This window comes from Silene latifolia, chromosome 4 (assembly GCF_048544455.1).
Source record: "Silene latifolia isolate original U9 population chromosome 4, ASM4854445v1, whole genome shotgun sequence".
Taxonomy (NCBI): domain Eukaryota; kingdom Viridiplantae; phylum Streptophyta; class Magnoliopsida; order Caryophyllales; family Caryophyllaceae; genus Silene; species Silene latifolia.
Window position 1 is genome coordinate 41,422,336 of NC_133529.1, and position 72,089 is coordinate 41,494,424.

At 39.8% G+C, this 72,089-nt stretch overlaps 2 protein-coding genes and 1 non-coding gene across 3 annotated transcripts; 1 reads left to right on the forward strand and 2 right to left on the reverse strand.

Moving 5' to 3' along the window:
• Nucleotides 1–21,364: 21,364 nt before the first annotated feature.
• Nucleotides 21,365–24,739, reverse strand: LOC141653463 (uncharacterized). Its single transcript, XM_074461231.1, has 4 exons — nucleotides 24,506–24,739; nucleotides 24,303–24,410; nucleotides 22,465–22,644; nucleotides 21,365–21,718 (listed from the first exon to the last, which is right to left on the reverse strand). The coding sequence occupies exons 1-4, from the start codon at nucleotides 24,605–24,607 to the stop codon at nucleotides 21,593–21,595; spliced, it is 516 nt and encodes a 171-aa protein (XP_074317332.1). The 5' UTR covers nucleotides 24,608–24,739; the 3' UTR covers nucleotides 21,365–21,592.
• Nucleotides 24,740–25,259: 520 nt separating this feature from the next.
• Nucleotides 25,260–30,407, reverse strand: LOC141653459 (protein EARLY FLOWERING 3-like). The gene is made up of 5 exons (XM_074461227.1): nucleotides 30,042–30,407; nucleotides 29,401–29,706; nucleotides 28,447–29,225; nucleotides 26,579–26,630; nucleotides 25,260–26,444 (listed from the first exon to the last, which is right to left on the reverse strand). Exons 2-5 carry the CDS (start codon nucleotides 29,614–29,616, stop codon nucleotides 25,536–25,538), a joined length of 1,956 nt encoding a protein of 651 aa, XP_074317328.1. The 5' UTR covers nucleotides 29,617–29,706; nucleotides 30,042–30,407; the 3' UTR covers nucleotides 25,260–25,535.
• A 29,572-nt stretch (nucleotides 30,408–59,979) lies between these two features.
• LOC141654375 (small nucleolar RNA R71) lies at nucleotides 59,980–60,086 on the forward strand. Its single transcript, XR_012547935.1, has one exon. It is a non-coding gene; the product is annotated as a small nucleolar RNA R71 (small nucleolar RNA).
• The last annotated feature ends 12,003 nt before the right edge of the window (nucleotides 60,087–72,089 follow it).

Sequence of the window (72,089 nt, forward strand, 5' to 3'; positions counted from 1 at the left end):
TATTGAGCAGGTATGAGTCGAGTTACATGGGATAGCTGGGATGTACCACTTTCAGATGATAGAGTCTTCCGCTGTAGCCTGAGTAGTTCATTAAACATTTTATTTAGTTGAGTAGACAGTTGGTTTTGAGAACATGTAACCGTATTTTGGTATTTGGTTTTGGATTGTATCTTATTCACTAAAGTTATACTATTTAAATGTTGTTTCGTTATGGTCTTATGATTATCATTGCCTCGGGCAACCGAGATGGTAGCATCCTTATACCTGAGTGGTCCTGGTAAGGCACTTGGAGTATGGGGGTGTTACAAGATCGTTCTCGGGCTACACGACAGCGATGGGGTGCTATGAGAGGTTGTCAGCTGAGGAGCGAGCCATGATCGAGCGGGGAGCGTTCGGTGCTTTGGTGCAGGCTTGGAGGGACATCACGAGGAGGAAGCTTCGGGCTAACCTCAGTCTGGTTCGAGCTTTCTTGGACCGGTTTTGGGACACGACCTCCACATTTCACATGCCTTTTGGTGAGGTGGGGGTCACTTTGGAGGACTACGGCATGATTTCTGGTTTGCCGTGTGGGACTGAGGTGGTGGAGTGGCCGGAGACAGCCATGAGGGTAGACTCGACTGAGGCTAGGAGGTTGATCGGTTGGAACTTGATGCCGAAGGCTGCTGCGGTGCCTGGACTGGTGCCTAGTTCTTACGTCCGGGACTATTTTGCGGGGAAGACCCCGACGTCGGTGGTGATCAAGGGGAGGGAGACGGCTCCTCCTCCCTGTACTACAGAGCAGAGAGTCCGTTTGTGGCTCTGGTGGTTCCTGTCTTCGATCTACCTCGGAGACAAGGGAGATAGGCTATCGACGAAGCTCCTTCCCTTTCTTTTTGACCTGAGCGACCTAGGCCGTTGGGACTGGGTCACTGCTGGTTTTGCGGTCCTCATTCGCTTTATGAGGGCCATGCTTCGTCCGGAGTTGATGGAGAAGGGGACTTCTCCTGCTGCTGTTGGCCCTGGACTGTTTTTGGAGGTATGGACCTTCATCTTATTTCATGAAAGATCATTTCCTTTTCTTATCGAACCACGAAAGATCGTTGTTGATTATCTTGTTTTACAGGCGTGGGTGTACTCCTACTTTCCGGGCCTCGCGCCCAAGAGGACGGAGCCGGTGGAGAGAGCCTATCCCGTTGTGAGGGATTGGGTGATGTGCCGCATGAGGAGCCGACGTTCCTTCCACGACGTCTGTCGACGGGAGGTGAACGCCCTTCAGTTGGACGGCGTGAGTACTTCACCTTGCGTTTGTTTGTCTTTCTTCTTTATTTTTAGAACTGATCATAAGAATGACCCTTCCTTTGCTTTTCTTAGTGGGTGCCCAGGCCTTGAGCGGACTACGCTGGCGCTCCTCCCTTTGTGGCTGAGGTCCTTCGACCTAGGAGCTCGAGTCGGCTGCTGCTGAGGACGTCGATGGGTCCTGTGTGGTACTTGGGTGAGCGTTTGGCTCGTCAGTGCTCTCGGGATGTCTTGACGGTTCCCATCGATCCTCCTCGGACGATGTTTAGGGAGGCTGACCTGGCTGGCGTTGGTGGTGACGCCCTCCTTCTTCCAGGCGAGGACTACTCGGCGTTCTTCTAAGGGAGGTTGGCGTACTGGCCGGTCGTGGTAAGTGTTTTACTCTTATTTTTTATCAATTTGAGAACACGATGAATGATCATCGGTTAATGGAAATCATTTGACTTTGCAGGAGGTCGAGGCGGCGAGCATCGAGCCCCCAGAGTACCCCGAGACCCTTGAGTACACTGACGCGACGGGGATGAGGACGATCTCCGAGCTTCGCGACTTTGACGCGGCGGTGAGAGATGCTGGCTTGGACGAGTGGCAGCATCTGATTCAGAGGGTGAGTCTCCTAACTTGTATAATTTTGTGTAAGAACACATTTGCTTGAGTTTGTCCAATCGTTAAGAATCTCTTGTTTTGAAATGCAGGTTGCGCCATCCCAGTTCGTGGCTTTATGGAGGGTAGCCAACCGGCTGCGGGCTACTGCCGTTGAGGCACTTGCTGGTGGCCGAGGACGTCAGGTATGAACCTTTCGTTTACTTCATTTTCGAATTTTCTAATTTTCCTTATGTTTGAAATGATTGACATGAGCCAATTCTTGTTGTTTGCAGAGGGAGCGTGAGCTGGAGCGAGAGCTTGCCCAGTCCCGGGAGGAGACAGCTCGCCTGCTGAGGGAGCTCGAGGTCCGCGACACCGAGGTTGCTACTCTCGAGGCGAGAGTTGCTGAGCTAGACGGCGAAAAGTAGTAGCTTGCTTATTGTTTTTTGTTTTTGGCTGTATTTTGTACATTTTATACATTTTTAGGACCCACATTCTGGACATTCGGACTTTGTTTTGGGGCTTGAGCCCCCAGTTGGTGTACATATTCCCTCTTGATTGTATATGAGATGGCCTGAGTGCCTTTGCTGCTGGGTTGCTTTGTTTGTACCTGCAGGTTAGCTTTGAACAGGTTTGGTAGATGACGGTTTGCACCGTCATGCTGCCGAAATTTACACAGAAATCACATAGAACATACATTTGTACACATGGCCTAAATTAGCGCAAAATAACGACAAAATGCAAAAAATTTGCCGGAAATGACCGAGCGGTAGGGAGGGTTACCCCCTAAAAAAGAAAAAAAATAGAAACCTATAAGTTTGAAATGTAATGTGGAACGGGAGTGAAATAATTCCCCAGAAAGAAAATTTAAAAAAGAAATGTATAAGTTTGAAAATGAATGAATTAAATTGGTGGAATGATTTCCCAAAAGAAAATTAAAAAAAAGAAATGTATAAGTTTGAAAATGAATGAATTAAATTGGCGAAATGATTCCCCAAAAGAAAATTAAAAAAAGAAATGTATAAGTGTGCTAAGATGACGAAAATGTCGATATCGCCTCGAAATGTGTGCCCGTGGAATTAGGAAACACGAAACACGGCAATTTGACGAATTTACCAAAATAATAACCCGTTATGAATAGGAAATTATCATTTGAGGAATTAGGAAAGATCCAACGCGGAAAATCACAGAAAGAAGGCTGAGGAAGAGGCGCAGCAGGAGCTGCGTCCCTTTGAAAAGGCGCAGTCTGCGCTGTTCTGATGTATCCGTCCTGACGGATTTTAGGAAACAGCTTTCAGTATAAATAGAGACGTCGAGGGAGGTTTTATTCACATAATTCTTCCGCCTTTCCTTCGTCTTATTACATAAAGCTCTCAAAATAAGCCTACATCATGAATACTCTCGAAATTCGTCTAAAAGAATGGACAAATGAGTTCTCTAACGTGGAGAAATACGACATGGGTGCCTATAACTTTGTATCACTTTTGAGTTTGAAGTTGATCAAGGTGGTCAAACCGTTCCTAGATGCTTGTCTTGATTACTGGGACCCGAATTATCACGTATTTGCCTTCCCTGGAGGCGACATTTGCCCATTTCCCGAAGAAATTGCTGCGATTGGTGGTTGGGACCCGGAACATTTGCCTGCTATTCCCTCCACTTCTCAAGGGTATAAGAACAAGTTTAGGGACTTGCTTGGGTTGGCAAGAGCTGATGTGGACCGTCTTGTGACCTCTAAAGGAGTGCGAATGTTGGATTTCATCGATCGATTCATCAATAGGGCAGATCCCACTATCTCTTATATTGTCAGGCGAAGGGCATTCGGGTTTTGCCTACTACATGTATATGTCCTTCAAGGGCATGTTGATGAGAATTTGAGAGGCGACCCTCGTTATTTGAGCTTGATTGAGCAAATGGAGCTGCGCAGGAGCCCGGCTTGCCTGTGTTTAGGAGAGATTCTGTTGGGGTTAGATAACAGGAAAGCCAACCGCGACCTTCCTTATTTGAGGAGTCCCATCATATTGCAGGTAAAAGAATTTTTTCCTCTTTTTCTTTTTTTTTCGTTTTTTTTTCTTATTTTGTTTTTGTTTTTTTTTTTTTTTTCGTTTTTTTTTTCTTTTTCTCTTTTTTTCTCTCTAATTCCTGCTTTTGGTAGGTTTGGCTTATGGAGCGTCTTCGATTGATCGAGCCCCCAGTTAATGTTCCTGCTTATCATGCTCTCTCAGTCGCAATGAGGACCAGGCTCTACATGGTGGACTTCACTCGAGTCTGCAACTATTGGGAAAACAAATTGAAGAGTGAATATGGCCCCTTGATTAGATGGATCCTACCATGGTGGCATCTTAAATCTGTCACTGGAGTATCATCCTTGGATCCTACCCGGTCCGTGCGCATCCCTGGCTTGGAGTTTATGATATGCATCTTCCTGGAGAGGTTCATGAGGCAAGTTGGGTTGAAGCAGATGATTCCGATGCTTGACACTGTCCCGCAGACTGCCGTGGCGCTTACTACTGAGAGTCGAAGAGAATGGGCCATCAAATGGGCTCAAAGAAATATTTGGTTTTTGAACTCTTCTGTTAGTGCTCTATGGGTGTCGGATTCCTATCTGCGGTGGAGGAAAGCTACTACTCCGGAGGAGCGCGAGAGACTGAGGAAACGCGAACCTGTTGACTACAAGGTTCGTGAGGTAGAACAGGAGAAAGAGAAACATCTGACCGAGGGAGAGGAAGAAGCCAGGATTCGAGTTGTTCATCCTTCGAAGAAACCGAAGACTTCTCCTACCGTCGAGATGGTGGTTGACAAGAATGACAAAGCTAGACCACGAGAGAGACCATTGGTGATTAGGTCGGAAGTGGCGCAAGAGCGTCCGGCTCGAGGTCGAGACAAGAAGTATGATAAAAATGACAAAAGCAAAGGGAAAATGGAAGAATAGCTTAAGTCTTTATTATTATTTATTATTATTATTGTAATAAGAAGGTGGGGTTTTTAGAATCCTAGCCTATTTTTATTTTTAAATCTTTTATTATGTAGCGTATTATTATTAAAAGAAATGAAATAAAAGAGGTTGATTGGTTATGAAACCGTTATTATTTTCTATTATTATTCTTGTCGAATTCCAAATGCATTTGCAAATGTCCTTCTATTTACATTTAAAATAATTAATGGGTTGTATCCTATGAAGGATTGCCTACGTATTCATTAAAAAATGAAATCAAACCCTTGCGCGTAGTTCAAGTAAATGTAAAAGAATAATTGTTCTAAGCAAGAGCTTGTAATGAACTTAGAAAATTAGCATGAGCTTTACTTACTCCTAAAATGCATTCCAGTTTATTTGATGACATGAGGATGACAAATTGTCAAAATGCAAGAGCAAGATGACATTAGCTTATTTCAGCTTGGCCAGGGGCCTTTTATTTCGTGCCACAAGAGCGACACGTGAGATTACGCGAGGCGCGTTTTGCTCCTATTCTAGGCATAGTAACGTTTCAGTTGGTCGAGGTTTGTCGGGTTGGCAAATTCGTTCCCATCTAAGTCTGTGATCCTAACCGCACCCCCTGGAAGTATGGACTTTACTAGAAATGGCCCGGCCCAATTGGGTTTGAATTTTCCTCGTGGATCGACAGGTAAAAGAGCTCTAATTGATTTGATGACCAAGTCTCCTTCTTTTATATTCCTTGGCTTAACCCTTTTGTTGAAGGCTCGTTTGATACGTGCTTGGTATGTTCTCACATTATGTAATGCACGTAACCTTCGTTCATCCAGGAGGATGAGTTCTTCATATCTATCCCTCTTCCAATCAGCTTCTGGGATTTGGCTTTCGAGTAAAATACGCAAGGATGGTATTTCTAGCTCGACTGGTTGTACAGCTTCCATGCCGTAGGTCAAGTAGAAAGGGGTGGCCTCAGTGGGCATCCTAACAGATGTACGGTATCCCCATAAAGCAAAGGGTATCTTGCTTGGACAATCTCTATTGTTGTCAATTATTTTCTTGAGAATCGTGACAACGTTTTTGTTTGCTGCCTCTACCGCGCCATTGGTTTGTGGTCTATATGGCGAGGAGTGGTGATGCTTGATTTTGTACTTGGCTAGGAATTGTTCAGTCTCAGCTTGGAAATGTGATCCATTGTCACTGATGATCTCATGTGGGCAACCATATCGATAGATGATATTGGTTTGTATGAACTTTGCCACGTTCTTGGCTGTATGACTGGTGTAGGAAGCCGCTTCTACCCACTTGGTGAAGTAATCGATTGCTACTAGGATGAAACAGTGACCTCCTGTTCCGGCTGGAGTGATATTGCCAATGATGTCAATTCCCCAAGCAGAAAATGGCCAAGGAGATGTCATTGTGTATAGCAATGAAGGAGAGACATGTTGCACATTCCCGAAGATTTGGCAAATATGGCAATGTCTTACATATTTGATGCAATCGGATTCCATCGTTGTCCAATAATACCCCAAACGTGTGATTTTCTTTGCCATCATGGGTCCACTCATGTGAGGGCCGCATTCTCCATCATGGACTTCTTCCATCACTTACCATGCCTGTGAATGATCAAGACAACGTAGGATTACACCAAGAGGTGTTCTTTTGTATAACTCTCCTTGCATGAGAACGTATTGGGAAGCTAGTAAGCGGATAGCGCGTTGTCCCCTTTTGTCCATATCTGGTGGATAGGTGCCATTGATTTTGAAGTTTAGGATCGCTTGGAACCAAGGTTCCTCTGTGATTTCCTCTTCATCGGTGATTTGGTGCACATAAGCTGGCTCTGACCGTCGTTCGATGCATAAAGGCATTTCTACCATGCTATCCGGCATATTAATCAAATATGCAAGTTTTGCAAGAGCATCTGCAAATTGATTCTCCTCTCGAGGTAGGTGTAGGTAGGTTACTTGATCGAAGAATCGGGCAACTTGGTCTATTCTGGCTTGATAAGGTGCTAAGCTTTCACTTCGGATTTTCCAAGATCCCGTAATTTGGTTGATGATCAAAGATGAATCCCCATGCACTCGAATATTCTTGATGCCTAAACCCACTGCTGCTTGCAATCCAATGAGACAGGCTTCGTATTCTGCAGCGTTATTTGTCACCTCGAAGTCGAGTTTGATAGAGATGGGTGTATGCTCGCCTTTAGGAGAAATGAGCAACACTCCTATTCCACATCCTCTTAAGTTCGATGCTCCATTAAAATAAAGGTCCCAGGAGTCTACATCGATTTGGAGTATATCCTCATCGGGAAACGACCAGGTGTCTATCGTTTGTGTATCATTAATGGGATTTTCTGCGAAGAATTCGGCAATGGCGCGCCCCTTTATAACTTTCAAAGGTACATACTTGAGATCGAACTCTGAGAGCATCAAAGTCCATCTTGCTAGGCGTCTATTGAGAACGGGTTTCTCGAAGAGGTATTTAACAGGATCCATTTTGGAGTATATTTTGACGGAGTAGCTAAGCATGTAATGGCGTAGCTTCTTCGTTGCCCACACAAGAGCGAGGCATGTCTTCTCGAGGGGTGTGTATTTGCACTCGTACTCCAAGAACTTCTTACTAAGGTAGTAGATAGCTCTTTCTTCTTTTCCTACGGTTTGAGCTAGCATGGCGCCCATGGCCGTTTCAGTTACCGTGAGATATAAATCAAGAGGTTGATCTCGTTGAGGTGGCATGAGCACTGGTGGTTTGGCCAGTATTTCCTTGATTCGGTCGAAAGCCTTTTGACAGTCATCATCCCACATGGTGTGATCTGTTTTCTTTAACTTCTTGAAGATAGGTTCGCAGATCATGGTGAGTTTCGATATGAATCGACTTATGTACTGCACTTTGCCTAGGAATCCTCTAACCTCTTTTTCCGTTTGAGGTTGCGGCATTTCGATTAGAGCTTTGATCTTAGAAGGGTCTATTTCTATTTCTCGTTGGCTAACGACGTATCCCAGGAATTTACCAGATGTTACTCCGAATGCGCATTTCTGAGGATTGAGCCTCATGTTGTACTTCCGTAGCCTTGAGAAGAATTGCGAAAGTTCGCAATATGCCCCTCTCTTTCCTTGGACTTAACAATCATGTCATCTACGTATACCTCAACTTCTTTATGCATCATGTCATGTAAGAGCGTAGTTGCGGTGTGCTGGTATGTAGCTCTGGCATTGATTAACCCAAACGGCATAACTGTGTAGCAATAGGTTCCCCAGCGGAGTCGCCAAACTGTGGACGCGGTAGGGTTGAAGTGATCGTCTTGAAGTATCATGGTAATGATCTCATCCTGCGCGGCTGTAACAAATCGATCTTCTCCAAATAGTAGACTAACAGCTTGTTCGTCTAAGCAAGGTGCTTGACGAGTCTTGACGGTAGGAACCGTTTCTGGAGGAATGAAGTAGCAATCGTGAAAGATCTCGATTCCGGCTAGCTTCTTTTTGAGATAGTGCCAAGGCTCAGGAAATCCGTGAAAGATATCTTGACTTCCTTCCCTAACAAAGTATCCATTTAGGGTAGGGAGGTAGGGTCGCATTTGGATTCCCACGTTCTTACGGTTTTGAACTTGAGCGAGCATCTCGAGAACTTCCTCTTTAGTGGGTTTGTATCCTAGTCCAAGGGGTATTCTTTGTGAGTTGCCCTCTTTGTAGGGTGCAAAAGTGTTCCTTCGGATAGGATTCAAAGGCATTCCCGGGAAATATCCCTGGGTTTTGAGTATGTGGTTGACCACTAAATTAGAGTAGGGATTGAAGTACAAAGGTGCCAACTCGCTTTCTATGACGCATATGCTATGGAAGCCCCTAAGTTCATGTACTGGATCCGCAAGGACTTGATTACCTGACTTCTTTTCGATTATTGCCTTGATGGGTGACGAAATGATCGTCACCACCTTACCATTTAGTGGGATTTTGAGTTTCTGGTGGAGGGTGGATGTTACCGCTTTGGAAGCGTGAATCCAGGGTCTTCCCAGAAGTATGTTAAAGGATGCCTCAATGTCCACTATTTGGAAGTTAACCTTTCGCTCAATTGGCCCTGTGGCTATGGTTAGGTTAACAAGTCCTACTACCTTTCGTCGTGCACCATCATATGCGCAAACACCTTGGTTGGTAGGGGTCCAATCCGACTCTTTCATGCCCAATTTGTATGCCTTTTTCAAAGGTATGACATTGACTGCGGAGCCATCATCCACCAAAGTCATTGGCATATTCTTCTTTAGGCAAATGACAGTGATATAAAGAGCCAAGTTATGACTAGCACCAAAGGGTGGCAAATCTTCATCCGAGAAAGTAATAGGATTACTTAGCTTTGGTGATTCTTGGAAGACCAAGTTGACCACGTCGTCGGGTGTGGAGTTATGTGCCACATTTAGTTTGGCCAAGGCTTGCAGTAAAGCTTGGCGATGTGGGAATGAGCTTGCCACTAGTTGCCAGACCGAAAGATCAGCCTTTGTCTTCTGTAGTTGCTTTAGCAAATGGTCAGTAGAGCCATCTTCATTATCATTTGGTGTGACCACATTGGTTGGACCGTTTGTTATGGGACTATTTTGAGAAGTGTTTTGGTATGGGCGTCCCGAACGAGTAAGGTGGTCTACATCTTGATCTTCACAATTCTGGACTATTTCCTCACTGATTTTGACTAGGTAGTGTTCAGTGAGATACTCATCTTCATCATCATCGGCCCATATCCCATTGATGGCAGCAAATTCCCTCATTATCATGCTTTCAGCCTCCAATTGGATAATTTGGTCGACTAGTTCATCGACCATGGTTACTACTTCTTGCATTGTAGTGTTTTGAGAGAAGACCAGTGGTGTGCGTTCTTTAGGTGTGGCGCTGGGATCACGTAGGGTTGCCACTGCACTCTCTAGTTCCATGACTTGCCTATTCACACTTTTTGCCCATGCAATGAAATCGGTGATGGTTGGAGAAATGGTAGAGTAGTTCCCTTCATTCTCTATTGCATGAATTTCATCTTCGACTGGAGAAATGAGGTGTGAACACTCTATGGTAGATTCTTCACTTGTAATCACTAGAATTCCAAGAGGATTCTGAGTGTTGTTAGACTTACCTCCAGGCGGTATTGGTAGGCGACCGTTTTCAATCATATCTTGAAGTACATTTTTCAGTTTGTAGCATTTTTCTGTATCATGTCCCTTGCCTCTATGGTATTCGCAGTACGAATTCTCATCCCAGAACATGGATTTCTTTTCTGGTTCGGGTGTAGGGCCTATGGGTTGAAGTTTACCCAGTTTCATCAACCTTTTTAGAGCGTTGGAATACGTGTCCCCAAGATTTGTGAATTTCCTTGGTGGGGTACACTACTACAAATCCAGGCAACTACAACGCCCCTTTAACAACGATTATTCACGAAAATCACAATAGACGTTGTAGAATGTATGGCGCGAATTTTACTAAAATGAATTACAACGGGTATGGTTATAAAAACCGTTGTTATAAGTTTTAACAACGGGTAACACATGCACAACCGTTGTTAATAATTTGGCGCAAAATTGACGCAAAGTTAGTGAAAAGTAATCACAACGGTTACTTTTGAAACCCGTTGTTAAAGCGTATTTAACAACGGTTGTTGTTTTACAACCGTTGTTAAAACTTATTTGACAACGGTTGTTGTTTTACAACCGTTGTCAATACCTTCCATACTATAAACCACACAAACACAAGTCTGCTACAGCCACAAAACACAAACCTTAATACACAAACACAAACCCAGCAGACAAACACAAACACAAACACAAACACAAACACAAACACAAACACAAACACAAACACAAACACAAAACACACTTTCTCATCGTCTCTTTCTCTCTTTCTCATCGTCTCTATCTCTCTTTCTCATCGTCTATTTATCTTCTCGCCGTCACTGTTGATTTCATCGTCTAATTATCAGGTAAATCTCGCCGTCACTGTTGGTTTCATCGTCTTTCATCGTCATTATTTTCTTTTTCTAATTATTTCATTTGCATGTGTATGTGTTAGTTTTTATCGACCATTATGTTATTTCTTTAAGTATTATTCGCTTAATTCGTCTTTCATCGTCATTATTCGCTTAATTAATAAAGATGAAGCAAGATGATAGAGAGGAATGCCGATAAACATAATTATTTCATTTATATATATATATATATATATATATATATATATATATATATATATATATATATATATATATATATATATATATATATATATATATATAATAAATACATAAATTAAAAAAAAAATTACATTAATAAAAATGCAATTCTTATATTTTCATAGAGGGTCTTATTCTCCTCTATGATATCCGTCCTCTCCTCCTTGGCTATTTGAGGTTCCGTTTCAGTGATTTGCTATATCGTCATATAGCCGCAATCGCCGCCGCTCCGTCAAGCCATCTTCTTTGGCGTCCTTCAGAATGGATCGAGCATCCGCAAGGTAGCTCCTGAAACTTTCCTCAATGTGGAGCAACCGGCGGATAAAACTGTTGTTGTTCTCGATCATAGTAAGAGTCTTAAGGATGATATCATTCATTTTGTTGGAGTTTGGGGTTTGTTTTGAAAGATTAAGTAGGGTTAATTTATTTAGAGTTTGTTTTAGCAGTTAAGGTTTGGAGATGTATATAGTGAGATAATGGAAATGTTAGTTGAGATAATACATGTATTTATACTAAGCAATGTGTGGGTTGAGTTGTTTTTTAATTAATATATATGTTAGGAAGTTGTGCCATAATCATCATCATATCTCTCAATGCTGCTTCAAATCTTATTACTAACCCTTCTCATTCCATATTGTCCGTTCATATGCACAGTGATGGCAGTAATAATGCATGCATCGGAATTATAACAGGCCGTAATTATGCATGCATCTAGTAATATTTAATTTAATTTTTTTTATTTTTTAAGAATAAACAACAACGGTTATTTATTAAAAAACCGTTGTCTTTAGTTATAACAACGGTTTTGTATATTACAACCGTTGTTATAACTTTCCCCCCAAAATTGAGTCACACTTTCCACAACGGGTTTTTATACTTAAAACCGTTGTTAATAGTTTCAACAACGGGTTCCTTAAGAAAACCAACCGTTGTTAAAACCTTTTACAACGGACGCTTTAACAACGTCCGCTTTTTTATATAACAATGGTTTTTAACCGTTGTTATAGCCTGTATCTGTAGTAGTGGTACTCTTCTTAGATGGCTCGAGAAGGTTAACCTCATCAGTTTTGCTAGTAGAGCCGTAAGAACGACTTGTTGAGCCTTGATATCCACGACCTACCGTTTTGGACAAGAGTCTTTACGGATGTCATCTTCGATCCTTGTTCCTAGTACGGTCAAGTCTTTGAAGGTCTTAATGTTTTGGTACCTCAAATGATTTGCATAGATTGGCTTTAGGTTGTCCACGAATTTCTCCACGAGGGTAGCTTCATCTGGACGTTCAACAAGTTGAGTACTAGTCTTCCTCCACCTACTTAGAAAGTCGGTGAAACCTTCTTTATCATTTTGGGTAAGAACCTCTAAAGTGCGCATGTTGACTTGGATTTCAGCATTATCCGCGTATTGTTTATTTGTTTGGCAAACTCAATTGCGGCATCATCCCAGGTAGCGATCTTCTTATGTTCTAGAGAATAGAACCATTGTTTTGGGATGGTGTCAAGAGATAAAGGAAAGATCCTTAAGAACATCTTGGGTTTAATGTCTTTGATAGGCATGTAATCCTCGAAAGCACGGATATGGTTCAAAGGGTTTTCATGCCCCTTGAATTTAGGGATATCTGTCATGTTGAAGTTGGTTGGCAACTTGGAACTTACGGCTTCATATTTGCGATTGTTTTCCCTATAAATGTCATCCCCTTTGAGATACATCAATTGTTCCTCCAAGTATTGGAGTCGTTTCTTAGCTGTAGTCATACCTATGGGAGGGTTTTCGTCCCCGAAGTTATTCACAAATTCATCAGACACTTCACTTTCTCGAGGAGGCATCCTTGTTTCCACGGCATATATTCGGCCCTCGATTGTGTCAAGGCGATCGTACACTTGGTCTTGAATGACTTGGAGACGAGCTAGCGCGGCTAAGATTTGATCATTACCATTCTGGAGTTGGTTGAAGTTCACGTCGCTTGTTTCAGGCATCTTGGAAACTAAATAAGAGATCGACGACGAATCAAAACACGATCGACCATTCTAGCACACTTACTTGAAAATAAATATTTTGACTTGTGAAGTGGGAGTGTGCCACTTGTGTCAAGTGAGTTTTGAGGAAATTACAAAGTTTGAAAATGTTGGTCCTAGTCAACTTTAGTGTAGTTGTAGGAGTGGACTCGAAGTGAGGTTTTGAAATGGGTTTTGAGGCCCGAATTTTGACTTGACAATTGGACAGAGTTTCGACTGGTTTTGCGCTAATATTAGGCCTAAGTTTCGAAATCTTTACATTTAAAAAAGGATTTTGATTTTACAAAAATCGTCATGGTTTTGTTTAGAAATGGTGATCACATATGGTACAAACATTATACAAGCATTATAACGGGATGCTGAGTGCATTTAGAAGGGTTTTGGTTTAAAGGGTGGGTTGCCATACCGAACAATCAAACCCGAGGTCTGTGGAGAGGCTCGTACCAAACAAGAGTAAGGCCGATTCCTAGTCCATTTCCTTAAGTAGTGAAAGTCCTTGATACAAACAAGAGTAAGTACCATGGTATGGATGACGTCAATCGATATCCATCCTTAGGCCCAAATAAGAATTAGGACCGTTTAGACGGGACGATTGGTCGAATGGGTTGGGTTGGGCCTAGGAAGGCCGAATAAACGATCTAGGAAGACCGAGTTATGAAAACCGACAATTGTCTTGTACAAACTATTCCCTAACCTTGTTCAAGTTTCACCCTTTTGGCTACACGTAAGTGTATTATCCCCAGCGGAATCGCCAAACTGTGGACGCGGGCCCACGGGGGCGAAAAGCGAAGCAAGCTTTTCACTCTTTGGTTTATTTGCATTTGTGGAGTCGTCACCAATTTATTGTGGAAAACTGGAAACCGTTCGAATATCTCGTGTCATGTCAAGACACAAAGTAATGACATGAACACTAAGCACTCGTTACCCTTAGCATTCTATGTCTAGAATGACTCACGTGGATGCCAATGAACACGGATGTTCACAGAGATCTGCAGTAAGGGGTGAGGGTACGTATTAGGAAGCTCTTTTGATCGAACATCTAATCCCGCCCGCCTCGATAGCAGCCTCTACTAATGATTAGGGAAATTGTCACTCGATATATTGACGGTTTATATGCATGCAATGCAACATCCATTAAATTAATCCTAGCATGTGAGAATTAACTAAGTCGGTGAACACGTAATTTAACATACAATTAGATCGAATCGGGATTTAGATTATTTACATGTGATCATACAAACAATACAATAAAAGAAATACAATAAAGAAAAATTACAATAATTACATCGGATTTAATGATTTATGTCGAAAATACATTTAAAACGGATGGTTTTAGAAAAGAAAGAATAAATAAATTAACGAACAGAAATTAAGGGTGATAATACGAGTAATAATTAATTAAATACGTAAGCTAAACTAGGTGAAGGCAGAAACGGGAGTTCAGGGACAGAAATCAATCGGGAACAGGCGCAGCAGAGCTGCGTTCCTTGGAAGAGGCGCAGCAGTCGCTGCGTCTGTTCCTGGGTTGAGTTCTGGCAGTAAAGCCGGAACCGCAACTCGTTAATGTTTATTGGTGAATTTAATGGTCGATTAATGATATTTGACTCGGATGAAAGTGATTAACAGATTATTTACATGTGAATGAAGTCATGAAAACGATAAAACATGGATGAACCCGATTAGAACGAATTATATAAGATTTATAAGATTATTAATTACAAATTAACAAACTAAACAAATTAATTAGACTAAACAGGTTATTAAGACGGATTAATGACAGTGACGGATGAATAACAGATACAAATATATCAAGGATGAATTCCAGAGATTCAATATGGATAAATAGAATCTCTAAAACCCGAATTGATTTTAATGACGAAAACTCGCAAAAATGGATTATAAGGAATTTAAGTCGGGATTTATGATGAATTAATTAACAATGAATTATTTACATGTTAAAATTATTATACTTAAATTGTTATGTTAATGAAACGATGAACAATTGAAAAAGAAACGAAAACAATCGAATTATCAAAAGACGAAGGAAGAAGAAAGGAAGCAGGAACTGCGGCAGCCTCACGAAGAGGCGCAGCAGGTACTGCGTCCCTTCAAGAGGCAGATTCTTTGCGTCCTTTCTCGACGTCTGTCTTCTGATAATCCGTAAAAAGGGTTTTTAAACAAGGTTTTACAAATCGGTTTTAAGAATACTTTCGACATAAATCTTACATTAATGATTACAAAAATAAATAACAATAAATAAAGAAGGATTTACACCCTCAGACTTACATGTTTGACGAAACGAGATGAACTAAGTTAACGTTTAGTGATGCTCGACTCGAATGTACGACGAAAGTGCGCTCTAAGAGGAAAACGAATAAAGTTGATTAAGTTGATTGATGTGGAGTTGGTCGAATTGATCGGTCATGCAAAACAAGGCTGGTACTCAGAAAGACCCGAGCTTACGTGGTCGAAAGTTCAAGCACGTAGACGCCAAAAAGTAAGAACGTGGTCTAGAATGCAAAGAGAGAAGAGAAGGGCGGACACTCGCGTGAGAAATATATGAGACCGAAGGTCTCTATTTATACTAATCACACGGAGGAAGTAGGGTTTTCGGAGAAACTTTGGAAGTGAATCTCGAAAAGATACGGAAAATACGCAGAAAAGGACTGAGGAAGAGGCGCAGCAGGCACTGCATCCCTTGGAAGAGGCGCAGCACCTGCTGCGTCCTTTCCTCAGTGGTTTCCTCCTGCGGAAGAAAGATTTCCGCGTTTTAATTATGGAATAGCGGATTAATCTCGTTTCCTTAATATTTTGTGTGAATATTACGAGAGATATTTTACCAAAGATTAAAATATTGGAAGATATGGAATAGAAATATCCGGAACATTCAAGAACATTCTGACTCGGTTTCACAAAATGAAGACGGGTTTTTTGACCCGGACTCCAAATGTACTCTAATTACTGCCAAAACGACCGTATCGGCACGTAGATGACAATTAAGAGGTAGACACAAGTGTTTGAGCGACCACTTGACGATAAACTTACAAACTGTCACAAATCATTCCGTATACCAAACATGCGGCCCAATCATCACCGGATGGTTTGCGGGAGATGCAGAAATGAGGTATCTACAGTTGTCGATTATATGCATGCAATGCAACATCCACAGATTAATCTTAGCATATGAAGAATTAACTAAGTCGGTGAACACATAATTTAGCACTCATTAATGTCAAATTAGGGTTTAGAATTAATTACATGTGAAGAACAAATCATACAATAGATAATACGATAAATTAAATAACGATAATTGAAATTACAATAAATTACAATGATTATGATTGATTTACGTCAAAAATATATTTAAGACGGACGATTTGAGAAAAGCAAGAGAAAATAAATTAGGTTAACACGGACAGATTAGAGGTGATATTAGGATTAATAGTCGATTAATATGTAAACTAATGAATTAGGTCAAAGCAAGAACGGAAGTTCTGAGACAGAGCTCAACCCGGAACAGGCGCATCAATGTTGCGTCTCTTGGAAGAGGCGCAGTGGTCACTGCGTTTGTTCCTGAGGTGAGTTCTGGCTGTGAAGTCAGAACCGCGGGTTGTTAATGTTCGTTGGTGTGTTTAATGATTGATTATGGATATTTGACTAGGATGAAAGTGATTTAGCATATTATTAACATGTGAATTGGTCATAAAAGCGGTAAAAACGAATTAAAAACTAATTAGAACGAATTAGAACTAATTAAGAAATTAATTACAAATGAATTAGGGTTATTTAGGTTAAACTATTAAGACGGAAACAATATGGAAGTCGTGATAAACAGATGAAAACATATGCAAAAGTTGAATTTTAGAGATTTGATATGAACGAATCGAATCTCCAAAATCCGGGTTTGATTTGATGACGAAAACCCGCAAATATTGATTATAAGGAATTTAAGTCGGACTTAAAGCGATAAATCATTATAAATATGTGTTATAATTATTATATACGAATAAGAAAAAGAAAAAATTAAGACAAAAGGGACGAATTAACAGAGGACGGAGGAAGAAGAAGAAAAGCAGGAACTGCGGCAGCCTCTGGAAGAGGCGCAGCAGATGCTGCGACTCTTCGAAGAGGCGCAGCAGTTGCTGCGTTTCTTCTCGACGTCTGCCTATAGTTAATCCGTAAAAACAATTTGATAAAAGGGTTTTTAGAAATCGTTCTTAAGCATATTTTTGACGTAAATCTTACATTAATTGGTACAATAATAAAATACAATAATAAAAGATGGGATTTACACTCTCAGACTTACATGCTTGGCGAAACGAGATTAACTAAGTTAACGTTTAGTGATTGCTCGACTCGAATGTATGATGAAAGTGCCCTCTTAAGAGGATTTAGATTAAATTGATTGATTAATTGAGGTGTAGTTGGTCAAATTGGTCGGTCATGCAACGTGACTAGTACTCAGAAGGATCCGAGCTTACGTGGTCGATTGATCAAGCACGTAGACTTCAATTAGCTTAGAGCACGGTCTTAGAATGCAAAGGGAGAAGAGAAGGGCGGACACTCGCGTGAGAAATATGAGGAACGAAGGTCCCTATTTATACTAATCACACGGAGGAATTATGGAATGACTAAAACTTTGGAAACAAATCTCGAAAAGATCTGAAAATACACAAAAAAGGGTTGGGGAAGAGGCGCAGCAGCCACTGCGACTTTTGGAAGAGGCGTAGCAGGTGCTGCGTCCTTTCCCCAGAGGTTTCCTCCTGCGGAAGAAAGATTTTCGCGTTTCTTTTATGGAATTGCGGTAGATCTTGACTTCCTTATTCCCTAAAATAAGATTTTCGGGAAATATTATACCAAAAGAATATAAAATTAAATTATGGAATAAATATCCGGAATATTCCAGAACATTCCGACTTGGCATTTTAAACGATTTATTAGAAAATGAAGCGGTTTTTAACCCGGACTCCAAATGAACTCTAATTACTGTCAAAACGACCGTATAAGCGCGTAGATGACGACCAAGGGGTAGACACAAGCATTTGAGCTATCACTTGACGATAAACTTACGAACTGTCATAAATCGTTCCGCGTACCAAACATGCGGCCCAATCATCACCGGGTGGTTTGCGGGGGGTGCAGAAATGAGGTATCTACAGTAATTTATTAAAAAAAATTTGACGTAGGAGTAATTGTAAAAATGTGGATTAAGCGTGGGTGTAATTGATAATTTACTCTGAAATAAATGAGTAATTATGAAAATGAGATACGACACAAATTAATTGTCAAAAAATGTGTATTGTTATTCGTTTTTTGTTTTAAGTTCAAGTATATTTGTTAGTCGTTCTGCAAGTTTGAACACTATATACAGCTAATATTTTAGGCTTTTTTTTTTTTATTTAGAGTAAAGGAAAACAAAAGAAAACAAACATTGTCGAGTATGTAATGGTTCTCATAGTCGGAGAGCAACCGCGTTTGCTAACTCTTCTTTCACAGTTTCACTCCACTTCACTCTTTTGTTTTCGAAACAGAGATATTTTTGTGTAAGAGGCTCATCTATGAATTTGTGTAAAACGAATTATTATTTTACCTATATGTACTCTGACAAAAATCATATTTGGAAAAGAAAATTTGTCAGGGACAAAATCGCTATCCCATATTCGATAATCATTTTTTTTCCAGATTTGAGCATTAAGAAAAAACTTCCGATGGATTTAGTATAGTAAACACTGAATAGTAACACAAATTCTCAATTATAATGGACAAAATCTGTCACAAGTTTGTAACTTGAAACAAAGGGACAGGTAGGAATGACAAATATAACGACATCACAAAATCTCATTATAGACGGCACATATCCGTCTATAATTAAAGACGGACCAAATACAATACCACATTTCTAATAGGACAAGCAACAAGTGGGGTGGTGGGGGCAAAAATGTCACCATTTTCAAGCTATTTGACCCGTCTTTAACTATAGACGAATATATCCATAGACTAGCTGTAAGAACATTTACAAGTAAAAAAGGTTTGTGAGAGGTCACACAACACCAAGACCGCCACAAGCAATAGGAATTGAAATAGTAATGTGGCATAATGAGTAGAGGACATATAATTGTGCACCAATTGGCAGCATTCCAGCGTCCGAGAAGGCGAGCAAACATGCTTTTAGCGAGTAGTATTAACGTAATTGCACATTTGCAATCATTGTCATGTCTTTATTCCAACGCATCTACTCCCTGTGTATGGGAAGATGATAACGTCTACAAGGGAACTTTACCTTATTTTAACCCCCTTTTCTAAGAAGATTGTCTAATACTTTTTTGTTTTGGCTAATTGTTATTTATTTTCGTTTTGAGATGTTTCGCTCAATTTTTAACTATTTCTATCTTTGATTAGGAGAACCCTTTATATTATTGTTATTTTTCTCTTCTTTTTCTCATTTTTTAGTCTTTGTGCCAAACTAAACAGATAACAAATGAGCGAAATTGAAGGAGTATATATTATACGAGGTTTAACCAGTGATTTACTAGAGACTTTAAATATTCATTTCAAATATCCTACTCAAAACTAGAGTTAAATTTGTGTAAAATACACAAGTCATCATATAGCGACTTTATAAGATAATCCTAAAATCTCTTTTCATTCACAAAATAGCTCTTATAAAAGGATCATTGTACTACTGTCGGCATAAAAACAATTGTATTATTGCAATAAAATGTCAATGTTTATAAGATTTTTAGCTAATAATGAAAAAATAAATATTATTTACAAGGGACCATTTGTAATTGTAGAGAATCAAATTACCTCAAAAACCTTCGTAATTAGAAAGGTAAACAAATAAATGAGATCCCAAAAAAATGAAGTAGGTAAATAAATAACTGGGACAAATGAAGTATTATAAGTTGTGAAAATTTTGTGATCCCCTGGAAAATTTATAGGTAGAAAGACTAGAAACTACGAACACTTTATTTAAAGTTAGTTACCAGCGTTATTCAAAGAAAAGTTGATAAAATGCTCTCTTTGTTTCGGCTATTTGTTTGCATTTGGTTTTGGTAAAGACATGGTTAATTATTAGATGACAAGTAGACTAAAATTTTGTATTATAAGAGATGAGATGATGAGGTGAAGCACGTTAGAAGAAGTGAGGGCATGTTGCGGCCGGACATAGTTTGTGATTCATCACTTCATTATGTCATTGACCAGCTTCCAGATTCTCCGGGGACACCCACACCACACCGTGACACAACATTCAATCATACTGTTTTCCAATACAAATAATCACCTTTCTTTAAAATAACACCAATTTTATAATGGAGGAGTACTACATATATTAAATACTCCCTCCGTCCCGGTCATTTGTTGTCCTTTCGTTTTGGCACAAAGACCAAGGAAAGAAGAAATGACCAATTACTAAATGACATGTGGATGAAATTGAGTATGAATGATCAAATTGTTCATCAAATGCAATCCTAAAATAGAAAGGACAACAAATGATTGAGACACCCCAAAATGGAAAAGGACAACAAATGACCGGGACAGAGGGAGTATATTAATAGGTTTTCATATCCGTATTATTGTGTTAAGAATAAAACGAGCAAATAACCCTCAACTTATATAGATAAGACAAACCTTTTGATAATCTCAACGTATCTTACTTTTGTCTTATGTGTGATATTTGACACGTCTTAAGATTAAGACGGATAAATGAGAATTTTACATATACCATTATGCCCTGACTATGAATCAAACAAATTCAAGCTCGTCAAAACAAAACGCTTTATAAGAAACAAATTAAATCATTTTACATAACCCAATAATATATTTATACCTCTTTTCTTTTTTTTTTTCTTGATACGACTATATTCATAAGAAGGATTACACCTCTTGACATGATTATGAAGATACTTGACGAACTAAGTTATGAAATGATTATTGTACGCAAAAATTGCCAAAGGATGGTCTCTATAACGCATCCAAAAAACATCCTCCCACACACCGCAAACTCCACTTTCAAAGAAAGTTATAATATTCCTTACCTACAATTTGGTAATCTCCTTCCAAATAGTGAAGGCAAGCCACTTCACTTTTGTATCATTCTGGAGTCAAATCACTAACCGCTTGATTAAGGAAACAATTACCACATTCACAAATCTACTCCACTATCGTCCACAAACATATTCGTATCCAAACACATCATTTCCCTTTTACACACGCGCCAATGCACAAACTGTAGCATAAATGTCGAAGATTATTCACTCATGAATAATACCCAAAAAATAAATGGTGTGTTTGGATATAAATGGAGGGAGTAGACAGTAAGCAGCTAAGCAAGCCTCTACGAATTTAAACTTCGAAGTTAACCGTAGTCATAAAGTAATAACAAAATAACCCCTTTTATAAAGACAAACGTCTAACACAGGTAACAAACTAACAGGACATTGTTGATCAGGTGCATAAAGATAAAATACAGCATTTAGGCCGGATTACAAATGATAAATCTTCTTACATTAGATGACCTTTTTTTTTTTTTTTAAATAATTCACTTAATCATCAAGGCATGAGTTGTAACATCTGCTTACGCCCAACTCCATACGACTGTACTTCATCCCTTCACCACTTCGAACTTTGATTTCAGGTTGGAAATTGAAACTGGCATGTTCCCCTTTTCATCATACTCGGCCCAATCCCCACTTGACAAGTCAACATCCTCATAAATAGTCCCGGATGTCTGCACACAACCACAAACAAGACGAAGGCCATGTATGGTAAACCACGCTAAGGCAAACCCCAACCACAGTCCACACCACATGTTTACAAAACATATTCATGCAATAAAAAGATACTACCCCGTCCCAAATTTGTTGTCCTCACTCGACTTAGATGGTCAACATAAGGTTAACATTGATCATTAATTTCTCCAAATATATGTAACGACAATTCGAATTTGTCATGTATGATTCATCAAAAATAACTACTTTCATATTATCAATGTTAAAACGAAGTCAATATCATTAAGCACCAAAGTTTAGTGGAGACAGTAGACAGGATAAAGGGTACATCTTCGAAGTCGATATCATTAAGTACCAATTACTTCCTCCATTCAACTCCACTCCACCATATTTCCTTTTTCATCCATTCAACTCCACTCTACCACTTTCCAATTATGACATTTCCAATCACCATAAAGAGAAAAATCCTGGTTCAAACTAATATCACTACATCGTCCACAACATAATAGGTCCAATGATTCATACTCCCAACAATCCTGACGCTAACTGATACTGCTCTTTCTATAATGTGGGTTGATGTTATGCTTATTTATTATAGCTACTTAGCATCACAGATTATCAGAATATGCAGTTATTGGCCTGACCCATTATGAAGAGAGCTGATCGTAGCCAAATGCTAACCACATTACGGCATGAATGATAATAGAATGAAAACCACGGGGCATATAAGAGATAGAGAACTTACTGCTTCTACTTTCCACTGAGGGCACATAAATGAGAAATCAAATGGCTCCAAACCCCGGCACTCAAAACCCATCAACGCTGTGTAGTTTCCTGATTCACAATCAGCTTCAGTAAGAGGGTTGCCACCACGTAGAGGTATTGGTACCATTGTTATGTTACCCTCCCGACTACAGAACTTGCACTGAAACACAAGGGGGAAATGAAGGCAGGACATTTAGGAGATAACATAGGAACCATCAAAAGCATAATAAAAACAAGATGAGCTTTCACCTTCGAGGATGAAGAGAAGGAATCTCATGCCTATCTTTACAACACATACATAGAGATCTTGTCAGATGAAAAAAGAAATTACCTGCTGCTTGACCAAAATAAGGGAGGGGGAATCGTATTCAGTCTTTTACACTAACAAAACAAAGCTACGTTGTTTAATGGAAATAGAATAGAATCGACCAGATACAAGAAGCAATTATCTGTTGCATCAAAGACCATGCAATTGTACTTCCAGAGTAAGTTTTAGGGAAGAACGATGGAAACTGCAAACAGGTATACGTAGCAAATATAACTCAAGGAAACTAAACAATCGTAAGTATTCCAATAATTTGAAAATGATCTTGAAGATAACATAATTTGTTGTTGATTATATCAATAACCATCTTATACAATCAACCTACACATCAAACAATAATATGGGCTATTTGGCCTTAAGTCAGGTTGCACCACCAAGACCAAGCAAGCAATGCCCAGTTAGTGAAACAAAAAACATCCCGCATATTTTTTGAAAGATGTCAGATAAGTGACTATCTATGCAAAGTGAAGAAAAAGATACTCCCTCTTTCCATTTTTTTCCCTTTCCCACTTCTTATTGGCACGTTTGCTTAAGAGTGAAGAGCTTAAGATAACATGGAAAGAGGGAGTATCTGGTTCTTCCCTTTGCTTAGAAAACGTGCCAATAAAACTTGCCAATAAAGAGGTGCAAGAGTGCTCTTTTTTTAAGAAGAGGCAAGTTTATTAAACCTAATAGCTTGCTATAAACACAAAGACAAGCAGATTGTCAAGAACAAGTCCAGAAACTAAAAATAGATAGCAAACCCCAACTGATAATCAAATCAATCAAGGCAATTTCCAGCTCAAACACTAACAAGTGACACATAAAATAAATTCCGGCAGTAATACATTTGTTACAGTAGCTCAGAAAACCATGATTACAAAACTAATTTTACATCAAATTTAATTCACAGATAAATATCTAAAATTACAACATTAACATAGACCTCACAACAACAGTTCTGAAGGAAAAAGCATGATACCAGCCAATTAGCACTACAAGCTAATTCAACTCCTATATCACTGAAGTTCAGTACTTTTTCTACCCATAAATAACCTGAATGTATAATACACATCAACATAAAACACAGCGAATAAAGAACCACACAATATGATTGATTGATAAAATACTCCCACTACGACTCTACGAGTATATATGATTGAAAAACTAATTGCAACCAAAATTCCGAACAATTCGGAAACCCTACAAAAGGATAAATCGATATAAAGACAATCAACTGAATCACTGCTTCAACATTTCCGAAGCATTTGCATATGCGTGATAGATTTCATTAACAATAATCAAAATCAGTTTAGAGAAACGGCGAATGGACGAATATCATAGGAAAACAGTCTACTAAAAAAGTCACAAAATTTTCAACGAAAGCACAAATTTTGGAACTAGAAACTACTTGAACAGAAATCAAATCAATCATCACAGTAAAGCAAGATAAAAAAAAAAAAAAAAAAATTGCGAAAGACACAAGACAAATTTAGAGAGATTTATAAACAGACCTTTTGAACAAGATTAGCGACGCCACGACTTTTGGGAATAGGAACTTGTTCATCCAAGCTGACGCACGTCTCCTTCTCCGTCACTTCTCCGCAATTCTCACATCTCAACTACACAACAGTTTAAAATCGAAGAGATTTGACGAATACTTTGGGAAAATTAGCAAAAAAAAATAAATGAAATTGAATGTAAAATTGAAAAGAACCTTGAAGTAGTAGGAGAAATGAGGGTCGTGTAAACCGCCCATAGGTTGAAGAGTTGCAACGTTTTCCATTTCTGCAGTTATCATTAGCTTGTAGTTCACCATTGTTGTTCCTGTTTTTTCTGTGTTTCTCTCGCTTTCCTGCGTAAATACTAAGCTTCAATTTTCGTCTCTCTTTTCTTTTTCTTTTTTTTTTTTTCCCCCGAACAGGAACAGCTGACCGTCAGAAATATGTGCGTAGTCTTGGAAGCTTCGTCTTTAGTTTTGGGCGTTGGGCCTGGATTTGCAATTCACAAGTCTCCGTTGTTACAACGGATATAGCTTATGATGGGTTAAGTATCTCCAATTTGTGTAGATAAGACAAGTCTAGGTCCTAGGGAATCATAAAGTGTTTGTCTTTATCTACTCGAGTGAGTAATATTTGACCCGTCACAAGCTTCTGACGGATATGTCCGTCGTCACAAATGAGAATTTGTGAGATTTGCAATTCACCCTGTTTAATGTTTGTGTATAGTTGGCTTTAAACATCGTTGCCACCAAAATTTTTCATTAGTCTAAAACAAATGCGACTGTATTATACGGAGTACTCTGTATTGTATGATTTGCTGCGTGCAGGCTAACACCCTTTCACACATACCCGTGAATTTCCCTAATGCACACCAAAAATAACAGTTGTAAGATTCAACATTCGAAAATAAATGGTATACTGGCCCGGATCCTTGTTTGATCAATCGTGCGGCCATGATTGTTTCTCTGTCGAATTTTCCCTGGTTTTGATTCAAGGCACGAAAATAAATGCATGAAAATAGCATTCTGACACTTCTGATGCAAATCTCCTGAGAGCGAGAAATTCATATAGAACTTACAACAGAGAAAATATTCCCAGGGGAGCTTACAAAATATCTACACCACAGTGACAACAGGCATTGTAGATACAATATACTTATACTATATTATATATAGGGTAGAAAGTCGAAAAACTAGATAGTGCAGGATTATAGCAGCCTCGAAATCAAGCCCTAACTAAGATGTGCTACCTCGACTCGTACAGCTGTCTTTCCTGTTGTATAGACTGGAAAATACGAGCAGCTGAATCGTTCGTCGATCGATGGGGAACCGCTCTGATGACTCTCGCCTGCTTCTCTACCGGAGGAGTGTCCATGGGTGCTTCACTTGTTGGAGGTGACCTGAAAAGACGGCGCCCATCTCTTCCTTCGGATAGAGGAGCCGTTGCTCTGTCACTAGTAGGGGCACTGGCGGGCATAGGTGCCCCGAATCTTGTAGCAGGAGAACTTTCTGGTTGACCACCTTGACTATAAGGGTTTGACCCAAAGGACGGGTTTACTTGATCCACGGTCGACCCTGACATACTGGGACCCATCATATGCATGCCATAGGGAGGGAAGTAACCGGGCCCTCCAAAATGAACGCCAGGTGGCATTCCCATGGGTTGCTGATATTGCTGAGTTTGTGCCACATATGGAGGATTCATCAAGTTGCTCGGTATCGAAGTCGGACCCACAGGCCCATAGCCTCCACATACCGGGCCCATGAATCCAGGTGCTGGGTATGGCTTGTAAACGAGACCTTCAGAAGGAGTCATAACAGGCACCAGCCACTGATGAGGAGAAGGTTGATGAAATCCCCAAGGGTTCACTTTCGGATCCATATTACCAGAGAAAGATGGGTACCCCGCAGGTAGATTTGGATGTTGTTGAGGTGCGATGGGTGTTGGTGATGCTTTTGGGACCGCATTTTCTGCTGTACCTTCAACTTTATCGATTGTTCTATGGGCTACATCCTTCAGTATAGCTTTATGTGGAAGAGCCTTGACCACATACTCAGAAGAATACTTCACAGATGAACCCTTTAGAGGCGACTTGCCCTCAAAAGCACTCACTTCAAGTAGCAAATTTGGAGATCCTGCAATGAGTTTCTGCACCTGCAACATATCATAGGGTTTGTCATGAAAACGTTTTTCACCCAAACTTGATCTTACATGTGAGATGACCCAAATACCCATATAACCAAATGAGGAATACAAGACTCAGTGAAGTTCATGTATATGCTATGTACCTTTAGCAATCTGTGCAACTCGAATACTTGAACTGCGAATACTCTTTGTTGGCTGAAAAGTGTAAGATGAATTAGATTAGCAAAAAAAAATAAAGTATGAAGGTTATACTGTTATAGTATTATAGCTAAAGATCGCATTAGATTTTTAGATAGCAGTATCGCACTTACTGTAGAACAGCGTACTCGTTGTGCTATGTAAATGCATAATGACTGAAAACCACATACAGTATCTTATTCAGATGTCGTGCCCTGTTATTAGCAGTACAGTTTGAAACCCCACTACTGAAAACATATACAACCGTCTCACTTATTATGATTACACAGAATAAATATTATAACTTCACAAGCAAGATATTTATTTGGGATAATCAATATTTGAGACAGTAAACATGTCAAGCACAAAATTCTATTTTTTGACAAACAGCAATTTCCGTCACACAGCATAATCAAGGGCAGAAAAGAAAACAGAATGGCAAATGAAATATATCTATTAACTGAAAGTAATCTAGAGCAGATCCTCTATCCCATTCTGCATCTATCTCATAACCTTATTCTTCAACACATGATAACTTACATGTATAATTTACACAGCTGCTAGAGTACGGAGTATATTAAAGGTAATATGTCGAAAGAACAAGATAGAGAGACAGGAGATGGGACATTAGCTGCCATCATGGCACACACTAGTCTTCGTCACAATTGACAACCCCAAAAAGGAGAACTTACCTAACCTTAGGAATTCAGAAAGCAATATCAGTGTAACACAAAGACATGTCAAGCAAGACAAAGGCAATGAGACAGTAAAACAAGGGATGATCCACCATCTCAGGGCCCGCCTGGTACGAATGCATTGGAAATCATTTTAGATGTAATATGATGATCCACTGCTTGGATATGGTTCGCCAACCACACATCGGAGGGACAGATGATCTCCACAGCATCAAATAGCCCCTCCCTTAAAAGGGAATTTCATAACTCTGCTTACAGTTCATCACGCTCCCAAAAGTTAATATTTAAGACATATGCAACAATCTAACGAAGCTATCAAAAATAAAATGCAGAGAGTGTCCAGGGCAGAGAAAGCTTCTCTGAATATTAGAAATCTCTAGCTTTTTATGTTTGCTTCTACAAAGAGTGAAAAATTCATCTGGAAAATTAATACCATGACACAACATAATTCTGAATGTTCCCTTTGTCTCATCATATTGTTTATGTTTGCTTTTTGATCAGTTCTTTTATGTGAGCACATCCCAGTGGCAGGGAGACGGGAGTACAACACCCACTCTCACCACAACAAAACATGCCTTGAAAGGAAATGCAAACTATTGGATGAAGTATACCAACATGGCAGACATCAACTATCTAATGAGATAGAGGGAGTACAAAAGAATAGCACCAGTCAAGGTGAAACTAGAGAAGCCCCATCAACCATAGACCCGACAATAGGATCATAAAGCAGAACCGGGCTATCAAGATGTAACTTGACGCACGGTAGGCTCATGTAAAAGACCTACGTCCTTACTCCTTAGTTATGAGAGCAGCACAAGTTAGTTTACACTTTACACGATAACAAAATATTTGAAGAGGTCTAAACATTAGGATCTTTAACAAGACCCAAACAGTTCTATATAATGTTAGCATGGATTAGAATATAAAGATAAATATCAAGCGCACACATGAACAGACACAACAGAGGGGGAAAAAAAAAGACAACCAGAACAGTAACAAAACGGAACGTGTGCGTGCCAGATACGCTTAAGTGCATCATTATCTAAATGAAGTCAAGTCACATATCTCTCTGTCATATGCTTGAACCGGAAAAGTCCGAGGAAACAAAAAACTTAACCTCAAGAACATTAAGCACTTACTTGACAATGGCAGTTCTAGCTTTCCAAAAATGTTTGCGGCCTATTATATCGACAACGTCATCAGGACTTATGTCAAATTCTGATGCAGAATCCACCATGGAGGTCTCAGACACATCATCACCTTTATCTATGCTTTCCTTGTCCACATACCCATCATGATTTAGGCTGTCGATTCCTCTGTTGATTTCATCATCACCCCTAAACCCACAGCCGGTTTGAGGATCAAGCCTCAGTCTCAAAGAAGTATCTTTACAAGAGTTCTCCACCCGGAGGTCCGGAACATCTTCCGATGACCTACAATCTACAGCACGTGAATTACCCCTGTGGTCCTCCGGCAAAGAAACACCTTTCGGCCATGGCATCCCATTCCTTCCACTCATTGATATATCTAAGGAGATTCTTGTGGAAGGAGATACTCTTGAATCCCTTCCATCTCGGTCTTTGATTAGTTGATTTAACACAAGGTGATCATCATGACTCTGATTTGTTTCTTTACAAATAGTTGTTGGAAGTGCTGTTTGATTGTTTGAATTGAGGCAAAGACGCCCCTCCCTATCATTACTGTTCTGAATGTTCTCATTATGCAATTCGGTTCTGCCTTGAGAAAAGATAGGGACCATGAAATCATCTTCTTCTAGGGACTTTTTCTTTTCCTCCACGTGTATTGGTTGGTTGTTCAAATTTATTGCTTCAGCATTAAGATCTTGAATCTCCTCATAAGCTGGAGTTGAAGGGGGTTGATAAAGAGGAAAGTACGCTTTTCGTTTACCACTAGTTCCCTGCAGCAAGTTTCAAATCGATAAATGATCGATAATTAACTTCAGTGACTACAAACCAGGGAGGAAACAAATAAAATAGCATCACAGATCGCCTCAACAACCAAACAATTTTTACCAATTTTTCAGAAAATGAGAAACCGAATGCCGGATAATTTGAATAGCCTAAAAACCTCACCTGGCTGGTTGAAGTGGAAGGAACCAAATTGCTGGTGTTATTCTGTCTAGGAGGGGCAGAAGCAGAGTTGTATCTCTGAGAAGGAATAGTAAGCTGCTCATAGAGTGCCATTTTGTTCCTTGGTGGTGCTCTTGGACCTCCTTTATCGGTATCGTTAACATGTAACCTTGGAAACATAGGTTCCATGATCTTTTCATCATCTTTCCCTCTTTTCATTTTCTCTCTTTCAATTCTATATACTTGATAGTTGATATATCTCCAAAAGCAGCTCAATCAACTAATTATCCCATTAAATCACCAAGAACCCTTCATTCAAAATTCCCAACATCAACAAAACAATTCAGTTGAATACACCAAACCCTAACTTACATTACCCTAACTTACCTAACCAAAAATATCTAAAAATTATCAAACAACTCTCACCACACAAGCACAAATACTGATTAAGTGAAAGATTACAACTTTTCACAATATAATAACTACAGATTAGCACCACTAAACAATAAACATACCATAGATCAAACACCCACCTAAATCAACTCAAAATTAGGGTTAATATAGCTCAAGAAATGAAAAAAATTCCCAAAAACAAAAACTACCCAGATGATAAACTGAAAAACCCACTTCAAAAAACAAATTACCTCAATAATTTCCTTGGAAATGAGCAACCAGATCCCTTATTAATAGAGAAAACCCTGATAAGAAGAGAGATACTTTATATTTGACAAAGTTTTATAAGAGAAATAATACTGTATGAGGTAAAAATATCAAAGAAGGGAATGTAAACAAGTTGATATTTATGTGTACTATGTTGTATTGTTGTCCATCTATGTAAGAGAATTAGATTCTCAAAGAGATGGATAAGCAGTAGCAGCATACGAAATGATGTAATTTAGGGATTTTGTACAAAAAGCTCCTAAATTTATTTTTTTATTTTTTTTTTTTTTATTTTTTTATTTTTTTATTTTTTTCTGCAAAAAGAGGAAAGAGCAAAAGTGATGAGGTTTTTTTTTTTTTTTTCGACAAAAGTAAACCATTATATTAAAGGAAGTAAACAAACAGAAGAGTCTGAAATCAAAACAATTACAATATTAAACTAACCAGTAGCTAAACTAACCGACCAGTTACGTCGGGAACGAAGGAAAGTGCGAATTCCAGACAGTGAATTACGCACATCGATTGGAACTGGCCTTTGAGAAGCCAGAACTGAAGATAATTTTGGTGATGAAACAAGAAAAGCAATGTCAGTAAACGAAACTTCCTGACTCTTCATAACCTGGTGCAAAGCATGAGAGTGCGCCGCGAAAAGAGAGGAAGCACGCAAGAAAAAGATCGTAGGTAAGCAAGAGTCAGATACAACAGTAGCCACATATCCAGTCTGAAAGGAACTCCTGCAAATAGAGATCTTGTAAGAGATCATAGCACGCGAAATTGGTGGAGACATACCTGCCATATTGGAAAATCGTCGTGATTGAAACTCTTCAACACGGAGAGAAGACAAACTTAAATGAGACTGGTGCAAGGTTGCTGCCAGACGAAGTATACGTACAGGCTCAATAGTAGCATTATCAAAAACAATGGAATTTCGAGTGAGCCAAATGGAGCGAAAGACACAAAAGAAGTAGAGTAACTCATCAAACCCTGTTGAAGAACGATGAAGATACAGGAGATGATCAGCCAGCCACTTAATGAATGAAATATGTGAATTAGCCATAGAGCGAATTCCAAGCAACGAAGCCCTCCAGACATGCTGGGTTACATTACATGAACGAAACAGATGATCAGGAGTCTCCGTACCCGTCTGACATAACGGACATGAAGTACCAATGCTTAAACCTCGATGGGCGAGAACAGTCTTTGTTGGGATAATGTGATGTACAAGGCGCCAGATAAAAAGAGGAAATTTCTTTGAAAACGGACCTAGCCAAAGCAATTTCCATGGGAAGGCATCTAAATGTCGTGGGCGTGGCAAAAGCTTAGGTAGAAGATAATTGTAACCCGATTGAATATTATACGCACCATCCTCAGTGTATTTCCAATACAGATAATCATCAATGTCAATATGAGGTGGTTCCATAGCTAAAATGACCTTGGCAGTGGCAGCAGCGAAAACCCGAAAGACAAGAGGTGTTCTCCATGAGCCACTTTCAAAAATCAAATCAGAAAGGGTAAGAGAAAGATGACCCGAGTCCTGCCGAACACCGGGGCACTGACCCTGTACCCATGGACTCGTGCGAATATTAATAGAATGGCCATTACCAACCTTCCATGCCATGGCATCAGAGCAGTGTGCTGCAACTTTACAAATTCCTTGCCATACAAACGATGGCTGTGAAACCCTGGATTTAGGAGCAGGAATAGGGAAATCTTTTTGATATTTGGGTGCGAGATATTTGGCAAGAATACCATTAGGGTGATGATGAATGCGCCAAAAATTCTTCAAAAGATAAGCCTGACTGAGAATAGTTACTGATTTGATACCAAGACCACCCAAATCCTGTGGTGTATGTAAATGCGGCTGAGAGAGCCAATGAATTGATCTGTGAGAAGATTTCTTACCCCACCAGAAGGCCGCAATTAAGGAGTCAAATTTTTTTGAGACTGAAAGCGGGAGAGGAACAGCAGCAAGAATATGGACCAGCGAACCAATTAAGATAGAGTTAATGATAACCAACTTGCTAGGCTGCGATAAGTGAAGAGATGCCCATGACGAAATACGTGTAGTAATCTTGTCCAGGAGGTCATGAAAAGCATTCTTCTTGCACTTAGGAAGATCCACCGGAACACCCAAGTAAGTTCCAAAGGAATCAGCAATTCTCATACGCAAAATAGATGTCATGTGGGACTTGAAATCATCTGGCGAATTCGGACTAAATTTAATAAAAGACTTTTGAAGATTAATCATTTGACCTGAGGCTGCTTCAAAATCATGGAATATATCTCGAATTGACTCAAAAGAAGCCGGCGTGGCCTTACAGCAGATAAAAGCATCATCAGCATAAAACAAGTGCGAAAGAGGTGGAGCATACCGAGAAATCTTAAGGCCAAAAAGTTGATGCCGGGACTCGGCTGCCTGAAGTTGACGAGAAAGAATTTCCATACACATGATGAATAAATAGGGTGATAGAGGATCCCCTTGGCGCAATCCACAAGAAGGATGAAAAGAAGGGGAAGGTTCACCATTTATCATGATACTATACTTCACAGTGGAGATGCATTCCCAAATGAGATTCCGCCAGGAAATAGGAAAACCAAAGAAATCCAAGGCTGACATTAGAAAAGACCAGGAGACTCGATCAAAAGCCTTATGCATGTCTAGCTTGAGTACAGAGTAACAGTTCGTTCCATGTTTAGCTTTGTTAACATAGTGCATTATCTCATGAGCAATAAGGCATCCATCAGACATGAGACGACCAGGGACAAAAGCTTGCTGAGAGTCAGAAATAATGGAAGGAATTACCAGCCGGAGACGGTTAGCCATACACTTGGAGGCCAAACGATAGATGACATTGCATAGACTAATCGGCCGAAAGTGCGAGACACACTCCGGTGTAGCAGTTTTGGGAATTAGAACAATGATGGTATTGTTCCACTCCTTCAGCATGACCCCTGAATTAAGAAACCGAAGAACTGCCGAGGTCACTAAATGGCCTATCTGTGGCCAAAAAGTGTGAAAAAAAAGAGGTGTAATGCCATCCGGTCCCGGGGATTTTGACGCATCCATACCACGGAGAGCAGTCAGAACTTCAGATTCCTTGAAAGCCTCTTGCAAAATCGAACATTCAGTGAATCCTAACCGGGAAGCAGATAAACCAGCAAAACAAGATTGCAGAGAGTCCCCCCGAGAGGCAGGATCCGAAATGGTAGTAGAGGTTAGCAAAAGCTTGAAATAAGTAACAATCTCCTCAGTAATAGCACTGGGGGACTCCAACCATACATTATCAGCAGATCGAAGGGTAACAATACGATGCTTTGTTGATCGCTGTTTCACTCGGTTATAAAGAAAGCGCGTAGGAAACCCATCTAAAATCTCACTCTTGATCTTGGATCGTTGAACCCAGTATTGTCTCTGATTTCGAAGCAAAAGTAAGCGAGAAGAGCGAAGCTGTACAAATTCAGACGCAGAATTGTTGTCCACTACATGAGTAGCAGTTGAACCCAAATCAGCCTCTATTTCCGACCAATTAATCCCGTGAGATATACGATGATTGATTACCCATTGGAGGATTGCTCTTCGAGCTGTGGCAAGTTTACGGGACACTACAAACATCGCAGAACCAAAGAAAGGTGTTGTCCAGACTTGTAAAACCAATTCACGGACCTCAGGATAAGAAAGGCACCAGTTATCAATACGATAAGGTCTTTTACGTGGTTTAGAATCCGGACATAATGTAAGGATTATAGGAGCGTGATCCGAGACAAGAATAGGAAGATGTAAAACTGAAGTAGACGGGAAAAAAGCAAACCAATCCTGAGTAGCATAAGCACGGTCCAGACGTTCCATTATAAAATCACCATCAAACTGACCATTCATCCAAGTAAACCGGGGTCCAAAAAAAGGAACATCCATAAGACTATTCCTAATTTTCCAAGACGTGAAATCACCTTGACCCCGAATGGAATTCGACCCCCCAAACTTATCAGCAAACAATTCAACCTGATTGAAATCACCTAAGAGAAGTAAAGGGGAAAGATTCAAGACCTTAGAAGTAATACGATCCCACAACGATTGGCGATATTCAAGCCGCGCTTCACCATATATAAAAATAATATATATTACATTATTTGTACAAGGATCCATAGGGATTACTAATTTACATAATATAAAGTGAGGTTCCATATATAAGGTTGTTAAAAGTATAGAGGTATCCCATCGCAAAAGGAGGCCGCCACTACGTCCACTTGAATCAACACCACAGCAATTAGGCAACCCAAGATGAGAAGTCTTATACGAAGCCGAGTCAAAGGTAGTCATAGTTTCTTGAAGAAACAAAATAGACGGATGATGTTGGTGGACACTTCTATGTAGAAAAGGAATTGTAGGATCATCCGTCGATCCTAGCCCCCTACAATTCCAACAAAAGATCTTCATGGGTAAACGGGTGGCGAATTATGGTCCGCCACCAGACCGAAAACAGGAACAACCGCATCACCTCTGGACATAAAAAAAGGAGCAAGCGTTAGTAAGGGTCCGTCCCAAAATCTAAAAGGACCATCTTGGTTCATGCGCGGTTTTTTTGACACAGGGGCATCTAGAACCGAAGAAGGAGAGCAAGAACAAGGCCGTTTACGACACAGACCAGAAGCCAAGCACGGCGGCCTAAAAAGGAAAGGCTCAGCAGATAAGGAACCCAACAGTAATTCAACTGGCATTGGTTCATAGTCCATATCTACAGCCAAATCCATGTAACTCGTTTTGCGAGTATATTTAAAACGAGTTCGGCTGTAAAAGCTAAAACCAAGCCCTACCTTTCGTTTAAACACAAATTTCACCGACCGTCCAAGAGAATCCAAAGCAATATGACGAGTATTAGAGGAACTAGCAGGGGGACGAAAAAGGCAACTAACATCCAAAGAGCGAGGAGGAGTGGATGGTTCAGCAAGCCCAAGTTCAAGAGTCGCATCCATCTCCTCCTCAGGCACACTCATGCGAAAAGCCGGTGAAACCTCCCTAAAACGAGCGGGTACACCACCATGTGATGGACCTCCCACCTCAAACGAGGAGAGGCCACCACGAGAATGGTCCGGCACCTGAAAAGGAGAACCAGCAGGCGTAAAAGGCCCCGGCACAACAGAACCGCGAATCACAGGGAACTGTTCAAGCAAGACCTCTCGAGACTCGTCCTCATGGACACAAGTCTCAGGAGGATAATGATAATCCATGCCATTATCATCATCATCTGAGGATGATGACGAAAAAGGAAACACCGGAGAACCTCCACCCGAATCCACAAGAACAGGGTCCTCAGAAGAAAGCGTATGAACATCCGAAGTTAAATAGTGCATACGAGGAGGAAGACCAAAGATTTCAGGAGTATAAAAAGACGACCCAGGAGGGCCGTGTAACACTTCCAGACCACGAGCAGAAAGCTCGTTTAAACGAGCTTGAATACCCCGAGCACCAAGAACTTTACCAGATGGACAATAGGACACACGATGGCCCAAAAGACCACAAGTTTTGCAGAATCGGAAAACTCCTTCGTAGGAGAAACCGATCCAAAGATGCTCTCTATCAGTAAGAGAAAGATAACAACCAGGAATCAGAGGTTTGGAAAGGTCCACCCAAACCTTAACCCGGACAAAACTTCGAGGTGGAAGCAGCGATGGGTAAGACTCTTCTTCACAAATATCTCCCACATGGGAGAGAAGGAAAGCAGCCACTGAGGTGTTTAGTAACTGAAGAGGAAGATGATGTACCCTTATCCAAAGAGGAACAACATGAAAGAGCAAGTTATCAGGAACAGTGGAAGGTGAAACGGAACGAAAAACCAACAAACTTCCTTCAATGTTCACAGTTTGTCTCAGACGGAAATAAGCCAAATCAACAGGTGAAGAAAACTCGAAAATGTAATAAGGCTTCATAGCACGAATTGTAACCGAGCCTTGCAGATGCCAGTGCTTAGAGATTTGATCGTATATACGGAACACATCCAAAAAGCGTTGATCAAGTATCTTGACAATTAGCGCCTTCGAAAACTCTACACCAGTAAAATCCGCACAAAGATATAACGGCAATTTAAGACCCACACCAGATCGACAAAGGTTAGTTTTAGAGGACGAAGCCATGTTGGATGAAAACAGAGTAAAGATACAGAGGTACGAAAGAGGAAGGGTTTGAACAGGGGAAGCTTTAGATGGTGGCAAAGGAGAATATAAATGGCGAAAGGGAGACAAGAGCAAGGGAAGGTGTCAAGCAAAGGGGTTGCATGACTGCCAACACAACAAGTTAGGGGAAGTTAGGCAAATTTAGGCGGCAAGGAGGATAGTGGAGGCGATGGTGGAAGGGTTAGGCAGGGAAGAAAGGGAGGCGGCAAAACTAGGGTAGGAACTCTATTTTTAGAGGAAACTCAATTTTGAGAGATTTTTTTCCATTGCGATTAGTTGTTAATAAGTGATGAGGTTTGTAGGTCCACTTTAGGTAAGAGGTAGGACTAGAAAACTCCCATGAAAATTAAAATTTTTAAAAAATGTATGCACTTTTTTATTTGTTGTTGTTATTATATGAATTTATTTGTGAAGAAGATTTTCTTACCAAAATTGAGACATCATCAATTTGTATTGTTTATTGTACAAATGGATGAGTGATGACAAATAAGCAATCAGTATTTTTATGGGCTTAATTCGATGGAGAATATAATATCGGTTTTATTACGAGTGATATTGTTGATAGTGTGTGGATCTGTCAATAAATTACCAAAGTTTTGACAAATTTTAAGTTGAACTTTTTAAACACTTTTTTCTTATTACTATATATCACCCATATAATGGTTAATATCGACTGAATAATAATTAATAAAAATGTCATTTTCCTTCATTCACTTATCTCCCTCTATAGTCCATACTCCTCATTTTTAAACCTCTATAGTGCCCTTCTCAACTCCATCCTATCTTGATCTCCATTTCTTAACATCAATGACATCAATTTGCACCTACATTATCTAGTGAATCAATGTAAACACTTTCTTTAGTTTTCAATTATTTTAGTTTATATTTATTGGTGTAGTTAGTAGTAATTAGTTTTGTCTAAAATCAATAAGAGAGTGTGATTTACTACAATCTGATTACATTAAAATTCCTCAATTATAGCGCTCCGAAACATTTAGTCCCGTTGTTGAACCCTCTATTGTTCGTCTCATTCTCTCATTAGCACATACTCGTGGCTGGACACTCTGTCAACTAGATGTTGTTAGAACACACTTGGTTGATGATGTCAAGTTTTATTATGATTTAATCGTTTGCCTCTTAGTTTAATGCTTAGCACATTGAAGCATCCAATGATGGATCAAAGAAGTTCAAAGATGATCAAGATGAAGAACAAGTCAAGCATGCCCATAGTCTAGAACAAATGTTGCAAACGAGGTAGTTCAACATATTCTTTTTTACGCATAAGTTATGGCAAAACGTGCATGCAGTTCTCGTGGATTGTTGCACCATGGTTTCTAGTACTAACGAATGGAGAAATTTTCGGGAAAATTCACAAGTGTTTGAAATTCTTTAAATAGCTTTTCTATGTTCAAGAGGAACATTATTTCAAAACTGAAGAACAAAAAGAACAAAAAGAATATGCTTGCACAATAATTTAAAAGATGCCAATCCCATTTGTGCAAGTTGTTTTTCATGCCAAAAATGGGTCTTATGCTTTTTCCATTTGAGGCAAAATTGTGAGTTCCCATATTTTATGGGAAACACTCCTTCTCTTTGGAAAAACGCAGCCACCTTGAGCCTCTCAAACCTGATTGTTCTTTTATATTTTTTAAATGAAAATGCATGCTACAAACTTGTGGATATTAGATTAAAGTAGTGTTAAGATCCTTCTCTTACACACTACCTTTCTCTATAAATAGCCACTTCATTTTTCATTTATTGCAAGACTTTGAAAGAGCATTCATTGTAAACACTTTGCAAATCTTTTCAGCATTAAAAGCTTTGTTCTTCAATCATTTGCAAAACCGTTTTCTGTTTTTCAAAAGTCTTCAATTGTTTTTCAAAGCTGTAAAATCTCCAAGTATCAGTTCGCTTAACTGTTGCATAAACGAATATGTTCAATGATTCTCGTGTTTAGGTCTTAATTGTAATCTCCATGTTCTTAAGTGAACTACTGAGATTCTGACTCTGTAAACCGTTGAGATAGAACCTTAAGTCTTGAAGCGGAGTAGCTTTGAGCAAGAGAAAGTCTTGAAGCGGAGTAGCTTTAAGCAATTGCAACCGGAGTAGGTTGGCGAGTTGTTTTCATTGTAATGGTTTAGTTAAGTTTGAGTAAATTTCTAAAAAAGCAATAAAATAACGGTTGGACGTAGGCTCCGGAGTAGGAGCTGAACCAATTTTTAAAACATCGTCTTGTTTGTTTATTTACTTTCACATTTTCTTATCATTCGTCTTTTACACGTTAAATCTCACTCTCAGTGCTGTGCAACAGTCTCTCATACTGTTGCATAGACCTGCTGTACCGTTTGTGAACTTACAATCCATTAAGTTTCGGAAACCCGTACTTAATAGATCTTACTTGTGTTAGTCATTAACCAAGTAAAAGAGAAATTTTTTAAAAAAGGTACACCTAATTCACCCCCTCTCCCTCTTAGGTGTTTATCGTTCTTAACTCTTCAATTGGTATCAGAGACTCGTGCTCTTGATATTGGTTAAAACCAAAGAGTTGATCCCTTAGTTATGGACGATTAAAAACACACTAAGTATCCCATCTTTAAGGGAGAAAACTATGCCTGGTGGAAACATCGCATGAAGCACTATGTTAAAAAGTACGGACTATGAATGTTGGTTGATCATTTAAAATGGTCCCCTCAAGATTGAAGTGACTAATGCCGATGGCACTAAGTCTATCAAAAGTGAGGACAAATATGTTGAGGCAGATTATAGAAAAGTCGAGAAAAACTCTAAAGCCATGTCCATCCTTCAATATGGCATCGGTGAACAAGAGATCAACCGGATATCCGGATGTGACTCGGCAAAGGCAATTTGGGACACCCTAAATCTTGCTTATGAGGGAACGTCACAAGTCAAAAAGTACCGTGTTGATCTTCTCATGCAACAATATGAGATGTTCAACATGGGAAAAGATGAGTCAATTAATAGTTTGTCTTCTCGTTTCTCTAGTATTGTTAATGACCTCAAGAGTCTAGGTAGAAACTTTGCGAGGATTTAGTACGTAAAATCCTTCGTAGCCTCTCTGAAAAATGGCAACCGAAGGTTACGGCTATTGAGGAAGCTAAAGACCTTTCTTTGCTATCCCTTGATGAACTTATGGGCTCACTTATGGCTCATGAGTTAACTCTCATGAAGCGATCCGGTGAAAGCTCTAAAGAGAAAGGACTTGCTCTTTATGCTCTCTCAAGTGATGAGGAGGATGAAGATGACGAGTTTACAATGTTCACTAAAAACATTGTTGGCATGATTAATGGTCGAAACTCACAAAGGTCTAATAATTATACTAGCAAACGACGCTTTCCCAAAAGAAAGTCCACTTCCAATGTTGGTTGCTTCAAATGTGGTGACAAAGGTCACCAAATCAAAGAATGCCCAAAGTGGAATGACATTAAGTCTAAGGAAAAGCGTGAGTTTGCTAAAAGAGAATACAAAAGCAAAGTAATGACTGCCATTTGGGGAATGTCTGATTCTGACGAGGACGATGTCCTTGAGGAAGAATTGGATGCCAAACTTAGCATCTCGCCTCAGTCAAGCAATGATGTTCCAAAGTCAACAAAGAAAGAAAGTGTCAAATGTCTTATGGCTCACTCCGTGGACTCAGATTCAGATTCTGACATTGAGGTAAATAAGCTCAAGAAAAAGGTTCGATCTTTCTCCAAAGACAAAATTTGTCATCTCCTAGACCAATTCATTGATAAGTGTCGTGTCCAAAGCAATAAATTAGAGGCTATGCAAATAGAAATTGAAGACATAGCCGAAGAAAATGTTGGTCTAAAAGAATGTCTAAATGAGGTAGATCAACCTAGTTCATCATCGAGTCTTGAAAAGGAGATTAAAAGGCTCCGAAAACAGAATTTGTTTCTTGTTAAAAGAGTTGATGAAATACATGCAACAGATCAATGCAATGTTGCATCTGTGTCTAACAAGGGAGAAGAGTCCTTTGACAAAGCTGTGTCCTCACTAACCAAAGAACGTGACCAACTTTTGATTGATCTTGCAACATGTCAAAATGAAAAAGAGGAACTTGTCAAAATTGCTGAAATGCTAAATGATGAGTCAAGTCATGTTAAAAGTACTTTAGATCGAGTGCAAAATTCAAACAATGACCTTCTCGTTCAAATTGAAACTCTGAAAAAGGTTGAACAAATCCATGCAACAGATGATGCAACTGTTGCATCTGAGTCTATGAAGGAAATTGAGACTCTCACAAAACATGTGTCTTCACTAACTAAAGAACGTGACTCTCTGTTAGCTGATCTTACCTTGTGCAAAAGAGACAACAAACAACTTGAGCAAATTGGCTTATTGCTTAGTGATGATGTGAGACATGCTAAACTTGTGTTCGACAAAGTAGGTCAACTAAATCTTAATCATCTTGCTAAAATTGAAAAACTAACCAAAGAGCTAGATGAGGCTAAGATGTTCTATTTGAAATGGGAAGGAAGTCAGAATGTCTTGGAGTTTCTTCTAAAACAATCTCAAGAATATGAAAACCGTGCAAAAAATGTTGGACTTGGTTTCAAAAGCAACAGTTCTACGCACTGTTGCACTCGAAACCAAGACCCAAGCGTAATCGATTTTCGAAGAAGAAAGTATCTTTGGCCTTCCGAGTACATTATCGCAATTATCGTGGTAAAACCGGTCATGAGTTTAATGGTTGTGAAAAGAGAGTCCTTGACCTAGAAAGAAGTACCAAAGTGGCTAAACATGTTTGGATTAAAAAGAAAGAAGTCAAGAAAGTTGTTGTCAAGAAGGAGCCCAAACTTGTTTGGGTTCCTAAACTAAACGTTTGATTTCTTATAGGCATTAGCGAAAGGCAGCAGCAATTGGTACTTAGACAGTGGATGCTCTCGTCACATGACGGGAGATGAAAACCAATTCCTTTCGCTAGAAGCCTACGATGGTGGCATGGTGACTTTTGGTGACAACAAGCGAGGTGAAATCATTGGTATTGGAAAAGTTGGTAAGTCAAAGTCACTATGTGTCGACAAAGTGTTGCTTGTCAAAGGTTTGAAACACAATCTTCTAAGCATATCACAATTGTGTGATCGAGGTAATATCGTTGAATTTCTTGTTAGTGAATGTAGAATAATTGATGGAAAAACTAGAGAACTCATTCTTGAAGGTAAACGTGTCAAAGATGTTTACATGACTAACTTACACTCATTGTCAAGTCAAACACTATCATACATGAGTGTCCAAAAGAATGACCCTTGGCTTTGGCATAAACGACTTGGTCATGTAAATGCTAAAACACTTAATACTCTTAAAAGACTTGATCTAGTTGATGGCATTCCTAACATCAAATTTGAATTCAAATCACTTTGTGACGATTGTGTTAAAGGTAAACAAGTAAAATGCTCCTTTAAATCCAAAAAGATTGTTAGCACTTCCTTACCTCTTGAACTCATTCATATAGACTTATGTGGACCTATGCGTATTGTTAGTAAAGGTGGAAGTCGCTATATTTGTGTCATTGTTGATGATTTTACAAGATTTGTTTGGCTTCTTTTCTTAAGTTCTAAAGATCAAACTTTTGATGAATTCTTAATTTGGGTTAAAAAGGTCCAAAACAAATTTGGTTATAAACTTGTCTCCTTGAGATCCGACCATGGAACCGAATTTGAGAATTTATCATTTGAGTCTTATTGCAATGAGTACGGTATTAGCCACAATTTTTCGGCCGCAAGAACCCCTCAACAAAATGGGGTTGTGGAACGGATGAATCGAACTCTTGAAAATATGGCTAGGACCATGCTCATTAGCTCTAAAGTGCCAAGAAACTTTTGGGCCGAGGCCGTTAACACATCTTGTTATATCTATAATCGAGTCATGATTAGAAAAATCATTAACAAAACCCCTTATGAAATACTACGAGGAAGAAAACCTAACATCTCCCATCTAAAGTGCTTTGGTAGTAAATGCTTTGTACATAATAATGGAAAAGACAACCTAGGCAAATTTGATGCTCGTAGCGATGAAGGTGTTTTTGTTGGTTATTCCGACCATAGTAAAACTTACAAAGTTTATAACAAGAGAACCATGAAAATGGAAGAAAGCGTTCATGTAATATTTGACGAATCTAGTCTCTTGGTTTCAAACACTCAGGTTAATGATGAAGATGATGAGGAAGACGATGATTTCGAAATTGGAATGATACGTCATGACATGGATCTAGTCATGGAAGAGGCTGAGCAACAGTTGGAGCCACTGTTGCTTGATGAGGCTGGCCAAAATTTAGGGGGAACTAACCCTCCCTCATCTCAAAATGGAGCCAGCTCATCCAGGGGGAATGAGGAGTGCAGTGAACCAACCACTAACCAAATTGAAACCAATACACAAACACCCTCACACAATACTCCCAATGCAACAGTCACTGACACTGTTGCATCAGAACCAAACGAAGCAAATGAGGCCTCTAACACCCTTGTTCCAAAGAAGTGGAAGCATCAAGGTTCCCATCCTCTATCAAATCTAACCAGTGACCTTACCTCTGGAATCAAAACTAGATCATCTCTCCAAAATCACGGTGCTTTCGAAGCATTCATATCACAAATTGAACCCACAAATATCAGAATGGCACTATCCGATGAATATTGGGTCACGGCTATGCAAGAAGAATTGGAGCAATTTGAGAGAAACAAGGTATGGCATCTGGTTCCTAGACCATCTCAACGTACTGTAATTGGTACGAGATGGGTCTATCGCAATAAGCTTGATGATGTTGGAGAAATCGTAAGGAATAAAGCTAGACTAGTGGTACAAGGGTTTAATCAACAAGAAGGGATTGATTACGATGAAACCTTTGCACCGGTAGCTAGGCTTGAGGCCATACGAATGCTCATAGCTTTTGCATCCCATGTTGGCATAAAACTTTTTCAAATGGATGTTAAAACCGCTTTCTTAAATGGCTATCTTGAAGAAGAAGTTTTTGTCGAACAACCTCCGGGCTTTATAAACAATGAGTTCCCTAATCACGTATTTAAACTTGACAAAGTACTTTATGGTTTAAAACAGGCTCCCCGAGCTTGGTATGATAGGCTTTCCAAATTCCTATTAGAAAATGGTTTTATACGTGGTTCGGTTGATAAGACATTGTTTATCAAGTCACACGATCGAGGAGGAGCTGTTGCTTGTGCAAGTATATGTCGATGACATTATTTTCGGTGCAACTAACAACATTCTTTACAAGTACTTTTCGGATCTTATGACTTCTGAATTTGAAATGAGCATGATGGGAGAACTTGGATTCTTCCTTGGTCTTCAAATTAAGCAAGATGAAAAAGGAACCATGATCCACCAACAAAAGTACTTAAAGGAAATGATAAGTAAGTTTGGGTTAACTAGCTCGAATCCTATGCCTACACCTATGATTGCCAAGCTTAATCTTGACAAAGACGAAAATGGTAAGAGTGTTAGTGAAAGGGTATATCGAGGTATGATCGGTTCATTGCTTTATTTAACCGCTAGTCGACCCGACATACAATTTAGTGTGTGCGTATGTGCTCGTTTCCAATCAAATCCTAAAGAATCACATTTCAAAGCCGTCAAACGGATTTTTAGGTATTTGATTGGAACGCAAGGTTTATACCTTTGGTACCCAACTCATTATGACATTGATCTTGTAGGATTTTCGGATGCGGATTATGCCGGGAGTTCGTTGGATAGAAAAAGCACCTCGGGTATTGCCACCTTCTTAGGATCGTGCCTTATCTCATGGGCATCCAAGAAACAAAATACCGTTGCTCTATCCACGGCCGAAAGTGAGTATGTAAGTGCCGTTCTTTGTTGTGCTCAAATTCTTTGGGTACGACAACAATTGCGTGATTACGGTCTTATTTTCGAAACTACTCCTATATTTTATGATAATACAAGTGCCATTAACATCTCGAAAAATCCAATACAACATTCTAGGATAAAACACATTGACATAAGGCATCACTTTCTACGTGATCAAGTCGAAAAAGGAAATATATGTCTAACCTTTTGTAGAACGGAAAATCAAATTGCGGACATTTTTACAAAACCGTTAGAAAGGGAACAATTCGTAAAACTTCGGTTGGAAATTGGTTTGTTAGGCGACATGTGACATAAATTAAAATTATCTTTCCCGTATGATTGACTAGAGATGAAATGATGTATATATGTTCTCAAGTTTAAAAATGTCTAATTTGTCATATGACAAGTGTGCCGAAAAAATTGCATTGGAACTCCACATTTTGCATTTGAATTATTTGCATTGAGCCTTGCACTTACTTTATGTCCCATCTAGCACATCCTACTCTAAGCCGCCCCCTATGCCATCATTACCCTCATTTACACTCCACCTCAACCTTTAACCACTCCCTCTTTAACACTCCAACCGTCCCTAAAATAAAACCCCCATGTAATAACCCCACTTTCCCATTTACCCACAACTCACTTCAAAATTCAAAAGTTCCCTCAACCTCTTTCATCTCCCAAAACCGTCAAACCCATCATCCACATAATGGCTCCCAAAAAATCAAATAGAAGAGAAATTCAAAACCTTAGAAATACATTCAACCCCAAATATATTACCCAGCAAAAAATGGCCACACAATCCGCTGCAAGTGTTGAAAAATCCGACAAACCCACCCCGTCTCCTACCAAGCCGCCAACAATCAAACCAAATGTTGCACGAAAGAAATCCATGGCTGTCAAAGGAAGAGGCCGTGGTAGAGGAGGCCGTGGTGGATTAAAACGAAGTCCACCAATCTCTTTGATGTTGGACTCAAATGTTGATGTTGATTCCGAGGAAGACGAGCCCACGCTCAAACAAATAGCAAGCAACATCCACAAAGACAAAGAAATTGATGATGATGTGGTTGTTGCTACTGTTATTGAAGAAGAAAAGGAGAATGAGGATGTTGATGAGGTTGTTGAGGAGGAAAAAAGAAAAGGAATCCGAAAAAGTGAATGAGAAAGATGTGGAAGAGAAAAATGAAATTGATGATGATAAGGAAGAAAAAATGAGTGAAAAAGATGAGGAAAAAGAGAGTGAGCTAGAGAAAGAAAAGGAAACTGTGAATGAGAAAGATGCCGAAAAATTTGATTCCCCAAATCAAAATTCAGAAAAAGAAGTCCCTCATGAGGAAGAGGTCATTCCCAACATTAAAACCACAAATGAACCCACCAATGAAAACATTGTTGCTGATGAATTTGACCCCCTTTCCACCGAAAACCCCAAAACAAAATCCCAAATCAAAATCACCGAACTGTTTGGTGATGATGATGATGATATTATCATTTAAACTCCCACCAAATCAAAGGCAAAATCCAAGGCGAGTCTCAAAAGAAAGAAGGAATCAAAGCCAAAAGCGGCTAAAAGGCCGAGGTACCCACGGAAGAAGGAGGTGGTCCTTCCAACGGAAGATGATGATGTTATTGAGGATAAAATTCCTCTCAATACATGCACGAGTTGATGGTCACCACTCACGATGAGGCATTCAAGAACGAGGTCCTTGCTCATCTCAACTCTCTCGACCTTCCGGATGACACTCTCAAGCTATGTCACGACATGCTTACATGTTGCTTCCACAGTGGGAGACGTTACAAGAAAACATGGTATGATTCTTCCCCGGCTTTTGCATTCTTCAAAGCTGCTATTTTTGGTCAGGGTTAGTTTAATCTCCTCGACAAACACTCTCCGGTTTACATGTCGGAGTTAATTCAGTTCTATGCAACAGTCAAGGTTGATGTTGCATCAGGAACTCTCTCGGCATTTATAAACCAAAAACCCTTTGTCTTGACCATTGACCAACTTGCCTCTTACCTTGAGGTTGAAGCCGTGGGCCTTACCACCTTTCCTAAGACCACTTGGGGTGATGTTGATGAAGCTATGGCTAGTGAGGTTATGAGAACCCTTCGACCCGACAATGAAAGTGGCACCACCAACATATATGCCCATGAACTTCAAGCCCCCCCACCGTTTCACCTTTAACGTTGTTCACCGAGCCATCTTACCAAGCAATAACAGTAGGGGACGATGTTCTCTCCTTGAGATGCTCCTTATTCACCACATTATCAAACGTCGTCCCATTAACCTTCCCCAACTAATCTTCCACCGTATCAATGAGATTGCCCCCGACCTCCAAAAAGGGAAATTTGACAAGAAAACCGTGATTCCATACGGTATGTGGTTGTCCATTGTCTTCATGAAACGGAAGATAGTCATGAAAGGTAGCCCCGGTATTGAAAAACTCAGTGATGACATGACCATGGGTTTGCTTTCTCAAATGACTTTGGCTATCAACAATGGGAAGTTGACCCGCAAGTTCTTGGGTAGAGGTAAAACTGGTACAACAGTTGGCTCAACTGTTGAAATGGGTGTTGTTCTCGGTAAGTTGGACAAGCTTATGAACATGGTGTCCAAATTGGTTGTGGACAATGAGACTCTTAAGGAAGATGTTGCTGAGCTCAAAACCTTGAATGAAGATCTCATTGAGCGTGTGCAAGCTCTTGGTGGTCATGTGTCCGATGTTGAATGAGGCATCCGTACCTACCCTTGCCTTCCTATCCTTTTGGCTCTTTGTTCTTAATTCTTATGCAAACTATGGCCTGTTTCTTTTCTCTTATTTTGAACATTTGTCTTTGGTTTAATTATGTACTACTTGAACATGTTTATGTCCTTCTCTTGATGATGTCAAGAGGGGGAAGTAGTTAAATTATGTGTTTATGTGTTAACTAACAACTCTTCGGCTAACGTTCACCGTGAATTTGTCTTATCTATGATGATTAGATGTTCTACTTAGGCCAAGCATGTTGACCCCCATTCACCTTGATCATGTTTAATTGATGTTCTTACTATTTGGTTCAAAGACCGACTTACCATGGGCTTAGGGGGAACTTAACACATATTTAAAACTTGCCATCATCAAAGGGGGAATTTGTTAGAACACACTTGGTTGATGATGCCAAGTTTCATTATGATTTAATCGTTTGCCTCTTAGTTTAATGCTTAGCACATTGAAGCATCCAATGATGGATCAAAGAAGTTCAAAGATGATCAAGATGAAGAACAAGTCAAGCATGCCCATAGTCTAGAACAAATGTTGTAAACGAGGTAGTTCAACATATTCTTTTTTACGCATAAGTTATGGCAAAACCGTGCAACAGATTCTCGTGGATGTTGCACCATGGTTTCTGGTACTAACGAATGGAGAAATTTTCGGGAAAATTCACAAGTGTTTGAAATTCTTTAAATAGCTTTTCTATGTTCAAGAGGAACATTATTTCAAAACTGAAGAACAAAAAGAACAAAAAGAATATGCTTGCACAATAATTTAAAAGATGCCAATCCCATTTGTGCAAGTTGTTTTTCATGCCAAAAATGGGTCTTATGCTTTTTCCATTTGAGGCAAAATTGCGAGTTCCCATATTTTATGGGAAACACTCCTTCTCTTTGGAAAAACGCAGCCACCTTGAGCCTCTCAAACCTGATTGTTCTTTTATATTTTTTAAATGAAAATGCATGCTACAAACTTGTGGATATTAGATTAAAATAGTGTTAAGATCCTTCTCTTACACACTACCTTTCTCTATAAATAGCCACTTCATTTTTCATTTATTGCAAGACTTTGAAAGAGCATTCATTGTAAACACTTTGCAAATCTTTTCAGCATTAAAAGCTTTGTTCTTCAATCATTTGCAAAACCGTTTTCTGTTTTTCAAAAGTCTTCAATTGTTTTTCAAAGCTGTAAAATCTCCAAGTATCGATTCGTTTAATGTTGCATAAACGAATATGTTCAATGATTCTCGTGTTTAGGTCTTAATTGTAATCTCCATGTTCTTAAGTGAACCACTGAGATTCTGACTCTGTAAACCGTTGAGATAGAACCTTAAGTCTTGAAGCGGAGTAGCTTTGAGCAAGAGAAAGTCTTGAAGCGGAGTAGCTTTAAGCAATTGCAACCGGAGTAGGTTGGCGAGTTGTTTTTATTGTAATGGTTTAGTTAAGTATGAGTAAATTTCTAAAAAAGCAATAAAATAACGGTTGGACGTAGGCTCCGGAGTAGGAGCTGAACCAATTTTTAAAACATCGTCTTGTTTGTTTACTTACTTTCACATTTTCTTATCATTCGTCTTTTACACGTTAAATCTCGCTCTCAGTGCTGTGCAACAGTCTCTCATACTGTTGCATAGACCTGCTGTACCGTTTGTGAACTTACAATCCATTAAGTTTCGGAAACCCGTACTTAATAGATCTTACTTGTGTTAGTCATTAACCAAGTAAAAGAGAGATTTTTTAAAAAAGGTACACCTAATTCACCCCCTCCCCCTCTTAGGTGTTTATCGTTCTTAACTCTTCAGATGTCAATAATGTTTCCCTCCAAGGATCGCTTACTGACATTGTTTTTATGTCTCAGCCTCCAAGTTTAACAACAGGACGACCACATTGTCGCCATTCGCAAGTTTTTCGCTCGATTACGAAAATGCAATATGAGATTAAACCCCCATAAGTACGCATTTGGAGTTACCTCCAGAAAATTTTTAAGACATGTATTTAGTCAGAGAGGCATAAAGATAGACCCATTCAAGATCAAGACACTCCCCGAGATGTCGTAACCTCCGTAACCAAACAGAACTACAAGGATTCTTGGGCGAAGTGCAATACATAAGTCGGTTCATAACTAAACTCACCATGATTTGTGAGCCCATCTTCAAGAACTTCTGAGTCAACAATCACACCATGTGGGATGAGATAGCCAGAAAGCGTTTGACAAAATCAAAGAAAATCTAGCAAAAACTGCCGGTTCTTGTGCCACCTCACAAGGGAGACTTTTGTCCTTGTACTTGACTGTCACAGACAATGACATAGACGTCATGTTGTCTAAAAAAGTCAATAATACGATCTTTTATACAAAGTTCATCGAATATGAGATCAAATACACACAGCGGAGAAAACATGTCCCGCGCTAGTATGGGCAACAAAGAAATTGCGCCATTACAAGCTCGGTTAGACGGTCTAAATATATTAAGATAGACCAAATCAAGTATATCTTCGACAAACCATTGCCCAATCAAAGGGTCTCTGAATGGATTCCAATGTTGTCAGAATTTGACCTTAAATTCGGGTGGCTGGTACGTCATTATAATGACTGGGTAAGCGCCGAAATACGGGCAAAGCTTTCTGGCCATATTACCACGACGTAAACACTTTCTCAATGAGCGGGTAATTTTTCTTCGTGTGGCTGACGAAGTATATTGGTTATTGATTTTTGTTCTCCTCCGAGGATTAAGGCGAGCTAATGGTGACGTTGGCAATGACTATGTAAAGGAATAACGTCTCTCGTGTCACCAGCCTTGCCAGGGTGAGGGGTTCTTTCAGGTGGCTCTTTAGGCTGTTGAAGGCTTGCTTCTGCTTTTATTCCCACCATATATAACACCCCCTCTTACCCGGCCAAGGTAATCGGGAGTGTCACCATCTCGGTTTCCCGAGGCAGTGAATCGGAGCTCCACCTAAGTAACATTTTATTAAAATACATATTTAATGAATTACATAAAATGATAAATGAATAGTACAATGTGATTTCTACATGATACAACTTAACTAAGGACGACATCATCTATCACGTGACTATGAAACTCGGCTCCAAATACGTAGCGCGACCCATATCCTGATCAACGTCATATATAAACATGTACTCCAAACTGCTCCCCATATGATCGAAAATATCATATAGATCATCACAGGCCACCCCAATTAAAGAACATGACAATGTACACATCGCCAACACATGTCAGTTTCGATAATACAAACGTTCACGGATTGACATGTGAATATGAACATGCAATGTAGTAATGAAGCACAAAAGTAACAAATCTCCATCCACCACATATCCACATACATATAAACCCGGTGATGACATCGCAACACCGCCATCAAATAGTCGGACTGCAGCCCGTAAAACACGTAAGCGGGACGCACCCATGGTACCGAGCTCGGGCGCTAATCGGACCCCTGCATGATGTGTAACACCCCAATATACCAAGGTGTCTTACCAAGGACCACCCCAGCATAGAAAGGTGCTACTATCTCGGTTGCCTGAGGTACGTAGATCAAATAAACAATAAAAGAACATTTATTAAATATCCTTTACAACATAAACCAATGTGAGAAAGATTACAACATAAACAACTAGAGGTACTACTAAACATGAGTGACATCGGCAAATAGTTAGATAGCGTGATGACTCGGTCCCCTTCCATATCCCGCAAGCATCATAACAAACAGCACTTGATAAGCCAACTGCTCACCATCCCCGAATAGATCACCACAGTTTTGAAAACATAACACGGGGTCAGTTCACTGAATAACCAAAATAAGTAAATTACAAAGACAACTAATACAGTCCAATTCAATCATAGAACCATTCTCCATACTCCACTAATACCAGTAACCGACTACACACCTAAGAGTGTAGCCCTGCCAGATTTCTCATCGCAACAGGTAATCCTCACCGCTAGTGGGGGACCGCAACCTTGTCCACCTAAACCCCGCTCATCGCAACGAGCAATAACCCATGTCCATTAATGTGCACATCTCCCTTATAACGGGAACTACAAGGGGCGAATCAAGGGCGTGAAGCCATTCTTGATGATGACTCTACTCAGCTGAGGACGCACCTCGCAAACTGGTCGGTCCGCTTTGAGCTTAGATTTCGGTTACTTGTCGTTAGGAGCACCTAGACCAAAACAATATTTATATTTTCACAAACAACTCTACTACTAGTAAAGAGGCAAGTAAAGGTCGGATCCCAAGGGACGGGTATTGATGTAGGATTTTCGATTGTAAGTAGTGGTGTCTAGGGGTGTCACAATTTGGGTTGAGATAAGAAGATCACTAAACTAAATAACAATAAAAGTAAACAAGCAAGATGACTAAAATGAGATGTAAACAATTGATTAAAAGCACTAGGGTGTCATGGGTTCATAGGGGATTCATGGGAATTGATCATACAAACATATTCTCAAATTATAAGCAAACAATTATTGTTGTGATAGGATCGAGTTGGTTTATATGTTACAATCCTAGGAAGGTTTGGGTCCCGGAGCCGAATCGATTAGATTGTACAACACCTACAAGTCGACTTAATCCTCCTACTCAACTATATGCATGGTCTAATGAGACTCGAGTTGGTTTATGTCTTACAAGTCTCATTGAAAAGGTAAGTGATGGGTAAAAAACGCAAGGATTCATAGGCTCGCATTTCATCAAACATAACATGTGCATAAGTTGAGATCACAACAAGCAAGCAAATAAATTATGTGAACATATTAGATTAAGTATGAATCATCCCCCATGTTGGTTTCCCCTAATTCCCCATTAACCCTAGTTAAGGAAACTACTCACTCATTATCAAGTTTAACATGTTAACAAGGTTGTCAATCATATTAACAAAGCAAAACATGATGAATAAATGAAGATGATTAACAATAATTAAAAAGGGATTAAGAGAATTATACTTAATGATGATTCCAAAATAATAATGCAAAGAATAATAGAAGTAGTTTTGATGATTGATGGAAGGTTGTCAATCTCCCAATAAACCCAAATAATCTTCAATTACCCAAAATAAAGGATGAACAATAGAGAGATTAAGGAAACGATATTTGTATTAAAACTTGATTAGAAGTTGATTACAAGATTAAAGAGAGATTAGAATAATATAAACTACACTAAAGATTGATAAGAAGAACATGATAATCTAATTAGACTAATAGGGTATTTATAGTGGGGATTAGGTGCACAAATTAGGGTTACTAAGGGCTTAAATGACGATTAAGTCCTTGAGGAATCGCTCCTCTCAAGAAAAGATGAAGGTCTCCTTTTATCTAGTCTTTCAAAAATATGCGCATCTCGAATGGAGAAAGAAGAGGACGTGTTGCACTGGAGGACAATCCGAGCGTCCAAAAGGTCGGGACGAGCGGATTGTGTAGGTGTTGGACGAGCGGCCTGGCAGCTTGGACGAGCGGCTTGTGGAGCTTCTGGACGAGCGTCCCGATAGGTGAGACGCTCGGATCCTAGTCCAGCGTGCCATTTCTTCTTTTCTTCTTCCAACAATCCTCCGGGATTTTGTTGGAGATGCAAGGATCTTCTTCATCATTGCCCATCTACTACATTATGTACAAAGGCCTTCTAGTCTTGTCTTTTCTTTGATGCTTGGTCATTAGATTCGATCAATTTAGCTCTATTTTGCCATGAAAATGCAAGGTTTGCACTCCTCTCCTACCAAGGAAACAAAACCTCAAAGAATATGCAAAACAAAGGACTAAAGATAGTAAATGACCCAAATATGCACTAAAAAGCATAGGAACGAGGTTAATTCGGGGACTAAATATGCTCAAATATTGATCACATCAAATATCCCCAAACCGAACCTTTGCTCGTCCCGAGTAAAGAGGTGACAAATACTAGGACCCTTATTTAAACTATCCTACTAATATAGCCGATATGAGACAATTAGCGGGTCTCACTCCGCCCCTTCAACTCACAACAAGACAACCATGAGGTAGGATGCCTTCTTGCAAGGCAAGGTGGGTCTTGCCAAAATGGCGACACATCCAATCATTAAAGTACATAAAATCAAGTAATGGATGCATCTACAAAAAGAAAAGCCACTTTCCTCATCTAAGTGGCGGAAATTATCTAAAGGGGAAGCAATTCAAGGGTACACACTCCTTCATAGACATGGTTTCTTCATACTACTAAGCCTAGAAGGATACCAATAAATCACCTCCAAGTTGTGTCAAGCTAGGGTACCTTTGTCCTCAATCGTTAAATGCTTTTGTCAAGAATAGACTCCCTATGGTGTTAGAAACACTGGAGGATCGTGGAATTCCCCTTCTTGCCTAGACAAGAAGAAGGGTTGTCCCCTCTCTACCATGCACAAAAGTGGATACGATAGAAAAGGGTTCAATAGTATTTTGAGTTTCATGTGGGAGTTTGCTTTTGTTGTTGTTTTTTTTCCCCCGATTTCTTGTGGCATTTGACATTTTGAGAACATTTCTTTTGCCATTTCTTTTCATGTTTGGCATTTCAATACTTGACAACTTTCAACTTTTTGCATTTTCTTTTGAACATTTTCAAAGCTACCCCATTTGTAGTGAGGGGGCTTATATTTGAAGCATAGAAGTTTTCATTTTTGTTACTCCTCTTTTCTTTTGATGCAATTTGCAAACTTTTTCACTTTTCATTCATTTCTTGAACTCAAATTTTGAACAATATTTGTGCCCATTCCCTTTAATGACAAAATATATGGTAGAGTATGGATGATGGTTGCATGGTTTCAAGGGTCACCTTGGAATAAACGGTAGCCAAGGAGTTATCACACCACAAGGTACTCTTGACTAGGCCTTAATCCATGGGTCAAAGGATACTAGCATGACACATCCTAGGATGTTTTACAAGCATTCTAACAAGCAAAGTCTTAAGAAGAAAAAGCATCTACTAGGGCCTATATATACTTGTCAAGCTTCCCAAATAGACGGTTTCGCAAAATTTTTCTTGAGTGCAACTATATGTCATGATGCAACTAACATATATACATCCTAATGCATATGCTTCTACCAACTAGTATGCCAAATAATCTAAATGCAATCCTATAATCACATTGTTTATACCGCATCAATCAAAATAAAGCCACATAGTCATTAACATAAAGAGAAAAAAGGAGATTGGAAAGATCATACCATGCGGTCTTCAATATCCTCATGTCTCGGATGTGGCGTAGTCAATCAATGTGAACAAGGATGAACAAACACAATATATACAAAACAATATATACAAGACTATACTACAAAGGAAATGAACTTGTTTTTTGGATTTTCAATTTTACAATTTTTTTTTTTTTTGGATTTTATATAAAAGTCAAGTTAGAATTTCTCATCCCCACACTAGTATGGGCATTGTCCTCAATGGCCAATACGATAGGAAATTATGCAATGAATATGCATGATTTCTAAACTAAATGCAAACTATACTAAACTACACTATATGATGCATGTGTTTTTGTTATGGCGGAGAGCATAATTTAAATTAGCTCCCAATGCATATGCATGGACTTCTCCAAACCAAAATAGACATTATTTCTAATGTCATGAATTTCGGGGGAGTTCATGCACATGGAATGCAATGCATGAAACTAAAGATTGTCATTTTGGATTTTACAAGTCGGGAACAATAATAATGAACACCTTAATGAAGACAAGGTGTTAGTCCTCCAATCTTGCTAGGACTCCAATAAAATAATCAAGATAAAATAAAAATAAGGGAAGTAGACAAACCATAAGGGAGGTGTAAGAATGTAGGAGCCTCCAAAGTTTGCTAATCCTCACCTATCGTATCATCATCATCATCATCTTCCTCTCTTGAGGCATCATCAACCTCCATAGATGTGGAATCATGTCCACTCTCACTTTCACTTGCTTGTTCTTCCTCACTTTCCTCTTCTTGGACTTCTTCTTCTTGAACCTCTTCTTCTTCTCCTCCTTCTTGGTCATCACCCTCTTGAACAACCATCTCCTCTCCACCCGGTCTACCACCACTAGAAATGCGAGGAAAGAATACTTCCTTATCCTCCCAACTAGGCAAAGGACAAGACGGATCAAGAAGTCTTTGCCTAGCTAGATGTAGGAGGGGCGGATATTGGGCCTTGTAAGCATCCACTCTATCATTGTAAGCTTGCTTATGCATTTCCCTCATGAGTAGAGTCAAGTAATCATTTCCCACTTCGACATCTTTGGGTTTGAACTCGTGGTATTCAAATGGGTAAGGTGGGGTGATAATGAAGGAGGAGGGCTCGGCAATTTCGCCCCTTTGTTATTGAATGATATACTAGGTCTCTTCGGAGAGTGTGAGAAGGTAGTTCGGTCGGTGAACATTCAATCGGCAAATTTTAGAAGGCAAGGTGAAGGATCTAGCTTCATTTATTAACCACCCATATTTGTTGTCAAGAGTGTCGTGCTTGACCCACTTAAACTTGTGAATCATGGTGTCCATATCAATAAGATGGCCTCCTTTAACCGGCACATAAGTGTTGTTTTTGTTGAAATTCCGGTTGAAATGCTTAGCCAAATGGGTAACTAGTCCTCTATTGACAATAACGGCAGTGCCTTCTTTGCCACAATCGACATTAAGCCATCGTTCAACCAAAAGTCTTAGAGCATTGTATGGCTTGGTAAATTCCCTCCCAATGTTCAAGGCCGACTCAAGAAGAATACAATCGAGCTTGGTAAGATGATTTGTGCCATTTCTAGCTATCAAAGTATTCCCAATGACCTTATGCCATACTCTAATGCCCAGATGGTGGACTAAGAGAGCACGACAATCATGAAAAGCGTATGAATTTCTTTCCGGAAATTGCCATCCAAAGAGGAGCGGGGTCATACTTGATAGGAATCTTTGTATATTTTGGGTTATCACTAAGGCCTAATATCTTACCCAATTCGCCATAAGTTATGCGTCTATCAACATTTTCAAGACGAAACTCGATGTTGGTTCGAGACTCCACCCTTGTGACTTTCAAAGAACTTAAAAATTCCAAGGTGAGGGAGGGGTATGTCAATTCTTTCATTGTAAACAATTTACCCAACCCCATAGACTCAAAGAAGGTTTTGGTTTGTTCAAGGACACCCAATTTTGACAATGCATCTTCACAAATAAACTTAGTAGGCATGATGGTTTTCTTAGCAAAGAGAATTAATTTCTCCCTATGAGAGTCGGAAGTGAAAATTACCTCCGGATAATTGGATAATTGTTCAATGACCGGAGTTGTTGTAGTAGCTTCCAAAGGGGGATTTTGTTCTTGAACCTCCAATCTTGCCTCATGGACTACCAATGCCTTTGATACTTGTTTTGCTTGAAGAGCCAATTGCCTTTTGGAAAGTGTCTTCTTTTGGGGTGCCTTGTTGCCTCCTTTAGTTCTTGCCATTCTCCTTTGCTTGATTACACCAATGAAAGATTGAAATCTTCAATTTTTAGTGATACCCAAATCGATTTAGGATGAAAAGAATGTTGCTTTGTATCTTGAAAATCGACTCAAAGGTTTGAAGATTTTGGTGTTTGAATCACTTTTTGTTGCAAAAGGAGTGATTAATTTTTGTTGTGAGGAAGTTTGGATTTGATTTGGTTGAGTTTGGTTGACGAAATTTGTTTTTGTTGATGGAGAGGATGAGGGTTTTTGGGTTTTGGGTAGTGTTTGTATGTTGAATAAACTAGTTTAGACCCCGTGCATATAATGCACGGTATTTAAAGTTTAATATTTTTATAAAATTATTTATATAATATTGATACCTTATAATTGTTTACATTTGTCATCATTATATTTTGCTTGGATAAATAAAAGTTAGAACAAAAAATTAGCTAAGAGAATTGAGTCATGAGTTGAAATATATTCTGATGAAAATATTGTTATAGCATAAAACTAATGAGTTTCAATTTATATTTTTTTTTTCAATTTTCTTTGTCGCGAAAGTAATAACAACGATAGGTTTATACATAATATGGGTCAACTCATCATCTAATAATAGGATTAACAAAAGATTTAGCAGTTTATTATAGTTTTATATCAAATTTTTTATTTTAATTAAAATAATATAGTTTAGAGTTTAATGAAAATAATTATATAATTTGATGAAAAGATTAATTTTAATGAAAATATAATAGATGGATTAAATTGTAATTGTTAGTTTCTTTATTTAGTGAATGGACATAAGTATAATTAGTTTCCTTTTTTGAGAATATGCATTTTGGCGGAAAAATGATAGAGTTCGTCTATTCATTTAGTAAATAGGGGATGAGAATGAAAGGGAGAAGAGGGTTTTAAAAAGACCCGTTACATTTGAAACTGTAGGGGAAGACGAGCGGACCAGGTGTCGGGACGCTCGGATTCTTCATGATTTGGCTCAGGAAAAGACGCCACAGGACGAGCGGATTCCTGGAAAGACGAGCGGATTCTTCGTGGTGAGACGAGCGTCTTTCTGGGTGGACGCTCGGATTCCTTTACAGAGAAAATCCCAAAATTTTGCAGCAAAAAGACGAGCATCTTTCTTGAAGGACGACCGTCCAGAATGAGACGAGCGGTGTCTCAGCTGAGACGCTCGGATTCACAGTCAGACCAGATTTTTGATTTCTGCAGCTCTACCAGACGAGCGTCTGGTAACTTGGACGCTCGGGTTTCTTCAGGACGAGCGGATTGTCCATTTGGCCGCTTGGATTCTTCCTTGACCACACGGATTCAGGTCCATCCGTGGGTACTTCGTAACCCATGTCATTTTCATTCTTCAATTCTCGTGTTCTTCATTGTAGGGGCACTACAAAGGCATGAATAGCCTAGGCAATTGCTATCCCCACACTAAGGTAAAGCACTACACATCATTAAAATCATAAGTCCCTCCCTCACTTCTCTCAAAATGATGAATATCTTGATCAAGGCACAAAAATATAAATCCAAAAATGACAAAAATGCAATGTAATAATTGAAATGCAAGTTAGGGAGTTAGAATATTTACAAATGGTGGTTTAGGGAGGACTCCACCAAAATCTCATTCCAACGTGAGATGTCAAGGGGGCATGTTCAAGGTATTGTTGATGTTACTCAACACCTTGAAGAAGTAGTCGAAAGCTTGCTCATTATCATGATAAAGGTCCTCAATAGATTTTTGCACTTGTTGTTCTCCATGATGGTCTTGGGTCATAGCATTACCAATATAGGGATTGAATATCTCTTCAAACTCATCATCCCAAAGACCGCAAACTTCGTCTATTTGATCACTAAAAATTTCTTGAGTTGATAGAGACAACTCTCCTTCTTTCTTGTCTTGGCCAATGGGGCCATCTTCTTCACTTGTCATGGGTGAGCTTTTCAAGCTCTCATTGTTGCTATTTTCTTGTTCTTTTGATGGAGCATCATCCACTTTCTTTTTCCATTGAAATTCCAACTTCTTCCTATCATCCTTCCGGCTATAGTGATCAACCATAAAACATGGCTCATGCAATCGGGGAGCTCTCATGGTCTTGTCAAGATTGAAAGTGATGGTTTCATCACCCACTTCAAGGGTGAGCTCTCCATGCTTCACATCGATCACCGCTCCCGCGGTGTGCAAGAAAAGTCTTCCTAAGATAATAGGAATGTTGGAGTCTTCTTCCATGTCAACAATAACGAAATCCACCGGGATGAAGAATTTTCCAATTCTCACGGGAACATCTTCCCATACCCCTAAAGGTGTCTTTGTTGATCTATCCGCCATTTGAAGTGTGATGTTGGTACATTTGAGTTCTCCCATTCCTAGCCTCTTGCTAACCGAATATGGCATGACACTAACACTTACCCTAAGGTCACATAAAGCTTTGTTGATTGTAGTGTCACCAATAGTGCATGGAATGGAGAAACTTCCCGGATCCTTGAGTTTTGGAGGTGAACTCCCTTGAAGGATGGAACTACTCACCTTAGTGAAGGCAATAGTCTCAAGCTTCCGGATTGATTTCTTCTTCGTAAGGATGTCCATCATGTACTTTGCATAGGCCGGAACGTGATTGATCAATTCCGTGAAAGGAATCGAGACTTCTAAATTCTTCACAATTTCCATGAATTTTCCAAGTTGGTCATCAAACTTAGGCTTAGCTTGATGACTCGGAATGGAAGTCTAATCACAATGGGCTCCTTCTCTTTGGCCTTTTCTTCACTTTTCTTTGAAACTTCTTGATTGGTGGGTTCTTCTTCCCTAGAGTTTTGCACAACTCTTTCCTTGTCACTAGCTTCCACAACTTCATCCTCAACTTGCTTCTTTGGCCCTTCATATCTTGTACCACTCCTCAAGTGGATGGCACTAACCGTTTCATGTCTTGGGGGATTACTTTGAGGTGGTAATTGCCCCTTTTGTCTTTGAGAGCTTGAAAATGCTAGTTGGGTCATTTGAGTTTCCAACATTTTTGTGTGGGCTAGGATGTTGTTTATGGTGATGTCTTTTGCTTGGCTATCTTTTTGCATTTGAGTGAAAAATTCTTGTTGATTCTTTTGCATTTGGAGGACCGCTTTTTGAACATCAAAACCTTGGTCATTTTGTTGATTGTATGGAGTTTGATTTTGATAACCTTGGTTTTGGTTGAAAAAGGGTCTTTGATTTTGGTTTCTCATGGGAGGTGGGGTGTATGTTGGTTGAGGGTTTTGAACATTTTGGCTTTTGTATGAGAGATTTGGATGGAATTTGGTGTTTTTATTATAATAGTTGGAATAAGGGGTACCACTTTTGTATGCTTGAAAAACATACACTTGCTCATTTGTTCCCCTACATTCACTTTGGTCATGTCCCAAAGTTCCACAACTTTCACATATCCCACTTGGGATTGATGAAGATGCCACCATGGCATTAACATGATGCTTTGGTGATTTTGAGGCTTCTTCAAGCTTAGCCATAGCCTTCTCAAACTTCAAGTTGATGGTATCAATATGAGCACTATGTTGAGCACCCAATTGAGTAATAGAGTCCACTTCATGCTTTCCTCCTCTAGTAGCCTTGCGAGGTCTACTATATTGTGAATTATGGACCGCCATTTCCTCAATCTTGTTCCAAGTTTGATTATCGTCAACTTCGGTGAACATACTATTTGATCCCATATTGAGAATGTTTTTTGAGTCTTCATAAAGACCATTCCAAAATTGTTGTACCAAGAATCACTCGCTAAGTCCATGATGAGGACATGAGCGACAAGTTCCTTTGAATCGCTCCCAAGCTTCATACAAAGATTCTTCGTCCCTTTGCTTAAAACCCGTGATTTGAGCTCTTAGCATGTTAGTCTTGTGGGATTTATCTGTATGCATCCCTTTAAATTCAAGGATTATAACGAATAATAAAGTGATGATTACAAGTCATAAAACTAAATTGCAAAACAAAAGCATAAAGGATTAAGAAATAACCTTCGGTCCTAGCAAAAACGGCCTAAGAACAATATCAAAGTAGATATTCGCCTATCAGTTGGACCCAAGATGATATGAGAAATGCCCTTTGATTATGCTAGAATCGATCCAAAAATTAACAGATTAATTTTAGGTTTTTTTGTGTTTTTCTGATGAGAGGAGGCAAGGTTGAGTTAGGGCAAAAATTAGGTTAGAATGAATTCACCCATCTCTCCCTCTTAAACCGTGTATGAGGGAAGATTAGGGTGGATTTTTCATCCTCTAATTTCCGGCCCAATTACCGAAATAATAAGGAGTTTTAATTCCTTATTTTCGGTTTCCAAAAATGTAAAAATGTGTTAAATATAAATTGTCATCTAGTGAGAATCGAACCCATGACCTCTTGGTTTGAGTACCCTCACTATTACCACTATGACACATTCATCTTGTTGATATTAAATATAACCGATTACATTTAATTACGAATTAACAGATTAACTCGTCCAAGCTAACATTACATACATTTAATTAAATATAACTTATTATATTCAATTTACGAATTGACAGTTAATTCGTCTCAACTAATATTATTTAATCTTCATTAAATAATTTTCTCATCAACACATTGACTAACTGTTTAGTCATATAAGGCATCAATGTGATTATATTTCTATAACCACATCTCTCAAACACATCCTATAGGTGTGACCTTTAGGGACCAGTTGATCACCGCCATCTGTATGATAATAACGTCAAACTTTCTAGCAAGCCAACCGCTATTAGGTAATCGTTAATCAACTGATTAAAATACGAAGTATACCCTTGTGAACCTGTAAGATATTTACAAATGTTATCACACTAATTTGTGGAGGACACAAGCTCCAACAAACTCCCACTTGTCCTCACAAGTGTATGTGCGATAACCGATTCTTATATCCTAAAATTTCTCCCACTCAATGTAAAATAATTTGCAAATCCGTATTCACAAAGGTCGTATTTTACAAGCGATCATTATCAAGAGTGGTTTCCCCGACTAGAGAGTAACTTAACTGATAAACGAATCATCATTCGAGCATGGCCATGCATTTCAGTTACAACTCCTCGAGTGGCCCTGAGAAATAACTATACCTGATAAGGGTTGGATATTTTCCTCAACTCGAATCCTGCAGATGTAAGCACAAGTATGAAATGACCAGAAAAAAAATCTACTTAGCCTCCGATTTACGGCAGACCGTGAGAAAGAAACCAAAGTCACCCAAAAACTGCCTTAATCTCAAGAGACAGTCGATAGTCAAAAGAATCGACTCTAGGAACACAATGGATGTCCTATCCACGACCTGGCACCGAATGTTTTAAACATTTAGGACTCCATTACGTTGTCACAAAAAAAAATTTGTCCTACGAGGTATCATTATAATCTCGCATTTGTGATCGATCAGTCAACAGTTTGACTTATGGCTCGTTGAACCCACCATCAATCGACTGCACAATATAATAGCCGGAGTTATCAGCTCACATGGGCGATTACGGACCAAACAAATATAATGTAATTCAGTTCACTTTGTGGTGTTCAAAGTTGTCAGTACAATCCACATGAAAAACAAAATATTATAAAAACGATGAAGTTATAAATAGTATATGAAAAAGATAACGTATCGAATTCATAATCAACTACTATAAGTCAGGTACATGTTTAGTTCTCATGAAAATAACGTGCCCTCTATGCTTACCATATTTCAATGGCTCAGTAGTAGAATCTGCTACAACTTCCTGTTTGGAACTATTCCAGCTGACCGCAGCACCATTAAGAGTAACAACGAATCTAGACTGAGATTTCTAATCATCTTGATCCGTTTGGAAGCTAGCATCTCACAGAATCGATTGCGCATAGCTTAGTATCTCCTCCATAAGTCAATACCCAATCCTTAGTCCTCGGTAGGTACATGGATTCTTTTGGTACCGACTCGTCATACTCAATGCATATGCCACGTCTGGACGTGTGCGTATCATGGCATACATGATTGATCCTATTGCAGATGCATAAGGAACGCGACTCATGCGCTCAATCCCTTCAGGCGTCGTGGGTGACTGAGACTTGCTCAACTGCATCCCAGACGTCATTGGAAGGTTCCCCTTCTTGGAGTTGGTCATGCTGAACTTCTCAAGAATCTTATCCAAATAAGACTCCTGACTCAGTGATAACGTCCGTCGTGATCTATCTCGGTAGATACGGATTCCCAAAATGCGTTGTGCCTCACCCAGATATTTCATCTGGAAATGGTTCTTCAACCATTCTTTAACCGAAGATAGGAGAGGAATGTCATTCCCAATCAGGAGTATGTCATCGACATACAATATAAAGAATACAATCTTGCTCTCACTCGACTTGATATATAAGCATGGTTCTTCAACCGATCGAGTGAAACCTTACTCTTTTATCACCTGGTCGAAACGATGATTCCAACTCCGAGAAGCTTGCTTAAGTCCATAAATGGAGCGCTTAAGCTTGCATACTTTCTTAGGATGTTCAGGATCTATGAAACCTTCGGGTTGCACCATGTACAACTCTTCCTCCAAATAACCGTTTAAGAAGGCGGTTTTCACATCCATTTGCCAAATTTCATAATCATGAAAAGCGGCAATCGCTAAGATTATCCGAATGGAACGTAGCATGACTACAGGTGCAAAAATCTCATCATAATGCAATACGTGCACTTGAGTGAAACCTTTTGCCACTAGTCGTGCCTTATAGGTATCTGGTTGCGCGTCTACAGAACGATTTATTTTGTAAAGCCATTTGCACTGTAGAGGTTTTACCTTATTAGGTAAATCAACTAGATCCTATACGTCATTCTCATACATGGAGTCCATCTCGGATTGCATGGCTTCGAGCCATAGCTTTGAGTCGGAATAGGCCATAGCACCTTTATAGGTAGCGGGTTCATTACTCTCTAGGAGTAAAACGTCATTCTCCTCGACCATACCAATGTATCTGTCCGGAGGATGAGAGACTCTACCCGACCTCCTAGGTTCCTCAGGAATATTAACCGTGTCATCAGTTGGAGGAACAACTTCCTCCATCCGTTCCTCGGTTGTTGGTTCTGGAATCTCCGACAGCTCGAAGGTTCTATTACTTGTCTTGTTCTCGAGAAATTCTTTCTCTAAGAACGTCGCACTAGCCGCAACAAAAACTCGATGTTCGGTAGGCGAATAGAAGTAATGACCAAATGTTCCTTTTGGATAACCTATAAAGTATATCTTGACCGATCGCAGGCCGAGCTTATCCTCGTGTCTCCACTTGACATAAGCCTCGCAGCCCCAAACCCGAATAAAGGACAAGTTAGGGACCGTTCCCTTCTGTAGATACCTCATTTCTGCACCTCTCGCAAACCACCCGGTGATGATTGGGCCGCATGTTTGCTACGCGGAACGATTTGTGACAATTCGTAAGTTTATCGTCAAGTGATTGCTCAAATATTAATGTCTACCTCTTAGTTGTCATCTACGTGCCGATACGGTCGTTTTGACAGTAATTAGAGTACATTTGGAGTCCGGGCCTAAAACCGTCTTCATTTCTGATAACCGTTAAAACCTGAGTCAGAATGTTCTGGAATGTTCCGGATATTTCTATTCCATATTTCATAATTTTCATCCTTTGGTAAACAATTTCCCGTAAATATTCACATAAGATATTAAGGAAAACCAAATTATTCCGTCCTACCATAACTTAAACACGGAAATCTTTCTTCCGCAGGAGGAAACCACTTGGGAACAGACGCAGCAGGTGCTGCGCCTCTTCCAAGAGACGCAGTGGCTGCTGCGCCTCTTCCCAGGTCCTTTTCTGCGTAATTCTCGTATCTTTTTCATATCTTTCCGAGATTCACTTCCAAAGAGTCTCCGAAATCCTAATTCCTTCACGTGATTAGTATAAATAGGAGCTTTCGCTCCTCATATTTCTCACGCGAGTGTCCGCCCTTCTCTTCTCCCTTTGCATTCTAGACCTTTGTTCTTACTTTTTGGCGTCTACGTGCTTGAACATTCGACCACGTAAGCTCGGATCCTTCTGAGTACCAGCCTCGTTTGCATGACCGACCAATTTGACCAACTCCACATCAATCAACTTAATTAATCTAATCGTTTTCCTCTTACGAGGGCACTTTCTTTACATTCGCGTCGAGCATCACTAATCGATATCTTAGTCCTTCTCGTTTCGTCAAACATGTAAGTCTGAGGGTGTATAATCCCTATTTTATTTATTGTATTTTACCTTTTGTATCATCTATTGTAAGGTTTATGTCGAAAACACCAATTAAAACCGATTTCTAAAACCATGCTTTAAAACCCTTTTTACGGATTTTCAGAAGACAGACGTCGAGAAAGGACGCAGCAACTGCTGCGCCTCTTCGAAGGAGCGCAGTTCCTGCTGCGCCTCTTCGTGAGGCTGCCGCAGTTCCTGCTTAGGGATGGCAATGGGTCGGGTTGGATCGGGTTTTGCAAAATCCAAACCCGATCCACTTTCTTATTGGATCAGAGATCCATATCCATACCCGATCCATATCCAAAATTTTAAAATCCATACCCGATCCATTATACTTTTTTCAAACCAATACCCGCTCCAAATCCATACCCGATCCACCACATAATCCAAAACCCAATACGAAACTTGATTTGACTACATAAACATTTAATCTTATATAAGAAAATTTAAATTTCAAGGTTAATAAAACCTAAATTTTCAATAATATCCACTTGGATCGGGTTCGGGTATGAATGGATCGGGTTTGGATTTGGTTCGGGTTTTCCAATAGTGGATATGGATATGGATTTTTAAATAGTGGATCGGGAATGGGTTTTTAAAGAGTGGGTTTGGATCGAATTTTTTCCTTCGGTTCGATTCGGGTTCGGTTCGGTTTGGGTCATAATTGCCATCCCAATAATCTTGCTTCCTTTCTTCTTCCTTCGTCCTCTGTAATTCGTTCTTTCTTATTTATTTTCGTTGTTTCTTGTTAATTCTTTAATACAATAGTCTAATAATTTCATATGTATATTTATCATTCATTAACATATATAGTTCATCATTGTTCCGACTTAAATCCCAAGTAATCTCATATTTGCGGGTTTTCATCATAAAACTCAATCCGGGTTATGGAAATTCGATTCGTTCATATTGGGTTTTTGTAATTCACTTCTTTGGCATATTTTCATCTGTTTATTGTCATATGCATCGCGTGTTCGTCATTAATTTGTCATTAATTCATCTTGTTTAGTTTATTTCATTCACCCATGTCACTAATTAATCATTCATTCATGTAAATAATTCGTTTAATTCCGTCTTATCCGTGTTTTATGACCATTAATCACATGTAAATAACCTGTTAATCACTTTCATCCGAGTAAATAATTTAATCAATCATTAAATTTACCAATTGATATTAACAATTCGCAATTACGGCTTCACAGCCAGAATTCAGGTCAGGAACAGACGCAGCAACTGCTGCGCCTATTCTAAAAGACGCAGCTCTGCTGCGCCTGTTCCGGGTTGAATTCTGTCTCTAAACTCCATTGTTGCTTGACCTAGTTTAATTAGCATACGTGTAATTATTTATCATCCGTATTATCACCTTCTGTTTCTGTTCGTTAATTCTTTCTTTTATTCTTTTTTCTCAAATTATCCGTTTTAAAGGTATTTTCGACATAAATCGCCTATTCCATTGTAATTATTGTAATTTTCATTATTGTAATTTTCTTTTATTGTATTTATTTCTTGTATCATTTGTATGCTCCCCATGTAATTGAACATAAATTCCTACTTCGACATTAATTGTTTGCTAATTACGTGTCAACCGACTTAGTCTAATTCTCACATGCTAGGATTAAAACGTTGGATGTTGCATTTCATGCATATAACCGACGATATATCGAGTATAAATGATGTCCCTAATCATTAGTAGAGGCCGCTATCGAGGCGGGCGGGATTAGGTGTTCGATCAAAAGAGCTTCCTAATACGTACCCTCACCCCTTACTCCAGATCTCCGTGAGCACCCGTGTTCATTGGCATCCACGAGAGTCATTCTAGACATAGAATGCTAAGGGTAACGAGTTCTTGGTGTTCATGTCTCTACTTTGTGTCTTGACATGACACGAGGTATTCGAACGGTTCCAATTTCCCATAAAAATTGGTGGCGACTCCAACAAAAATGCAAACGCTTGTTCTCTTCCTCCCAAGCGCCCCCGTGGGCACCCCCGCTGTCCACAGTTTGGCGACTCCGCTGGGGACATACACTTACATGTAAGGAAGAAACTTGAACAAGGTTAGGGAATAGTTTGTACAAGACAATTGTCGGTTTTTATAACTCGGTCTTCCTAGACCGTTTTATTCGGCCTTCCTAGGCCCAACCCAACCCATTCGACCAATCGTCCCGTCTAAACGGTCCTAATTCTTATTTGGGCCTAAGGATGGATAGCGATTGGCGTCATCCATACCATGAAGCTTACTCTTGTTTGTATCAAGGGCCTTCACTACTTGAGGAAATGGACTAGGAATCGGCCTTACTCTTGTTTGGTACGAGCCTCTCCACAGACTTCGGGTTTGATGGTTCGGTATGGCAACCCACCCTTTAAACCAAAACCCTTTTAAATGCACTCAGCATCCCGTTATAATGCTTGTATGAATGTTTGTACCTTACGTGATCACCATTTCTAAACAAAACCATGACAATTTTGCAAAAATCAAAACCCTTCTTTTAAATCAAAATTTCGAAAAATAGGCCTTCAATTAGCGCAAAACCAAGTTAAAACTCTGTCCATTTGTCGTGTCAAAATTCGGGCCACAAGCCCATTTCAAAACCTCACTTTGAGTCCACTCCTACAACTACACTATAGTTGACTAGGACACACATTTTCAAAACCCTGTCTTTTCTTCAAAGCTCACTCAACACAAGTGGCACACGCCCACTTCACGAGTCAAAACGTTTCTCCTTTTAGCAAGTGTGTTAGAATGGTCGATCGTGTTTTGATTCGTCGTCGATCTCTTATCCAGTTTTCAAGATGCCTGGATCCAGCGAAACAAACCTCCACCAACTGCAAGATGGTAATGATCGAATCCTAGCCGCGCTAGACCAAATCCAAGTTACCCAAGACCAAGTCCATGATCGCCTTGAGATCATCGAGGGACGGATCTATGCCGTAGAGGGTAGGTTGCCTCCCCATGAAAGTGAAGTAATAGGTGACTCTGCGGATGAATCCAGGGATGAAAATCCTCCCATGGGACTAACTGTAGCTGAGAAAAGACTCCAATACTTAGAGGAGCAATTGATGTACCTTAAGGGAGATGACATTTATAGGGAGAACAATCGCAAGTATGAGGCCGTCAATTCCAAATTGCCAACCAACTTCAATATGACGGATATCCCTAAATTCAAGGGGCACGAGAACCCTTTGAACCACATCTGTGCCTTCAAGGATTACATGTCTATCAAAGGCATCAAACCCGAGATGTTCTTAAGGATCTTTCCTTCATCTCTTGACACCATCCCGAAGCAATGGTTCTACTCCTTAGAACACAAGAAGGTCGCTACTTGGGAAGATGCCGCGATCGAGTTTTCTAAGCAATATGCGGATAATGCCGAGATTCAAGTTAACATGCGCACTCTAGAGGTTCTTACCCAAAATGACAAAGAAGGATTCACCGACTTCCTAAGTAGGTGGAGGAAGACTAGTACCCAACTAGTTGAACGCCCGGATGAGGCTACCCTTGTGGAGAAGTTTGTGGACAATCTCAAACCCATCTATGCCAATCATTTGAGATACCAAAATATCAAAACTTTCAAGGACTTAACCGTACTAGGGACAAGGATTGAAGATGACATCCGTAAAGGACTCTTGTCCAAAACGGTAGGTCGAGGATATCAAGGTTCAACAAGTCGTTCATACGGCTCCACTAACAAGACCGATGAGGTTAACCTTCTCGAGCCATCCAAGAAAAGTACCCCACCACGGAAATTCACAAATCTTGGGGACACTTACTCCAACGCTCTAAAAAGGTTAATGAAGCAAGGCAAACTCCAACCCATTAGGCCTACTCCCGAACCCGAAAGGAAATCCAAATTCTGGGACGAGAACTCGTACTGTGAATACCATAGGGGCAAGGGGCACGACACAGAAAAATGCTACAAGTTGAAAAATGTGCTTCAAGACATGATTGAAGATGGTCGATTGCCAATACCGCCGGGAGGTAAACCCAACAACACTCAGAATCCTCTTGGAGTTCTAGTGATTACAAGTGACGAATCTACCTTATATTGCTCACACCTCATTTCTCCAGTCGAAAATGATATCCATGCCATCGAGAATGAAGGGTTCTACTCTACTATCTCCCCTACCATTTCCGACTTCATCACATGGGCAAGGAGTGTAGATAGGCAAGTTTGGGAATTAGAAAATATGGCGACAACTTTACGCGATCCCAACGCAACACCCAAAGAACATATGCCACTAATCTTCTCTCAAAATGCTACTATGCAAGAAGTAGTCACCGTGGTTGATAAACTAGTCGACCAAATCATACGACTAGAGGATGAAATCATGAGAATGAGGAAACTAGCTACAATCAATGGAGGTTGGGCCGACGATGACGAGGACGAGTACCTCATTGAGAACTCCCTAGTCAAGGAAATAGTCAAAAATGGTGAAGACCAAGATGTGGACCACCTAACTCGCTCGGGTCGTCCATATCAAAGCACTACTCAAAATGGTCCAACCAACGTTGTCACGCCAAATGATAACGAAGAGGATTCCACTGACCATTTGCTCAAGCAATTACAGAAGACAAAGGCTGATCTTTCAGTCTGGCAATTAATAGCGAGCTCATTCCCACATCGCTAAGCTTTGCTGCAAGCTTTGGCCAAACTAAATGTAGCACATAACTCGACACCCGAAGATGTAGTCAACTTGGTCTTCCAAGAGTCACCAAAGCTAAGTAATCCTATTACTTTCTCAGACGAAGATTTGCCACCTTTTGGCGCTAGTCACAATTTAGCTCTTTACATCACTGTCATTTGTCTAAAGAAGAACGTGCCAATGACCTTGGTAGATGATGGCTCCGCGGTCAACGTCATACCCCTCAAAACGGCATACAAGTTAGGCATGAAAGAATCGGATTGGACCCCTACCAATCAAGGTGTGCGTGCATATGACGGTACACGACGAAAGGTAGTAGGACTTGCTAACCTAACCATAGCCACAGGGCCAATTGAGCGAAGGGTTAACTTCCAAATAGTGGACATCGAAGCTTCCTTCAACATACTTCTGGGAAGACCTTGGATTCACGCTTCCAAAGCGGTAACATCCACTCTTCATCAAAAGATCAAAATCCCACTAAATGGCAAAGTAGTGACGATCACTTCGTCACCCATCAAGGAAATAATCGAAAAACAGTCGAACAATCAAGTCCTTGCAGATCCCGTATACGAACTTGGGGGCTTCCAAAGCATAAGTGTCATAGAAAGTGAGTTGGTACCCTTATACTATGATCCCTACTCCAACTTGGTGGTCAACCACATGCTCAAAACCCAGGGATACTTCCCTGGAATGCCTTTGAACCCTATTCGAAGAAACACCTTCGCACCATATAAGGAAGGCAACTAAAAAAGGATACCACTTGGACTAGGGTACAAACCCACTAAAGAAGAGGTTCTCGAAATGCTTGCTCAAGTCCAAAACCGCAAGCATGCAGGAGTCCAAATGCGACCCTATCTCCCTACTTTAAATGGGTACTTTGTTCAAGAAGGAAGTCTAGAACTCTTTCACGGATTTCCCGAGCCTTGGCATTATCTCGAGAGAAAGCTAGCCGGAATCGAGATCTTTCACGATTGCTACTTCATCCTTCCAGAAACGGTTCCTACCGTCAAAACCCGTCAAGCACCTTGCTTAGACGAACAAGTTGTTAGCCTATTGTTCGGAGAAGATCGATTTGTTAGGGCCGCGCAGGATGAGATCATTACCATGATACTTCAAGACGATCACTTCAACCCCACCACGTTAATCACAGAAACCAACGCAAGTCAGCAGAAAGGATGGAGAAAATCAATCAAGTGGACCAACAATCAAGGAAGACTCTTCAAGCTCACCACTGGAGAAGGAGAGATGTTCAAAGGAGAACCAGAAGACGATGAGTTCGAATCGGAGTCGGAGTCAGAGTCGGAGTCTAGAGAAGTCATTAGAGAGTCTCCTCCTGTCGTCATCCCCACTCCCTTTGTTTCTCCTAGCTTAGCCTCGAGTAGTCACAGTAGTTCGGGAAATGTCCCAACCACTGTCCCTTTGCCGCCACTGACCATGGATCATTTGGCTTCTTTGTTTCAACTCTACTCAAATTTTAATATGAATAAATCAGGTTCTGCTTACTCTTTGTGTTATCTTGAGTGCAATTCTGTTTACGATGATACTGAGGATGACCAAGACCCAGACTCGATCGAAATACCTCCCTACGTAGCCAAAGAAATACTGCAGGAAGGGGAAGGGGGACCAGTAATAGAGGACACCGAACCCATCAATGTAGGAACCGAACTAGAACCCCAAGAACTTAGGATAGGGACTACTTTGAGCTCTACCGAAAGGGCCGATTTCATAGACCTCCTAAATGAATTCAAAGACGTTTTCGCTTGGTCCTACAAAGACATGTCAGGGATCGACATGGATATCGCTGAACATAGGATTCCGATTAAGCCAGGTTTCAAACTCAGAAATGAAGCTTCGAAGAATGAGGACAGAATGGGCTCTAAAGATTAAGGAAGAAGTTGACAAGCAATTCAAAGCCGGGTTCATCAAAGTTTCCGAGTATTCTGACTGGGTAGCCAACATAGTACCCGTACCCAAAAAGGATGGGAGAATCCGTGTTTGTGTCGATTTTAGGGACTTAAACAAAGCAAGTCCCAAAGACGACTTCCCTCTACCACACATCGATATATTGGTGGACAATACTGCAGACCACGCGTTACTATCCTTCATGGATAGGTATGCGGGTTATAATCAAATCAAGATGGCCGTAGAAGACATGCATAAGACCGCCTTCGTCACTCAATGGGGAACCTATTGCTATACGGTAATGCCATTTGGATTGATCAACGCCGGAGCTACATATCAACGCACCGCAACTACACTCTTACACGACATGATGCACAAAGAAGTTGAGGTATACGTAGACGACATGATTGTCAAATCAAAGGATAGAAAAGGGCATATTGCGAACCTTCGCAAATTTTTCACAAGGCTACGAAAGTACAACATGAGGCTCAATCCTCAGAAATGCACATTCGGAGTAACATCTGGCAAGCTCCTAGGATACGTCGTTAGCCAACGAGGTATAGAAATAGACCCTTCCAAGATCAAAGCTCTGATCGAAATGCCACAACCTCAAACAGAAAAAGAAGTCAGAGGATTCCTGGGAAAAGTGCAATATATAAGTCGATTCATATCGAAACTCAGCATGATTTGCGAGCCTATCTTCAAGAAACTCAAGAAAACAGACCACACCATGTGGGATGATGACTGTCAGAAGGCGTTCGACCGAATTAAAGAGATTTTGGCTAAACCACCAGTGCTCATGCCACCACAACGAGATCAACCTCTGGTTTATATCTCACAGTAACCGAAACAGCCATGGGTGCCATGCTGGCTCAAACTGTAGGAAGTGAAGAAAGAGCTATATACTACCTTAGTAAGAAGTTCTTGGAGTACGAGTGCAAATACTCACAACTCGAAAAGACATGCCTCGCTCTTGTGTGGGCAACGAAGAAGCTACGCCATTACATGCTTAGCTACTCCGTCAAAATATACTCCAAAATGGATCCAGTCAAATACCTCTTCGAGAAACCCGTCCTGAACGGACGCCTAGCAAGATG

Excerpts from the sequence above, each read along its gene's own strand:
- LOC141653463 (XM_074461231.1), bottom strand. The coding sequence starts at position 24,607 with ATGGTGAACTACAAGCTAATGATAACTGCAGAAATGGAAAACGTTGCA. Across the intron at positions 24,411-24,505 it reads ATTTCTCCTACTACTTCAAG|TTGAGATGTGAGAATTGCGG; the intron begins GTTCTTTTCAAT and ends ACTGTTGTGTAG. Across the intron at positions 22,645-24,302 it reads TCGCTAATCTTGTTCAAAAG|TGCAAGTTCTGTAGTCGGGA; the intron begins GTCTGTTTATAA and ends CTTGTGTTTCAG.
- LOC141653459 (XM_074461227.1), bottom strand. The coding sequence starts at position 29,616 with ATGAAAAGAGGGAAAGATGATGAAAAGATCATGGAACCTATGTTTCCA. Across the intron at positions 26,631-28,446 it reads GCTAGAACTGCCATTGTCAA|CCAACAAAGAGTATTCGCAG; the intron begins GTAAGTGCTTAA and ends TACACTTTTCAG. Across the intron at positions 26,445-26,578 it reads AGTTGCACAGATTGCTAAAG|GTGCAGAAACTCATTGCAGG; the intron begins GTACATAGCATA and ends GATATGTTGCAG.